Genomic DNA, 71,923 nt, shown 5'->3' on the forward strand with positions numbered 1-71,923 from the left:
TTACAACCACGATAAGCTTTAATCCCAGCAAGGTTGATTATATGTTCAAAATCTCTTGTGTCGATCTATTTTAACTTAAATGACATCACAAAAATAATCACAAGTATTATTAATCATCTAATGAATGATCAAAGGTGGCTTTTCTTTTTCTTAGACGTCAGTTTTTTTTTGCATGATATTTAGCTTCATGTTCTTGACTTTTGTTAACTGAGTTACCCAAATGACAGAGAAAACTGAACCTTTGAGAAAATAAAGCAAAAGACAGATGTCAAATCATGAATAAAATTAGATTCTTAAAATAAAAAGTATTCCCGCCAAGAGATAAAAAATGAATGGTAAGGTGGGAACTAACAGGTATTCGATGAAATAATCGTGTTATGTAAAAGCTGATTATCACCGTTATTAAAAAATGAATGATTGATACTACTATAAGGTAAACTGTTAGGAAATATGTCAAATCCGTGTAAAGTATAATTAGTTAATTAAAGCTGCACGTTAAACATTTAATACGATAATAATCCAAATTAAAGAGATTAGTTAAGATCTCTAATAGCTGAACAAACAGATAGGCTCCTCAGTCCTCAAATCATAAAAATCTGTCAATAATTAATACATGTCCCCCATAAGAAAATCTCATGTGAAAGTGATTGCTATCTTTAAATTTGTGGGCAATAGCCTAATGAATGGGCCACAGGTTGTGGGCCTCCACCCAAATCTCTCCATTCATGTTACTGTATCCAAATCTGAGATGGATTTGAAAAAATGACACTGCATAGCCGCTGTAAAAATAATAATCGAAAAATATATAAAATATAAAAAAAATTATATTTTTTTGTATATATATACATTCTGTATGTTATATACAAAAAATATATAAATTTTATATATTTTTTCGGCTAGCAAATGTAAATAATTTCTGGCGCAGGCTAAAAGTGATAATACTCGATGGAGTTCGAGTACAAAGTTTTCCGGAAGTTACAAATTTGGCCGCTCAACCCAAAATATTTACAGCCCTATATATAGGGTAAAAATAAAAAATAGTTAGATTTACGCCTAATAATTGAAAAATAGTCACAGTTTCAAAGGTAATCAAAATTTAGCCACTTTTTTTTTTATGTAAAGATAAAAAACACCCTTAAAAATCTGGAAAAATTCCAGCATAATATGATGGAATTCGAATTTTTTACATATGAGATTCCAACATAATGTGCTGGAGTTCTAATATAACATGCTAGAAGTTTAAATGTAGGAGCTCCATAATCCAGTATATTATGCTAGAATTTTCTGTGCGGTGGAGTTCTAACATAATATGCTTCAAGTTTATACGTAGGAGCTCCATAATCCCGCATATTATGCTGAAACTTTTTGTGTTTCAGCAAAACAATGGTTATTTTTCAATGACATTGCAAACGCTCGATTGCTAGCCCGAAAAATGGCTAGCTTGTGTTATTTTCACCTATATATATAATACACTAATTATGTACCTATAGGATAGGAGTATAAGTTTATCGTTGTACAGATGAGTAACCAATTAATGGTTCGTTGTTATTAAAAAACAGGAAATAGCAACATTTCATTGCATCTAGAAAAAGCTGAATCTAATATTTTTTTCCCCAATAAATTCTAAATAAAGTTCAGAGGAACGTAAGGGGATATTCCTGAATATCTTTTTGCCCTTAATTTCAAAAATAAAGTTAGGAGGAACCTAAGGCGATATTCTTGAAAATTTTATTCCCTTTCATTTATTTTATGTTGAAGGTTGAAAATGAAAATAGTTTTCTTTTTAAGATGACCAAACAAAAAGTTGGCATGGTATTAATAATTATAGATGACTAAGTTGCCAAACAAAAAGTTTGTATTAATAATTATAGATGACCAAGTTGCCTAACAAAAAATTGGTACTCTAATAATAGGTCTCAAATATTTGTAAGTTTGAGATTAATCAACTAGATATGGGACAAATACCTACAATTTGATGACTTGGAGCCTGAAAACTTTCAATATCTCAATCATTAAATTCTAGATTAAGACCATAGTTGAAGTATAATCTTCCACTTTTGCTGCAATATATTGCGTGGCGGACGCACGTGGTGGCAAGCAGGTTCAACTGAATCCGCTTCATCAAAAAAATAATACTGTGTATATGTATAAATTAAGATTAAAGTTGCGTAAATTTTGTATAAATATTTTATTTGAATCCACTTGACAACTACTATTTTATGACTAAAGTTATGTACTTCTAAGATTGAACTCGTTTGCACAAAATTCTGGATCCATCATTGAATATATTATTTGGTACTGCGATGAAAACTTGTTCGTAATTCTAGGATAATGATTTTGCCAATTCATATAATCAACTCCTACTAATATTTGTTGATTAGTGTATTGACAAAATTCATGTGTCACCGTTAGTTTACATGAACGATAAATATTTTTCGTTTTTCCTTCAATGACAGAACAAATTCAATCAATGTGCTCAAGGTTTGCTTTGTGTTAATTCATTATTCTGAAATCTGAATGACTATCTATCATTTCTGAGTTATCGATCAATATGTCGAAAATTATTCTTTGGATCTTTTTATTGTTATCTTTTCATTTGTTCATTTGCCAATGGTTTTAGCACAAAATGAATATAGTTTTGAGATATTATTCCATTGCCTTTTAATTTTACGACGAACATGATATTAACGAGAAAATCATCCGGGATTACAGCGTGATAGATATGATTCATCTATTTTTAATTATAGGTTTTGGATTTTAAGCCATGTGAATAAAAATATTCTAATAAAGAACACTTTCACTTTATTGAATATCATGCGACACGAATTCAAATTAATTAGGATTACTGTACAAATATCAAATATTAAGTGGAAAAAAAAAGATATTGACGTGAAAAGTTACAAACATGTGGTACTAGTGCTAATAGAGTAGGATCGTCGGTGACTCTATTATTGTGCGTGATACGATTTGGGACAGAGTAAGACATCACACCAAAAACATTTTAGAGTGAAGTGATTGCTGACTACTATATACCCCACTTCCCTCTCCAAAATATATTGACCTTAATTTCTTTTATCTTACATTAAATAGTTTTTTACCCGATGCACATCTTATCTATTTAATAGGATATACTTATTTACTTTTACCCGTATAAAACTACAAATATTGAATAACTTAACCTACTGAATCTTATGCATATGAGAAAAAAATTACCTATTATTTTTTTATCTCCATTGAGATTTGAATGAAACCTCATAATTCTTCTGGGCTCCATCGACCACTAGGTCCATATCTTTGGATGTCATTGAATAACTATTATTAACCATTTAGAAATAAAATCATATATTTACATTACTTGAAATAATGAATCATCAGTTTTAGAACTAACCATGATTAAAAGAAGATTAATCCATAATAATGGAAGAAGGACCGAAGGAGGTATGCCAAGTGTAAATTAGATTACGTGAAGGAAGTTCTAATTGTACTATGCAATCTTAGGTTATTAGTGGAAAGATTTATTTTAGGAAAGGTTAGGAAGGGATGACATATGTTTTCGTTTTCTCCTTTTTGTTGGAGATAGATGATTTAAACTTTTTAATTGATAAACCCAAACTTTTCTCGCCACGTTCTGATTACGAGTATTTTGCTTTTTTCTTTTTCTTTTTGATGGAGAGGCTAAAGCTAAAATAAAGTCTGATAATTGAAGCTTGCACATGTAAAGATATTTAGTAGCAGTAGCAAAGATTTGGGGTTCGAGTTCTGTGAAATAAAAAATTTTCTAATAGGAAGTTATTTCCCTTTTAAGAATGCTATGCAAAATTAATTTGGATTAGTCAGTTAATTTCGAATATCATATGATGTTACCAAAAAAATGAAGATAGGCCTATTAAGTTTTTTCTTCTGGTAGATCAATTGATAAGTAACAAAGGATAATAATGAGACAAAAAATAACAAAGCAAAATATACAGAGGTGACGAGTATTTTTTTCTTTTCTTCTAATTTTGAGTTTCTTGATTCAAAATTCTTGTTTCTTTTTCTGGGATGATGTACTGTTCTTTCCCCACATTATTTTGTATTGGTATTGTTCATTTTTCGAAAGTTTGGATCTCATAAAAAGATAAGTAAAATACTATTGTTAATTCTTGGAGGTGGAGTAAGGAAAAAGGTAAAGAGAAACTTTTCCATTTCATTTCTAAATTCTTCTTCGTCCATCTCGAGCAGTGAGCAAGATTCAAAAGGATAAAGGAATGAAAATGAAATAAAGTAGTCAATTGGTAATTGTGACTTGGTTACTGTAATGGTACCGACTAGTCTGATAGTGTTTTGTCTAGGACTACTAGCAGTTTATGTTGTGTTTCATACTTTTGCATGTATTTGTGTTATTGCTTTTCCATTTATTTGTTGTCTCTCATGTTGCTGATATTATTTTTCTGGTTTATATTGTTGTCACGGATCTATTATCTCTTAGTCAAGAATCTCCCAGAAACGTTTCTATCTCCTCTAGGGTAGGAGCAAGGTCTGCGTACATTCTACTCCCAGACCCCACTAGTGAAATTTTACTGGGTTGTTGTTGTTGTTGACTTAGCTACTATATTAATGAAAAGGTATGGGTTTACCACCAAACTTGCGATGGAATGATAGTTATCTCATCATCGTTAATTAAAGATTTCAAATTTAAATTTTTCTAGAAATGAAATTATTTTTGATGAGAAGCGCTTTATCATAAAAGTAAAATTTCTAGCGTGACATTTGAATAAAAAAAAGATATCGACTTTTAGTGGTCTAAGATAGTCACACTTGTCCATCCTACGCCGAGTTTCCTTTTGGTTTTAAAATTAACTAAGCCTTTCAAAAGTATATTTATTGTTTGACATTTCTTATATTATAGTTGGACAACAAAATAGAAACAACAATGATATCAGGGATTAATAATGCGCCATTTTCTATTCTATTAGTCCAATAATTATGTAAGTATTAATTGTCTTTCTTAAAACCATTATAATCGTGGTTATCCTTTAAGTATCTTTTTTTTCTTCAAAAGACTGCGAAAAAGATAATGGGATTAAATTTCTTGCGGGAGGTCAAATTTGATTTGGTCATATTTATTTAAAGTAAAAAATGAGAACCTCCCAAAGTTGACCGAAGTACAACTGTTGTTAGCATAGAAGCATGCCAATAAGGACGGTGATCCATTAGTTATTTCTCTCCTTTTTATTTATTTATTTATTTATTTTTCGTAAGGCATTTTCCTTCGTAATTCTAAAAATCCATATTCCAAAGAGCCAATCATTTTCTGGTTTCTTTTTCTTCTCTTCATTTTCTAAATCTTCAGACGATTATGATGCTGAAATTCAAAATGAAAAGGTATTTTAAGTCAAAACTGATGTTATAAATAAATAACTGAGAGTACAATTTTTGATAAAAGTGTTGAAATTAATAATAATAAAAAAAAAAATTGTTGGGAAATATTTTTTGTTAAATTAATTGATACATCCTTAAAGGTGTTTATGAATAGAATTGAGAGGAACTAAGGAGTTTTAGCTTGTGAAGGATATTACAAGGATTATAAAACATATTACGGATAAAAAGTTAATCAAAACAAAAGTGCTTATTAGTAGAAAAACAATTAGTTGGAGATAACCTTGATTTCAGCTTATATGCATTTGGTACTTATGGAATGCATAGATAAACTAAAAATATCCTAATAAATTAATTTGACTAGTTAAAAAATTTACCTAATACTTTCAATTTAGACTAGTTTGACCGACTTAAATTTTTTTAACAAACACGCTCAAAATTAATTTTTCTCTTTTTATTAGCTAATTATGTGAAAATTAAAATACAAATTACGAGTTCAATATTAAGCTGTTAACTATGTTTTGAAAATATCAGCATTGTCGTAACGTTGCGGCAACTATTAACTCGCAACAATAGCCGCGAGCGAGTTCTCAGGCCTATTTTGTCGGTGGTTATTATTAACTGAACAAATATTATTTATTTCTCGGTATTCCCCACGAATTACCTGCCTGTTTTCCTGAACAGAACGAAATAAAAAATATCACACAATTTTAACCTCTGTTTTTATCCCCTTTTTTCGCGGGAACTCTTTATTCCTTACCCTTCCCCACTTTCTTTCTTTAGTAGTAGGATTTTAGGTATCAAATTCAAAAATTATCTTCTTTTTAGTTTTTTTAGTTTTTAATGTTTAAAAATATTTAAAACGAAGAATGCCCATAAGCTGAAGTAAGCTTTATTGTCAGCAAAGCACCTACCATTGGCATGTATTTATTTGTTTTTTAGTTGGTACTATTAATTTTGTGTATATGATCTTGGCGGCATTTCTTTCTTTTTCAAAGTTTTAATGGCTTGTTGCGACATATGGGCTCAATCTTTAGGTAAATTCCTGTTGTCGGACTCGGATCCTTATTTAAAGATTTTTTAGCAGATTCATTACGTAAGATATACTGTTATCGGTCATTGAAGGTGTTTACTTTTTTTTTTTTCTTTATTCATTCAAAGTTTGGATTTTCTTATTGTACTTGTTAATGGTGTTAATTTTTTTATTTTGCTTTTGACTATTCAGATCAAAGCTTATATTCTGGACCAGTGTCTTGCCATACACTTCCTTTGTCTTGTCAGCTGGAGCATTCCCTTTTTGCAGAAACAATAAATTTTCTGGGTTGCTGCAATTGATATAAATTTATCAATAATTTCTCTGGTATGGTTAGCCAATAAAAAAGAATTACATTATTGGCCGTCAACAAGATGATTTTTGAGAAGGAAAAAAAATCAGAAAAGAGAAATGTGCTAGTTGGAATTCGATTTGACGGCCATATTAGAGAGTTGTTGAATTGGGCTATTGTAAAATTTGCAAATCCTGGAGATAGGGTTGTTGCTCTACATGTTTGTCGAAATTCAGGTACAGTAAATTTTTACTTGTCCTAATTGAATTTGCTTTGTTTCTTAACTAAATGTTGTTGTCTTGACATTGTATTGTAACTTATCATTTCAGATTCAATTGCAAAAGATAAATCCTTGTTGGACACTTATCTGGATGATTATGATGGCTTATGTAATAAAAAGCAGGTTGCTTTTTCCTTTTTTCTTTTCTTCCTAGTGACAAATACAATTGAACTTTCTCTAAATTGTTTGTTGTCTTTTTGGAAAATAAAAAAAAACCACCGATTGTGATTGATGTAGGTTTGTTTTTGGTTGGGAATTTCAGGTGGATATTATTTCTCTGGTGTTAAAAGGAAGTTCAATTAGAAGAGTTTTGGTAAGAGAAGCAAAGAACCATTCTGCAGTTGCTGTAGTTGTAGGAACTAGCAAACATAGTACTCTTGGGTAAGTAGAGCTATATACCCTCTTCTTCTTTTTCCAGTACTATCCCGACTAATCCGGATTTTGATTATTCTATTTTGCGGTTCATGTATGTTGTGCTTAATAAATTTGAAAAGGACTTGTGTAGGAGCTGGACCTCAATTTCTAAATATTGCGCAAAGCGGCTTCCTATCACTACTGAGATTATGGCCATTGACAATGGGAAGGTTTTCTTTAGAAGAAGCTCTAATTCCCAACTCAAAGGTTTGATATTGCTTTCAGATTGCACATTTATGAGCTTATTTTCTCATTTTGTATTAAAGAAAAACTGAATTTGTTCTGTTTTCGGTGAGGATAGGTTCTTTTAGTGATCCAAAACCGAGTCTTCAATCAGAAAGAAGTTCTACTCTAAGGGATTGCCTATCTGAATTTGTTGAATCTGAGATATCCGAAATGGGAAGATTCAGTTATGAAGTGAGTAATACTGAGAATCCAAAAGAGGAAACTGTGAGTTCTTTGGCGAAACACAAGAAAAATTCTCTTTCACTAGGTTCAATTTCTCTTCCTACCGAAGATTTTGCTGCTGATAGACCTGGTTGGCCGCTTTTACAAACCGCGAGTTCATTGAATCAACCAGCTAAAGTAGTAAGAAAAATGTCGGTGGTGCAATGGGTGATGACCTTGCCAAATCGATCTATGTTAGATAGTCCTAAATCCGATTTTTCTCCAAAGGAATCGCCAAATGCCTTTGGGATGGAACAAAAATACTTCATGGATTGTAATGAAAAGGAAAGTGCATCAGTTTGTAACCAGCTGATAAAAGATTTGCAGCTTATACTTGAGGCAAATTCATCCGGCATCAAATGGTTTAGCTATGATGTTTTAAAATCATCGACTTCCAACTTCTCCTCAGGTTGGTTTTTCTAGCTTTTATCTACACTTCATTCTCTAAATTCATTTGCTTTTTAAACATGGGAAATTTGTGCAGAGAAATTGATTGGAAAAGGAGGGCGCAACAGTGTATATAAAGCTCAGCTTTCTGATGGAAAATCAGTGGCAGTAAAGATTTCCAGTTCATCAGAGGAAGCGCGAAAAGATTTCAGGCAGGAAATGGACATTATGACAAGAGTTAAACACATGAATATTGCTAATCTACTTGGAATTTGCATAGAGGATTCCCATCTGATATCTGTTTACAATTTTCTTTCACAAGGAAATTTAGAAGAAAATATACATGGTAAGCTGCAAACCAAGAATTTATTTTTGTAAAAAATAAAAAAACATCCAAGGTATTCTATTAATGTTTAGTGAATTTTCAAAAGCAGGAAGAAGCAAATCAGTTTTGCAATGGGAAAGAAGATTCAAAATCGCCGTTGGAATAGCAGAAGCCTTAAATTACCTACACAATGAATGTCCAAGGCCTGTTATTCACAGAGATGTCAAGTCATCAAACATCCTTCTCAGTGATGATTTTGAACCACAGGTGTGCTTGTCAAACTAACAGATAGGGCAGTTATTTCATTATTGTACATTAAACAAGATCATTAATTCGTTTAGGATTTAAGTGATGATTTTGAACCACAGGTGTGCTAACTTACCTGTAATTATCTTATAATTGACCTTATTGTGTAAATATTTTGTACATTGTTAATTCATAGAACTTAAACTCGCTGGTCAATTCTCCTTTGCAGTTATCAGATTTTGGGTTAGCAATATGGGGACCCACAAAAGCATCCTACTTGACTCATAGTGATGTGGTAGGAACCTTTGGATATCTAGCACCAGAGTATTTTATGTATGGGAAAGTAAGTGATAAGATTGATATCTACTCCTTTGGTGTGGTTCTGTTGGAACTATTATCAGGGAGAAAAGCTATTGGCTTTGAGACTCCCAGTGGTCAAGAAAGTTTAGTCATGTGGGTAAGCATCTCTACTTTGACAATGAAACTTTTAGTCCAAATTACAACTTTCATTGGTCAATTAAACCAAATTTTTTCTAAAATTGTTTTCCAGGCGAAACCCAAGTTAGAAAGTGAGGATATTAAAGCAATTTTGGATGAGAATTTGGATGTGAATGTTGAAGATGATAAAGTCCAAAGAATGATTCTTGCAGCAAAACTCTGTCTTACACAAGCAGCAAGGCTACGTCCTAACATAAACCAGGTAACTACAATTCATTGCAGCTATTCCCTTTAGGGGTCGTTTTGTTTAAATTATAAGAAACTTTACTCTCCATATAAAATTTCGTAAGTATTACTTATGCAACGTCCAGTTTTCAGTTTAAAATCTTGTAATAACTAATATAATCTTTAGTATAACTAATGCATAAGTTATGCGGTGTTTATGAAAGTCAAACGTTGTAATACTAATTCTGGTGTAAATTATATGGGAATTTATGCATTTTCTTATATGGGATAAGAATACATGTGTTAGCAATACATAGATAAGAGTATCTAAAGACAAAAAGATTCCATGTATTATTTTTCACCATGCATTATAATTTCTATATAACTGAACCGCAAACAAAACGACACCTTAGATTGTAACCCCATGTTGTTATTTGAGTAGATTCTGAAGATGTTGAAGGGGGAGAAAGATGGGAATGAAGAAGCTAATGGTGGAAGTGGTGAGGATCATAACAATATAGAAGAATATAATGATGATGAAGTATATCCAGATTCAAGTGCAGAGTCCCATTTAAGTCTTGCATTACTTGATGTGAATGATAATTCCACATCTTTCAGCAGTAGTCAGGACCAAAGCAGCCCTCTTTCTTCTGTAGATGAATACTTGAGAAAAACGTGGAGCAGATCCTCAAGCTCAGAATATTAGTAGCTAGCTTTTACTACAAACTTTTTGCAAATCTGTCATTGTACAGTTGGAAGAAGAAAAAATGCACCCATTGTTGAGGTGATTAGATGTAGAAGGAACAAAAACTTTGTGATTATAGCAAGAAAGTTGTCAACCCCACAGATATTTTGCAATTCTGTGGATCGAACTGCTGTAATAAAGTTCATTATCTTTTTGTTTTGCTGCTTTTGAAAGTTTAATTTTGGCAGAGGTTAAGAAATCAATCAATATTGCTCTATTTTAATCTCAATAATTAATTATGCGTGGGTCTAAATCGTTTAAAAGTGAATCCAAAAACAGCCCCTAAAAGAAAGAATCTATCATTCTCCTTTTTCTTTATGTGTAAACTATTCTTGCAATTCTCATTAATATATTCTTCCTTTTGCATCAAGGATTAGAATATATATTCTTCCTTTGGCTAGTTAGTAGCAAGGAGACTTGATATCTAATTCTCAAACAATCTTAGCTTAATAAGGATCCCTTGATGGTAAAAGTATAGTTCGGTACACAAAATTTAGGAAAAGAAATCAAGTTACAATACAATTTCTTTCCTACTAGAAAACTTTTCTTATATTTAACCTCGTATAAGGTATACATATCCACAATTTAATATTTCATAAGAAGATCATAATTTTAAAACCGTTTGAATTTTTCCTTAGTTAATGTCAATAACACAACAGCCCAAAGAGTAACAAAAGTACGAAACTTGAAAACTTGCCCTAGAGCCCTAGTGAGTACAACCCTAATATTGAAAACTTGCTCTCTTTCTCCATAATCAATTATGGAGAAGCCTTGTGTTGACGACATAGTATTCCAGATCCTAACATGGCTCCCTGCCAAGTCTCTCATGCGATTCAAGTGTGTTTCTAAAACTTGAAACATACAACATGATCCCGACTTTGTCAAATTGTACAATGCTCGTTCTCTAGCCCGTCCCTCCACCACCCGCGTCCTTTTGTTTGAAGTAGAAGTATGTCCTGGGGGGGAAGACTATCTTTCAATAAAAAAGAGAAGACCAGAATTAGAAGGATTTTCTTTAAAACTACTCGCACCTCGCCATTATTTCAACTATTATCAAATGAGTGTTTGCTCCAATTATTGCAATGGCCTTGTTTGTTTGTATAGCTTTAAAGATACCCAGACTTATTTGTATAATGTCACCACAGGAGAGATAAAAGCTTTGCCATTCTCTATGAATCAAGAAATTCATGCGCAATACCCATTGGATCCTCAGCTTTTTCTGGGATTTGATTCGATAACGGGAAAATACAAGTTGGTTCATATTTTTGTGGGAAAAAACAATGGTAATCGAGTAATTAAGACTAGAATTCTAACTCTAGGAACCGATTCTTCCTGGAGAAAAATCCATATGCCGTCTAATTGTTTTCTTAAGCCTAAGAGATGTATTTTCCTCAACGGAGTTATTTATTCAACTGATAATTCATTGAATATAAGTATTTACTACTTCAACTTCAGAGCAGAGAAGTTTGGAAGACTTTCACCCCCAAAAAATAGTTATTTCAAAGGCTTGAATGAAATGCAAACTGCATTACGGGGAAAACTGGTTATACATTGCCGCTTCAACCATAACAGGAGACGTGAAAATGGCACTTTGCTATACGATGACCTTAACAAGGTTTTTATGCAATTGAAAGACTCTTATCCCAATTCGGAGGAGAAGGTTGCATTGGTTGAAGCAGAAAGGATCGACAAGATGACGCTATCAGATGTTTTATTAGCAACAGCAAGCATTATTAGTGCACCAGCTTCTCTGGTGTTTCCCAATCCTTTTCTGTTAAGAAATGTTAGCAGGTTTGTTGAGAACATTATCCCATTATCGTCTTTAGTTTGAAAAAGATTTGTTTAGTTTCTATTAATCGTATTTTATTTTATTTTATTCAGGGAGCTGTAAACTATGTTCTTTGTTCTTATTCAGTTTCAGTCTCAGCCAGTTATTCTTGTACATTGATAGATATATATGCATTAGATTAAATGTCTAAGCTTGTTAGTGTAGCAAGATACATGGCTTAAAACCAGACAAGAAATTTATAGGCATGATCACATAGGAGCGTGTGATTCAATATACTCTATGAATTATTAGCCTTAGAAGACACACAACATCTGAAAATTTATTTCTAAGAACAGAAAGGAAAATTAAAAAGAAAAAGAAAACAAAAGAAGGAGAAAAATGCATTGATATGGATACCATTAGAATGTGAGATGTAAACCTGGAGCGAGGTGATGCAAAAACATACTTAGTTGATTTGACTTGGTATTGCGTGCTATATTTATATTTCTATCTTCACTCTCTTTTGAGCTTGGTTTGAATCTTCGTCATTCTTTGCGTCCTGAATTATTCCCGTAATTAAACTTTACTTGTTCCAATTGAATTTCCTTCGTTCCTTATAAATCAAAGATGTTGTCTTGACATTGTGCATTTATCATTTCAGAATCAATTGCATTTCTTCCTAGTGAAAAGAACACATTATTGAGGTGATTAGATGTAGAAGGAAAAAGAAAAGTTGTCAACCCCATAGATATTTTGCAGTTATATGGATCAAAATGTTGTAATAGAGTTCAATACTGCTATATTTCCATCTCAATTATTAATAATATGTGGGGTTAAATAGTTTACCTTTTTAAGAGAATCACAACAGTATTTGAGAAGTAAACAATTAGAAGTGAATCCATTATAAATGTTTAGTCTCAAACCCCTAAATAGTACTCCGAAAGAATCTATTATTCTCTTTTTCTTTAAAAATTACTATAGTAAGCAATCAAACATTTTCATAACACAATCAAAAGAGCAATTGTAACTTGCCTACAACTCTAGTAGGTAATCCAACCCAAATATTGAGAACACATTTTATGGAAAGGCATTGTTTTAATGACATAGTATTCGCGATCCTAACATGCCAAGTCTCTCCTGCAATTCAAGTGTCTTTCTAAAGTTTGGAACACTTTAATACAGCAATCCAACTTTGTCAAACTGCACAATACTCGTTCTCAAGTCCGCCCTTCCGCCATTCGCCTTTTGTTTGAACTAGAAGTATGCCCTGGTGGGAAAGAAAACCTTGGAATAAAGGAAAAAAGACCACGGTTAGAACAATTTTCTTTAGAATTACTGGTGCCTCGTCATTATTTCTGCAATTATGCTATAACGAGATGAGTATGTGCTCAAAGTTTTGCCATTCTCTATGAATCACGGGAAATACCCATTGGATCATCCTCAATTGTTTCTCGGATTTGATCCGATAACTGGAAAATACAAATTGCTTCTTATTTTTGCGGAAATCAACAACAACAACGATTATCGAGTAATTAAGACTAGAATTCTAACTCTAGGAACAGATTCTTCCTGGAGAAAAATCCATATGCCGTCTAAGTGGTTGCTTATGTTACGAATTCGTAACCTTAATTAGGATATTGGGTCGGGTTCCAGTCTCGGTTGGGCTGGACGAGTAGAAGTGTTAATTATCAAGTTGTTCTGGGCCTTATTTGTTAGGTCCAGTTACCTTTTAATTCCAATCAAGTCCAAACGACTATACATCTTATTTAGGACACATGTCTTAGTATTAGTGAGTTTGTTAGAGAATTGTCCTTGTGGGACAGTTGGTCACGTAGTATATAGAGAATGAACATTGTATCCGGAAAATCATCTGAAATGAATATTCTATTTTTTATCAATTAATTTTCTTTTTCCTTAATTTTCTGTTATTCAACGTAGCCATTGCTACATTTTGGTATCAGAGCGTGATCCTTGGCAACAATGGTGGATCCTCCTCGTGAGGTCAGCAGCAGCGAAAACCCTGTAGACCTAGAGCAACAGCTGCAATCTTTTATCGTCACCTCCAGCAAGCGTATGGAGAAGATAGAAGAGATGCAGAAAAGGAATGTTGAATCGAACCAAAGGATAGAGAACTGGGTAATAGATATTCAGAAGAAGGACAAAACTCGAATGTCAATGGCGGGAGGTAGTAATTATACGGAAACAGGACAGTCATCGGTGGGCGGAGGATTCCGGCCAACTTCATCGCCGGTAACTCCTATGTTTCCTACCCCCATAGCTGGAAATCAAAGAAATCTCCATGTAAGCAGAAATTTGAACTTACCTACCCCAAACACCAGTTTTTCTCACACTAGTTTTGCACCAACACTGAGTGAAAACCTAGCTTTACCCTCAATGAATCCCCACTTCTCTCACACTTACAGCTCTGCTATTAATTCCACTATACTTGCGTTTATTAGTTCATCCAAGCCTTTTTCTTCACTATCTGCCTTTAGCAGGCCTTTCACCCCAGCCCATGTTTCCTCTTCCACTAGCCCACTAACGTTTGGAACGAACATTCCTATCTCAGCAACGGAAACCCAACCTTCAAATGTGGCCCAAATGCAAGTTTTTTCCAATACAACCCAGACACCATATTATAGACCCCAAGATCCTGCATCCCAAATACCCCTCTACACATCTAATCAACCTCATCTTGTTACATCACAAATTCATGTAGCCATTAACCAATTACCAACCTACTCGGATATGGCTTTACCCATTTTGTTCATTCTTCCAGAAAATTCCCCACATAATCTCCGTCACTTAAAAGCCACAATTTTGTTCCCTGAATTTGATGAGACCAATGTTAGGGGGTGTATATGTAGGTGCAAATATTATTTTGACTACTATCGTGTTACTGAAGAAGATAAAATGATTTGTGTGGCTATCACAGTCAAGGACAACTTGGACAGTTGGTTTGATTCTCATGTAATAGACCATGGGGGAGGATTAATTGGAGATAATTTGTTACGATTTATGTGAAAGATATGATGGAACAGGACCTCTTGATGTGGTTACTATATTTAATCATCTACAACAATGGGCTGATGTGCCGAGCTATCAAAAAAGATTTGCAGACTTGCGTTGCAGAGTCGAAGTAGTGAGGCCTCAGTTCGATGAATTATACTTTGTGCAATGTTTTATTTAAGGAAATAGGCCCAATGGTGAAGGTTGCAAATCCAAGATCACATTCATCATTTAAGAGAGGTGTTTGAACTACTAAAGGCAAACATGTTTTTTGCCAAAAGGTCGAAGTGCAGCTTTGCACAATCACAAGTGGAGTATTTGGGTCAGGTTGTGTCGGGATATGGAGTTAGCACTGACATTGCTAAATTGGAAGCTATGTTATCATGGCCTCGACTAGTGAATATTAAATGGTTAAGGGGATTTCTTGGTTTAACAGCGGTTACTACAGACCTTTTATTAAAAACTATGCAGTAATTAGTAGGCACTTAACACTACTGCTAAAAAAAGGGTATTTTCAGTGGAATGAAGTAGCCTCAAAAGCTTTTGAGGAATTGAAGGAGGCAATGGTAAAGGGCCCTGTGTTAGGATTGCCCGATTTCTCCAAAACGTTTACTGTGGAAGTGGATGCTAGTGGAGTAGGCATGGGAGCAGTCCTAACGCAAAATGGAAGACCCTTGGCATACTTGAGTCAGGCCTTAAGCCCCAAAAATCTGGGCTTGTCAACATATGAGAAGGAATTAGCGGTCTTGCTGATTGTAGTTGAAAAATGGAGGCATTATTTGCAACCTAACAAGTTTCTAATATGCACAAATCATTTTAGTTTGAAGTTTCTTCGAGATCAAAGGGTCACTACTTCACTGCAGCACAAGGGAGTAACTAAACTCATGGGGCTTGATTATGAGATACAATACAGACAAGGGATAGAAAATGTGGTAGCAGACGCTTTGTCCCGCAAAAAAGAGGTATCTGGAGAGTTCCATGGACTCTCAACTGTCCAACCTAAATGGGCTCAAGAGATCATGGACAACTATATTGATGATACAGAGGCACAACAATTAATAATGCAACTAAGCATTGACCCAACATCAAGTGATAATGTCACTTTTTAGCATTGTATCTTACGCAAAGGAGGTCAAGTTTGGGTAGGAAATCATAGGCAGCTAAGAGGAAAGTTGATTCAAGAAATGCATGCAACACCTTGGGGAGGGCATTCATGTATAATTCCAACTCAACAAAGGTTAAGATCCTTGTTTTACTGGCCAGGTTTATTGAGTGATGTGAAAGAAGTTGTGAGGTCTTGTGAAATATACCAAAGGAACAAGGGGGAAGTGTCCCATTGGTCTCCTACAACCACTGGCAATCCCTACAAAAGTATGGGAGCATGTGACTATGGATTTTATCGATGGGCTTCCAAAATCACAGTGAAAGGACACCATTTTAGTGGTAGTAGACAAGTACACTAAGTATGCTCATTTCATCACACTATCACATCCCTACAATGCAATTCAAGTAGCTCAGCTATTGCTAGACAATGTGTTTAAACTACATGGAGCCCCTTGTTATGTGGTATCGGATAGAGATCCCATTTTTGTCAGCATTTTTTGGAAGGAGCTACTAAAAGGATTACAAGTGTAGCAAAATCTAAGTACAGCTTACCATCCTAAAATGGATGGGCATTGCGAAAGACTAAGTAGATGTTTGGAGACGTATTTACGATGCATGACGGGCCATAAACCAAAAGAATAGAACAAGTGGATTCCATTGGCCGAATTCTGGTATAACAAGACTCATCATTCCGACATTGGCATGTATCCCTTCAAGTCACTCTATGGATATGACCCTCCTCAACCCATATTTGAGCTCGTGGGTCAGACCAAATTGGAAGCTGTAGATTAGTTGCTCAAGAAGAGGCAGCTGATGAGCAAAATCCTACAAGACAATTTGCAGAAAGCTCAAAACAGGATGAAACAGTTCACAGATAAGAAAAGAAGTGACAGAGTGTTTGAAGTAGTGGATTTCATATTTCTCAAACTACAACCTTACCGTCAGATCTCAGTGGCGGTTAGGAAGAACTTAAAGCTTGCAGCAAAGTATTATGGACCATACAAAGTAAGTAGAAGAATTGGGGGTGTGGCATATGAACTCGAGCTACATGTTAGATCCAAAATTCATCCAGTCTTCCATGTTTCATAACTGAAGAAAAATGTGGGATCAGGCGTGTTTCCATACCAAGATCCACCTTATTGCAACGATGAAGGGCAAATCCTTACAGAATCAATCGCAATTCTAGAGCGCATATTAGTGAAGAAAGGTAACAAGGCAGTTGTTGAAGTTTTAGTCCAGTGAGCTAATCTTTCCAAAGATGAAGCAACTTGGGAGGATTTCTCTTTCCTCAAATCTCAGTTTCCTAATTTTGCAGGGAAAGATTGAAGCTTTTCTTGAAGGGGAGTGGAATGTTACGAATTTCCCAAATTTGTAACCTTAATTAGGATATTGGGTCAGGTTCCAGTCTCAGTTGGGCCGAACGAGTAGAAGTCCTAATTATTAAGTTGTTTTGGGCTCTTTTTGTTAGGTCCAATTGCCTTTTAATTTCAATCAAGCCCAAACGGCTATACAACTCATTTAGGACACGTGTCTTAATATTAGTGAGTTTGTTAGAGAATTGTCCTTGTGGGACAGCTAGTCACATAGTATAGTATATAGAGAATAAACAGTGTATCCGGAAAATTAACTGAAATGAATATTCCATTTTTTTATCAATTAATTTTTTTCCCCCTTAATTTTCTGTTATTCAACGTAGCCATTGCTACAACTTATGCCTAATAGATGTATTTTCCTCAATGAGGTTCTCTATTCGACTCATTCACTCAATTATATTTCATACTTCAACTTCAGAGATGAGAAATTTGGGAGATTTTTACTCCCCGAAAATAGTCGTTTCGCTGTTGTTAATAGGTATACAATCGATTCTCCTATTACCAAATTAATCTTATAGATATTACATTAGATTGTCTATATTTATTAGTGTAGTTAGTTCATCACCTTTGTCTTTTGCTGCTTTTGAAAGTTTTAATTTTGGCGGAGTATTAGATATCACTAAATATTCCTCGGTTTCAATCTTGATTTAATTATGCTTGGGTTTTATTTTGATCCAATATTTCTTGTGCTCCCACTAAAATAAAACATCACATCTCATTCCATCAATTTCTAGATGTAACAAAAAGGAAAGAAAATCACAACAAAACTAAATATTATGCTTTCCCTTTTTAATGTGTAAATTGAAAAATGAAAATGGTTTTGCACAGCAATAATAACAAATTCAATAGAATCTCACAAGTAGGATTTGGGGAGGGTAATGTATACACAGACTTTACCTTTACCTTATGAAGGTGAAAAGGTTGCTTTCGATAGATCATCGGCTCAAGAACAGTGAAAGGAAGTAATAACCAATTAATAACAACAACAAGGTAAAAAGAAGTGGAAGCAAATAGCAAAACATGTAATAACCAAGATCAAGGAATACTTGAATACAACATTAGTGCCAACTACCGGTAATAGTGATGCGCAGTGTAATAACAAGGAACTAAGAATATGAAAATACAAGACTAGTGCTAATACCACTGGTAGGACAAGGAAAAACTCTCGACTATCTATCAACCTACAACCTTAATTCTCGACCTCAACATTTTCTTATCGAGGGAAATACCTTCGATAAGATGAAATAGTGTCATATCCTACCTAATACCAATGTTAGTACTTCTCAGCCCTCCATCTACCCCTCCTCTGATACACCACTGTCAACCTCTCACACCTCCTGACCGGGGAATCGATGTCTTTCCTCTTCATATGACCAAACTATCTCATCCTCGATTTCCGCAACTTGTCTTCCACAGGAGCCACGCCCACCTTGTCCCTAATAACTTCATTCATGATCTTGTCTTTCGTGATATGCTAACACATTCATCTTAATATTCTCATTCCCGCTACTCTCATCTTCTGGATATGAGATTTCTTGACTGGCCAACACTCGGTTCCATACAACATAGTCAGTCTAAATACCACTCTATAAAACTCACCCTTAAGTCTTTGTGGCACATTACTATCGCACAAGACACCAGATGCGAGCCTCTATTTTATCCACCATTTTAATACGATGTGTAACATACTCGTCAATATTCTCATTACTTTGTATTATGGACCCAAAGCATTTGAAACTATGCTTCTTGGGGATGACTCGTATTCCATTTGGGATATTCATGCCAGTTTAATAGATGGATCGGGTAAAATAGAAGTGACCCGCGTGTTTTATCCTTTTTTCCAATCCCTCTTTGAATCCATTTGACATTTTCAACCGAACATTTCACATTTCAAGCCCCTGCCCTCGTCGGCTCTTCCAAAGGACAAGCCAAAAAGTCAGAAACCTCAAACCCTTCCCTTCAGTTCTTCTAATCTTCCAGGCAAAATTCGATCTCCGACAAATCAATAAGTTTCAAGGTGACGCTCTCTTACTTTCAACTTCACTTTCTGTTGTAACAACTTTTATTTCTCTCTTGATTTTTAGCTTTTTTTCTATGTTTCTTGATTTCCCAAAAAAATGCCGACTTTACTGTTTTTTCTTGTTTTACAGTAAAATAATTTATCGATATCATAAATTGGTTATGTCTTGAAAGCATATTGAGCGGTTGGATGTTCCTATTGCGGCATCTCTTGCCACCTACGAGGTGTTTGATTTTTTGTTCAGTAGAGTGATATTTTGAAATGAGGGACAAATTTTTCATTTTATTGGATGCCCCCGAAGGAAAATGAGGGACCAACTCAAATGTTCAAAGTTTGTACAGAATATTAGAATGTTCAAATGTTTTGCTGAAAAAACCCAAAAAATGCTACTTTTGCAATAGTTAATCTATGGCGCTCAGAGTATGAATGCTGATTTTGCAATAGTTAATACAGTCGCCTAAGTTTCTTTCATGATTTCTGCTTAACTTCATTTATGCTTGTTCATTTGTTGTATTGCTTGCTTTCTACTGTCAACTCTCACTTTGCATAAGACTCGTTTAGTTATACTGTGTGTATTAGTTCATATATAGCCAGAGAGTTCAGTAATAGTGGATGATACATTTTGTTCAAAAGCTAATAGACATATCTGGACATAATTATAGAGATTCTGAGTAGTCTTCAATGTTTATTGTTAGGATCTTGAAGCTTTGTCTGATTATATTTTTATAGCCACAAACTGCAGCTTTCTTGAAGCTTTGTCTTTTAGGCTACTGATAGTTTGAAGCATTTCAAATGTGTAGGTTTCTATGTTCATATTCCAGTCAGATTCTATCTAACTATGTGAATATCATGGCATCTCAAAATGAAGAGAATCTACCAGCTTCATCTTCTAATGTTATTTTCTTAGACGATGAGATTCAAAGGCTTTTACAGCCTGATGAAGTTGAACTGAGAAAAAGGAGATATTCCCAAGCATGGAAGCATTTCAAGCTGGTGAAATTTAATGGTGTTCCATATGGTGTTTGTAAGTATTGCGATCGCCGATATAAAAATGCTAGGAATTGTGGGACAAAATCTATGTTAGATCACATACCTAACAAAATATATGTTAGATCACATACCTAAGTGCCCTAATAGGCCAAGAGATGTACAAAATGAGGGTGATACCATGGGTGGTTATTTTGATCAAGATGTTTCACTTAAACAACTTGCACATGTCATTATTTTACACGAGTATCCACTCTCTGTAGTTGATCATGTAGGATTTAGGAACTTTGTTGCGAGTCTCCAACCTATGCTTAAGATGGTTTCCAGAAATACAATCAAGAATGACATAATGAAAATTTTTGACAATTTGAAATCGCAAACTTCTAAGTTGTTGGAGAAAGTCACGAGTAGAATTGCAATAGTAACAAAAAAGGGTTCATGGCTATTACTGGTCATTTTATTGATGATTCATGGAGGCTTCAAAGTCATATTCTAAGATTTGCTTATGTCCCTGCTCCACATGATAAAGATACTTTGTGTGGTGCTTTGGTTAATTGTTTGTTTGATTGGAATCTTGAACGAAAAATATCAAACTTTATTGGATGAGAAACTTAATAAAAAAGATTTATTGTTGACTGGTCTAGTATTTCATGTGCGTTGTGCTGCACATATTTTAAATTTGATTGTGCAAGAAGAGTTAAAGGTGATAGGAGATAGTATTAGCAAAGTGCGTGATAGTGTCTTGTATTGGATTGGATCAGCTGGCAGAATTGAGAGGTTTGAAGAAGCTGCACGTTTGGTTCACTGTTCTTGTAATAAGAAGTTGGAGTATGATTGTCCTACTCGGTGGAACTCAACATATTTAATGTTGAGAACATCTATAGAATATACGTAGATGTTTAACAAGTTGAGTCTAACTGACACAAATTATCAGTCTTATCCAACTGAAGAGCAATGGAGTAATGCAAAAGATGTTTCTGATAAGCTCAAACTTTTTTATTATATCACTGAACAAATTTCAGGAACTCAATATCCAACGTCCCGTCAATACTTTACAAAAGTTTGTGAAATTAAGCTAGAATTGGAAGCTTGGGTACAACAACAACCACCCAGTATAATCCCACTAGTGGGGTCTGGGGAGGGTAGTGTGTACGCAGACCTTACCTCTACCTTGGGGTAGAGAGGCTGTTTCCAAATGACCCTCGGCATCCTTCCTTCCAAGAACTCCCCACCTTGCTCTTGGGGTGACTCAAACTCACAACCTCTTGGTTGGAAGTGGAGGGTGCTTACCATCGGAGCAACCCACCTTGTCAATTGGAAGCTTGGGTGAATGAGCTTAATCCTTTGATTAGCGATATGGCATCTGCGATGTTGTTGAAATTAAAAAATATTAGGATGATGTGCATATTTTGATGGGAGTAGCTGCAATCTTTAATCCACGTTACAAGATGAGGTTGGTAGAGTTCTTTCTTCCACTAATTTATGGTGAAGAAGCTTCAACTAAAATTCAAGAAGTTCGATCCAATTGCTATAATCTCTTTCAAGATTATAAGAGTAACTTATCTTCTCCACCTGACTCATTAGCATCTAGTTCTAGTGAAGTCACTAGTTTTACTCAGGGTGATTAGCTTTCGAGCTTTGATAGATTTGTAGCTTCAACTGGAGCTACCGTGGAGAAAAGATCAGAGTTGGATATGTACTTAGAAGAAGACCTACTACCTCGAACTCCTTCATTTGACAATTTGAGTTGGTGAAAGACAAATGGATTGAAATTTTCTACATTGCAAAAAATGGCTCGTGATCTCTTAGCCATTCCCGTGTCTACTGTTGCTTCGGAATCGGCATTTAGCACTAATGGGAGGTTGATTAGCCCGCATCAGAGTAGACTCCACCCCACTACTTTGGAAGTTTTAATGTATGCTCGCACGTGGTTATGGAATGACTTAAATGGTAAGTAATTTTTTCATTATTGTCTTAATAGGTATTCAATTATTTAATACTATATTGATACATTGAACTATGCATTTTTCCTTTTAGGTTTGACTTCAATGATGGATCAAGTTTCATGTCCAACATTGCTTGATGAAGAGGACGAGCCGGATTCAAGTGGTTTATCGCAATTATGAGAACCTTGACATGCTTACAACCCTTTTGTTCCTCTCAGATTTGGATTGCCTGCTGTAGTTTTGTTTAATATTTACTGTTTTGTGGTGTAATTAGTGGTGTCGAGCTTGTATTGTGGTTGAAATTTTATGACTGATACAGTGGTTAATGCATCGGAAAAAATGAAGATGGGTGCTATGTTTAGTAATATCCTTTCTTAAACAGAAGTAAACGGATCTGTAAGGTTACAAATAGATATGTTGTTGTTTCCTTTGATTCCTTGCAAAGTTATCCAACTGCTTGTCAATTAACATTTCTCTAAGTCTAATCTAAATTCATGTGTCATTACAGAAGATTCTTCTTATTTGCATATCCTTCAGTTTTTCTTTGCAACTTCTATAAATGAATTATGGGTTAAAAGTGAAGGAACCAATGTGAGATACATTTAATTCCTCAGACTGATCGATTTACCGTGACAAGTATTATAATATTATTTCAGTTTGTTATTAGCAACCAAAAAATCCATTGCTCGACTTTTTATTATCTCTTGAAAATAAGATTTTGTGATCTGTCATTATTTTGTACCTAGCTATATATTTAATTCGTAAAATGCTTCTCCATGCATATTACATGATAGTTGATAAGTTTAAACAACTTAATTTACTTCATATAAATTGACATATGAAGATAATTTGGTATATATTTTGGTATCACCAGCAAAAGCCATGGCTGCAAGTAGCTGCTTACAAGAGTCCCCTGCATGGCCTAATAAAAAAAGTTTTTAAAAAAAGCAGACATAAAATTACAAACTAGAAAATAAAGAAAAAAATATAAGAGAGACTAAACGAGGAGGGGTGGGGCAGGGCAAATTTGAAAAAAGGCTAAATAGGGTAGGGCAGGGCGGGTCAAAATATTAGCAGGTCAAGGCTTACCCCGCCCCGCCCTAACCTGCCCTACCCCATTTTACACCCTTGTTCAGCAAAGATGCAACCAACAGATCTGCACCTTGTTTAAAAAATAATGGGATTGCTATTGTCTCTACAAGTAAGGCAAAAAAGTATAATCAGTTAACTTTAATTGGAGAAATTGTTTAACCAAAAAGTAGGATCTTTGGTCAAAACCTATATTTAGATAAAATTGGGCTACCGATAACCGAATAATACCTTACTTCCTCAACAATCCGCTTGAAAAGAAATAAAAATAGCAATGTAAATTAGTTTTAAAAAAATAAGGAATGGAATGATAAGTTAGCCCTCAAATTACGTAGAAGGCTTTTTGAAGCAAGAAAATGTAAGTATATTTCAATAGTGCTCGGGATTTATCCTTACAAGTGAGATTCTATATCCTTATATAGGAGTATCCAATTATAACGTTTTCCCTATTTATGACGAATTCATTATGAGTATTAATGGTATTAATTGCTCTTTATGGTTGATAATCATAACTGACACATTCGTAACTGTAAAGGCCTTATAACAACTCTGATTCCCTTTCCTTATTTACTGTTGGTTCGTGAATCTTCCTTCTTTTTTGTCTTGATTCATTCCGCTCGTGCCTCTTCAACAGCTGTTTAGGCTCGGTCATTTATTCTTTACTGTCTCGTGGATGTTTACTCCGCATCTTTCTTGTTCCATTAATTTCATTAATGGAATACGCCAATTGTCACTTCACCATTGCTCCACGTATCATTCTTTGTCAGCTCAGTAAGGTTCCACGTGTGACACCTTTTTTCCATTAATACAGATAGTACCCTCACTTTCTGAGTATTCTTCAATTGAATATTCGAGAAGTGGTAAGTATTTATGGCGGGAATTCTTTGCCGCCGCTTTTCGAGTATCACTGCGTTTTCTTCGTATGCCACGTCTATTCAATGCATATGCCACGTGGCTCTTGACGATTGGTTCTGCAAGTTTTCATCGCTTTTTAGAGTTTTACCGCGGCTGCGTCACTCACGAAGTGACGGTTTCATTATGACGCTTCATAATGACCTTCTTTTAATGATGATTGTGCCTTCTTATAAATACTTCATTCTTCTTTGATTTCTCGAATGAAATTTTAAATACTTCCCAATTTGGACTCAATTTTCCTGCATTAGCTGCTTTTGTTGATTGAAACACCTTTTTGAGGACGAAGTCCTCAATCTTGAAGTATCTCAAATTAGCTTTCCTGTTGTAGTATCGCTCAATCATTTGTTTCTGAGCCGCCATTCTTATTAGTGTCGCTTCTCTCCTTTATTCCAGTAAATCCAAATTCATTCGCATCTCTTCCTCATTTGATTCCTCGGTTGTTTGTGTATACCTTGTACTTGGTTCACCTATCTCAACTGGAATTAAGGCTTCAGCACTATAGACAAGTGAAAACGGAGTCTCTCATGTGCCTGTTTTTGTTGTCGTTCGATAAGCCCATAAAACTCCTGGTAGCACTTCGCGCCATTTGCCTTTTGACTCTTCTAATCTTTTCTTTAAATTATTAATAATAACTTTGTTTGTTTACTCAGCTTGCCCATTGGCCACAGGGTGGTAAGGTGAGGACGTTATCCGTTTAATCTGCCAACTCTGAAAAAATTCTGTGATTTTTGTGCCTATGACTTGTGGGTCTCCGAACCGGCAGATAATGTTTCTCCAAATAAAGTCCATAACTTTTTTTTCTCGCACCTGTTTAAAAGCTCCTGCCTCTACCCATTTTGAAAAATAATCTGTCAATACTAATAAAAAAACGTACCTTTCCTTTAGCTTAAGGTAAAAGACCCATGATATTCATCCCCCACTTCATGAAAGGTCATGGAGAAATAATCGGATATAACAGCTCCGCTGGGCGATGCATATTGTTACCATATCGTTGGCATTTATCACATTTGGCCACAAAATTTTCCGCATCTTCTTTCATTTGGCCAATAGTATCCTGCTCTTATTAGAGTTTTCACCAATGATCTTCCTCCAACGTGATTGCCACAATGTCCCTCATGTACTTCTCTCATCACATATTCCGTTTGAGAATGTCCGAGACATCTTGCTAAAGGTCCTCCAAACATCTTTCGGTATAATTTCCACGACTCAGACAGTACCGGGCAGCTTTTCGGCGAAGTAATTGAGACTTTTTTTTGTCTTCAGGTAAAATTACGTACTGCAAAAAGTTAACAAATTCGTTTCTCCAATCCCAAGTCAACTTGTTAAAATTTACCTCATTTTTATCTTGGTCGAGTGTCGAATGAAACAAATGTATTACTATAGCATTTTCTGCATTTGTTATTTCCGCAACAGACGCGAGGTTGGCTAATGCATCTGCTTCTGCATTTTTCTCCCTGGGTATTTGCACGATTTTTCATAACTAGAACTGTCTGACTAATTCTCGGGCCTTTTCCAAGTATTGTTGCATTCGTGCCTCTATTGCTATGTAAGTCCCCTGTATTTGGTTAACTACTAGTTGCGAATCACTTTTGATTATAATTTGCTCTATACCGAGTTCTCATGCTAGTCCCAAACCTGCAATCACAGCATCGTACTCCGCTGCATTGTTAGTAATGGGATAGCATTTTATTGCTTGTCTTATGATTTTTCCCGAATGTGGGATTAAAACAATACCTAAACCCGCTCCTTTAACATTCGAGGAGCCATCGGTAAATAAGATCCAAGTCCCCGGATCAGATCCGGTAAATACCTGTAGTTCTTTTTCTGCTTCACGAACTATACTTGTGCTGAAATCTGCCACAAAATCTGCTAAAACTTGAGATTTTATTGCAGTTTTAGGCTGGTATATGATATCATATTCACTGAGTTCTATCGCCCATTTAGCTAACCTACCGGATAGTTCTTGTTTATGCAATATATTTCTTAGAGAAAAATAATTACTACAGAGATAGGATGACATTGAAAATAAGGTCTCAACTTTCTAGATGCTATAATTAATGCTAAAGCAAATTTTTTCAAGTGAGGATATCGTGTTTCAGCATCCAATAAAGATTTGCTAATATAATAAATTGGAGATTGTTTACCTCTATCTTCTCGCACCAATACCGCACTTACCGCCATTTCTGATACGGCAAAATAAACGAGTAGCCTTTCTCCATCCTTCGGTTTAGCCAGTAGGGGTGGATTTGACAAATATGATTTTAGATTTTTGAGAGCTTGTTGGTATTCGTCAGTCCACTCAAATTGGTTTTGCTTTTTCAATACTGAAAAGAATTTAAAACTTTTCTCTGAAGATTTGGAAATAAATCTTCCCAAAGCTGTTATCCTCCATGTTAACCTCTACACCTCTTTTTTACTCGTGAGTATGTCAGGTATCTCCTCAATAGCTTTGATCTGTGCAGGATTCACTTCAATGCCCCTGTTAGAAACAAGAAAGCCTAAAAACTTACCTGAAGCCACACCAAAAGCGCATTTTTCTGGATTTAGCTTCATATTGTATTTGCGGAGAATTTCGAAAGTGCTTGAAAGGTGTTGAAAATGATCCCCTGCTTGTGTTGACTTGACTAACATATCATCAATGTAGACTTTCATTTCTCCTGTTAGGAAAAAAAAAAGCCTAAAAACTTACCTGAAGCCATGCCAAAAGCGCATTTTTCTGGATTTAGCTTCATATTGTATTTGCGGAGAATTTTGAAAGTGCTTGAAAGGTGTTGAAAATGATCCCCTACTTGTGTTGACTTGACTAGCATATCATAAATGTAGACTTCCATGGTCTTTCCCAGGTGTTCTCGAAACATTTTAGTCACCAATCTTTGATACGTGGCCCCAACGTTCTTTAAATCAAAGGGCATGACTTTGTAACAATAAGTCCCCATGTCTGTAATAAATAAAGTTTTTTCTTCATCTAGGGGATCCATCTTTATTTGATTATAACCTGAATATGCACCAAAAAACTTAATAGCTCATGACCTGCGGTAAAATCAATTAATTGATCTATATGCGGTAAAGGAAACGAATCTTTTGGACAAGTTTTATTTAGATCAATATAATCTATGCAAACCCGCCATTTTCCATTCTTTTTTTGAACTACCACAGTATTAGCTAACCAGTTTGAGTACTTTACCTCTCGTATTAATCCGATTTTTAAAAGTTTTTGTACCTCATCCTCAATCACTTGATTTTTGAAGGACCCTTAATTCCTTTTCTTTTGCTTGACTGGGGGATACAATGGATCTTCATTCAGTTTGTGGGTCATCACCTTCGGTGGTATACCTGTCATATCTGAATGCGACCAAGCAAAGCAGTCTGTGTTAGCTTCTAAAAATTTGACTAATTTACCTTTCATTTCCGGGTTCAGTTTCGCTCCGATTAAACTTTTCTGTCTGGCAGTGCTTGAATAGTATGATAGCCTCGAGTTCCTCAATCGTTGTTTTGATGTTTTCATTCTCTTCTGGTTCTTGAATAACATCGGGTCTTGAATCTACATTCGTCTGTCCTGAAACGCTTTCAGCTGAGGTTTGTATTATTATATCCTCCACTGAATTCTGTAGTTGTTATTTCTCATTTGTAACATCATTTGTTGTGCTTGAATCTGCCACTGAATTGATACTTTTAGAATCCTGCTGATCTCCATGGATTTGTAGAATCCCCCATTGCGAAGGAAACTTAATAACTTGATGTAACGTAGATGGTACAATGTCTACATCATGAATCCATGGCCTTCCAAGAATCATATTATAACCCATGTCAGTGTCTTATCACCTGGAATTTTGTATCCTTGATAACTTCTTCTGCAAATGTGGTAAGCATTATTTCCCCTTTCGTGATAATACTTGAATTATCAAATCCAGATAAAGATCGTGCTTTTGGTACCACCTTATCGCCAGCTTACATTTCATTCACCACCCTTAGAAGAATAATATTTATGGAGCTACTTGGATCAATCAAAACTTGTTTTACATTAGTATCATGTACAAGTAAAGATATTACCAGCGCATCATTGTGAGGAATTAACAAGCCATCCGCATCTGCATCATCAAATGTTATAATGTCTTCATCCAAAACATGGCGAACTCGCTTTCCATGAGTAATCGTGACTTTCGACGTCTTTTTTGCAGCTGTATATATCACACCATTGACCTCTTCTCCCCCGCTTATCACATTGACTGTTCTCTTTGGAGACGGAGGTTTTGGAGGCTCTTGTCTATTCTTCATATAGGATTGCTTGCCTTTCTCACTGAACAAGTCAGTTAAATAACCCTGCTTTAATAAATGCTCAACTTCACCTTGTAATAATCTACAATCTGTTGTTTTATGGCCATGATCGTTGTGAAACTCATACCAGAAATCTGAATTTCTTTTGCTCGGGTTTGATCTCATTTCTTTAGGCCACCGTACCTTATCTCCCATACTTCTTAAAACAGCTACCAACTCGAAAGTGCTGACATTGAAACTGTAATCTCCAATCCTTGCGTCTGTGTCAGAATCACTGCCTCGCGCATCTCGTCCTTTTCTGAACCTTGATGATGAACCCGCATCTTTGTGCCTTGATCTAGGGTTAGACCATATGTTTTCCTGTTTAGACCGTGAATCCCGTCCCGCAAGTCCCATGTAAGGTTCGTACCTATTTTTTTCGGACCTTTTTTTAGATTCTGAATGTCTCAAACTTGTTCTTTCATCGACCCTTGACTGTGTAATCGTATCTTCTTCTATCCGCAACTTTGTGTTATACCTGTTGTACACATCATTCCATTTTGTAGCAGGAAATTCTCGCAAACTTTCCTTAAGTCTTCTCGTAGCTTCTGAACTTTTTTCATTTAAATTGCTTGCGAATGCCATAACTGTCCAATTATCAGTTACTTGTGGTAGCATCATCCTTTCACGTTGAAATCTATCCACAAATTCCCTGAGTAACTCTGTATCTCCTTGTTTTACCTTAAAGATGTCTTCCATCCTTTTGTCAACCTTATGAGCTCCCGAATGTACTTTTATGAATGAATCTGCAAGCTCAACAAAAGAATTAATGGAGTTTTCACGAAAAAGAGAATACCATATTAATGCCTCTTTCGTGAGTGTCTCTCCAATTTTTTTGACCAAAACAAATTCAATTTCCTGCTTGGTTAAATCATTACCCTTTACGCTAGTTGTAAACGCAGTTACAAATCTCGTGGGTCGGTTGTCCCATCATATTTTGGAATATCAGGCATTTTGAACTTTTTAGGAATTGGCAGAGGAGCCGCACTCGGCTTCCAAGGTTGCTGCGAATACTTATCAATATTCAGACCTTTTATTACGGGAGGTACGCCTGGTATTTGCTCTATGCGATCGTTCTGCTCTTTCAACTGTTTCTGCAAAGTTAGTACCAAACTTTGTAAATCTGAGTTATTAGGTATACTTGACCTCCCGTCACGGGATTCATTAGGAACTCCTCCACTTCCAGAATTATCGAGCCCCGAGCGTGGATTTTCTAAAGTCGTTGTATTGGCTGGTGGAGGGGTTTGCGGCGTGTTAGGCAACCCCCAAACAAAGGCCTGAAGAGCATTATTCACGTGTTCCGCAATCAACTGCTTTAGAATATCTTGTTCTACGGTTTGTTCATCACCTTGTTGATCATTAGCGTGTGACGTGGATCTCTCAAGTGATCCTCCTCGGGACTGGCGAGGGGATTCTGTTGGAGAGTGATGTGGTGGTGTTCTCTCTTGAAGGTTTAGTTGGTTATTGTCGTTACCAGTTGATATAATTTAGTTGTGAGAAAGAAGGATTTGAAAAGTAAAAAGATTATTAGATTCCTGGTAACAGAACCAATTTGTTTAACCAAAAAATAGGATCTTTGGTCAAAGCCTATATTTAGAAGAAATCAGGCTACTAATAACCGAATAATACCTTACTTCCTCAACAATCCGCTTGAAAAGAAATAAAAATAGCAATGTGAATTAGTAAAAAAGAAATAAGGAATGGAATGATAATCTATCCCTCAAATTAAGTAGAAGACTTTTTGAAGCAAGAAAATGTAAGTATATTTCAATAGTGCTCGGAACTTGTCCTTACAAGTGAGATTCTATATCCTTATATAGGAGTATCCAATTATAACGTTTCCCCCTATTTATGACGAATTCATTATGAGCATTAATGGTATCAATTGCTCGTTATGGTTGATAATCATAACTGACGCATTCGTAACTGTAAAGGCCTTGTAACGACTCTGATTCCCTTTCCTTATTTACTACTAGTCAATGAATTTTCCTTTTTTTTGGTCTTGATTTATTCTGCTCGTGCCTCTTTAACAGTTGTTTAGGCTCGATCATTTGTTCTTTACTGTTTCGTGGGTGTTTACTCCGCATCTTTCTTGCTCCATTAATTTCATTAATGGAATACGCCAACTGTCACTTCACCATTGCTCCACGTATCATGCTTTATCAGTTCAATAAGGTTCTATGTGTGATACCTTTTTTCCACCAATACATAAATATTCATAACTGAGCCTTATGAAGGACATATGATCGAGCAAAATGAAGGAAACCGAAAATAGCAATAGAGGAGTGATAATAGTTTACTTTGTATACTGCAAAAAAGTAAGAATAATTAACTAGTATAATAGTTTATCTAACCGCTTAAAAAAAAATAGCTGGCGAACATATAATATATGTGTAATTCATATATAATATGTGTATATGACGACCGAAAAAAAATAAACAATAAATCTGATAGATTATTATGTAGAGATCAGCATGTCTAGTCATATTTACCCTAGCCCGATAAACAAGTACTTAGGAATGGACAATCTACTTAATTGTCTATGTCTTATCACAATAATTTGATTATTTCGAATCAACGAAAACATAAAGAATTCAACGGAGCTTATTTGAATCTATACGAACTCTGCACAGAATCTCAATGATGAGCACCTAGAAAATATATTAAGTTGGTGAAGAGCAGGAGAAGATGCACATTTACGGGCAATATAATATTGACCAATTATTCTTTGACAAAATGTCAATAAATGAATTATAATAATTAAAACATAAACTATAATGCGCCTTATTTTAATCTGGTGCGCGTTTCAACCAGAAATTCATGAGACCAACAACATGAGAAAGATGGAGCAATTTTGTCATATATTCTGTTTAAAACCCGAGGAAACAGATAAACATCTCAAGTGTCAAAACGGGCTAATTTAAAAAAGAAAACCCCACTTCAATCTAAAATACTTCCTCCGTCTCATATTATGTGATATGTGTCGTGTTTCTCACGCCCCTTAAGAAATATTAATTAAAAAAAAAATTGAACTATTGTACCCTTATTTATGTCATAAGATATAATCTCTCTTCATTGAATATTTATTCTATTTACGTGTTATCTCCATCTTCAAGAACAATTTTTACTAAGGATAAAAAAGGAAAAAAAAATTAATTTTGTCTTGAACTTTTAAAATGATAAATAATTTGAGATAACTATTTTTAGTAACCACGACTGTTAATATGAGACGGAGGGAGTACTAGATTACAAATTTTGATGGACAATTTTCCATTTTTGGATGACCTAAATATTGGTTAAAAAAATGACCTAAAATCATGAACAAAGTCCACGGTACATGGGACGTATGCTATTTCAACTCTCGCTCTGAGTTTTTCTTATTTACATTCCAGTGGAATAATAATTTGAAAATTGATCAAAAAAGCTATAAATTATTATGGCAAGCAACCATCACACGCAAAAGAATAAAAAATAAGCAAGATAATTTATAACTAATACAAGTCAGGAAAAGAAAAAAGTAAAAAGAAAGTACATAAAAGAAAAAGGATTGGTGTAAACTAGGGGTGCTTATCGGACAGATCGGATGAATATTTATGCTTAACGGTTCGACTTATCGGTTATTGATTTATAAATATAATAATACGCTAGTTAACCAATAGGACATCGAGTGAATTGGTATTGGATTAGGAATTATCGAACGATTTATCGGTTAAATCAAATAGATAATAAAAAGGAAGTATATAACTAGAGATAACAAAAAAATTAGGTCTAGATGTATTCATATACTAGTATTTTCTAATCCATGAGACATGCAATATTCAGTACAACGGAGAGAAAATAAGTATGCGGTATGGAAAAAAATTGACAACTCAATTAAAAGAATAAATATTTTTTAGGGGGAAAACAAGCTAGTTAACTAATGCACAAACAAAATCTCCTTCTTATCTCATAGAAAAATCTATAACAAATCTCCTACTTATCTCATAGAAAAATCCATGTGACATGCAATTCATGTCTGACCAAATACATGTTTGAACATTGAAGAGCTAACTGTTGATGGATACGACTACTGCCGGTGTTGAATTGAATTGAGAAATTATGAATTTAGGGTTTCAAGTAGTACTTTATATACATAGGGGTAAAAGTATAAATATAATAATTTTTAGCGGATTAACGATTTATCTGACAAAGAAATTGAGTAATCCGCCCCAAAACTGTTAAGTCGTTAATTATAAAATTTTAATCCGTTTACCAATCATTGCCCCAATAACCTGATACCAATAAGTCAATAAATTAATTTTATGTTTCGATTAACGGTTACTGTTCGATTTTGAACCGCGGTAGTGTAAACCATTATTCAGCCAAGCTTTTAATAGAATTATGGATTTATTAAGCCAAGATTTCAATAGAACTATTCAGTCAAAATTTCAATAGTATTACTCTAATAAATTCTATGTGGCGAAAATTCAAATTAATTGTGTGAAGAGTCACTTCTTTGGAGTGAAAAGAAAAGAGAAAAAAAGTGAAACACATGAGACAGCCAAGTGGCTAAGTAAAAGACAAAGTTGCTCATTGTGCACCGCTAATTCATTCCGTAAAAACATAATTTACAATCGGCCCCTCAAATAGGTATAAATAACAATTGAGTCATGAGATTTACCAGAGAGGTACAGACGGAGCTGAATTTTGCAGTAGCAGCAAGTGTTGAGCATGTGTGTGTGGAATATTGATTAGTGGCCCCTTCTGTTTCCTCCATTCTTTTTCTTCCGCCATTAAACGATTTGACAATACATCTCAACTCCCCCTTTTTAGCCCTTTCTAGGGTTCCTCTTTTTTCATTACCTGTGACCCCATTTTCTCTCTTTTTCTCTCCTCTTCATCAGACTCTGCTTCACTGTAAGTGCTTTCTTTTGTCTTTTTCAGTTATTTTTTATCATTTAAACTCTTAAATTCAATTTAATTTTACTGCTCTATTAATGATTTGGCAACATCTGGATACATGGTTTCTGTGCTTCTTGTGTTTTCTGAAGAGAGATACGTTTTGATTTTTTTGTCAGAATTTCAATTTCAAGATTTGGGTTTTCCTCGAAAATTATAATTATGCTACTTTTTGTGCTAAAGGTTTCAGCTTTACTACTTGTTTGATTGCATTTGCTTTCTGGGGTTTTGCCCTATTATTGACTGGACTTGTGGTTGGGATTTTTTAGTCTGCAAAGAGGGTCTCTTAATTGCTAGAAGGATTGCGATAGGCTGGCAGCCAGTGTATGAATCTTCACATTACATGATTTTTAATGAAGTAAAGTGGTCAGTTAGGATTCATTTAGCAGACACCAACTTTTTCAATTCAATTCAATTTTACTGCTTCATTAATGATTTGGTAAAACTTGTTTGCTTCTTGTTTTGTGAAGAGTCATAGGTTTTGATGTTTAATTTTTGTAAGAGTTTTGATTTCAAGATTTGGGTTTTTCCCTTAAAGTATAATTAAGCTACTTTTTGTGGTAAAGTTTTGAACTTTGTGCCTTGTTTTGTTGGATTTTCTTTCTGGGGTTTTGCCCTATTATTGAGTGGACTAGTTGTTGGCGTTTTTAGGTTGAATGAGGTATGTAATCTTTTAGGGCATCAGACTCGGCTTCAGTGTAAGTGCTTTTTGTCTTTTCAGTTATTTTTGATGATTTAAACTCATTAAATTCAGTTCAATTTTACTGCTTTGTTAATGATTTGGAAGCATATGAATACATGGCTTGTGTGTTTCTTGTTTTTGTGAAGAGTGATAGGTTTTGATGTTAAATTATTGTCAGAATTTCGAATTCAAGATTTGGGTTTTCCTCAAAAATTATAACTACGCTACTGTTGTACTGTTGTTGCTAAAGATTTCAACTTTATGCCTTGTTTTGTTGCATTTCATTTCTGGGTTTTTTTTCCTTTTATTGACCCAGACTAGTAGTCGGGATTTCATAGTTTGAAGGCAAAGGTGGATCCAGGATTTGAATTTTATAGGTTCGAGTATGGGGTTCTATCACAACCTTGATATTATTTGTACTTGTTTTGTAAAAATTTTAAACACACATACATGGTTCGAGCCAATAACCTGAACTCTACATCCGCCCCTGTTTGAATGAGGTATTAAATTTGTGTAGAGGGTCTCTTAATTGCTAGTGTTTTGTGCAGATTGTGAGTGACCCTTCTGGCTACCACTTTTGGGATTGCTATGATGGCTGATGGAGAGCTGGAATTTTCTAACCAAGAAATGTTATCAAGTTCGAATTTTGGTGAATTTAGTAGTTCCATGGACAGCTTTTTCAATGAGATTCTCAAGGATACGCATGCCTGCACTCACGCCCACACTTGCAACCCGCCTGGCCCTGATAATTCTCACACACACACTTGTTACCATGTTCACACCAAAATTGTGCCTCCCTCGGAGGAGGACGAGGATAAGAACCCCAGTGATGATACTGCAGAGTCTTCAGAGAAGAAAGGAAAGAAACGACCTGTGGGTAATAAGGAAGCCGTTCGAAAGTATCGTGAGAAAAAGAAGGCTCGGGCTGCTTTGTTAGAGGATGAGGTTATCAGATTGAGGGCTATAAATCAGCAACTATTCAAGAGGCTGCAGGGTCAGGCTGTATTGGAAGCTGAGGTTGCTAGGCTCAAGTGCTTGCTTGTCGACATCCGAGGAAGGATTGAAGGGGAAATTGGATCATTTCCATACCAGAAGCCGATGAAGAGTGGCAATGTATATCAGAACGTAGTTAATCCTAATATTCCTGGATCATATGTGGTGAACTCTTGCAACCTACAATGTGATGATCAGGTTTATTGCCTCCATCCAGGTGCAGAAGTTAAAAGCTCAGACGGCACTGTATTAAATGGACAAGGCTTCAATAACTGTGAATTTGAGACTCTCCAATGCTTGGGTAATCAAACCTCTGGAATGGAGGAGGTTCCTTGTCCTGTGGATAATGGCACACCTACTCCTACTGCCAACACTTCTGGTCGAAGCAAGAGAAAAGGTGAGTTGATGTCATTTCCTCTTAAAGTTGATATTAACTGAAAATTGGACTATCTTAAGTATTTTGTACCACCTTAACTGAGCATTGTCCGTCAGCTCACATGAGCACGGTTACCATTTGGAACTAGGACTAATGTAACCTTATCTCACGAAAGGATGTCTTTATTGTGTACAATAACATCGTCTAGTTGAGCCATTACATCGTCTAGTCGAGCCATTACTTTTTTTCACTATAACTAATATAATCCATTAATCAAATGAATATCTTCAGTCTCGTGTTCATATAAAATGGATGGAGGATGTGTATATATATAAATTGTTTGTATATCTAAATTGTTAGTATATTTTATCTGTGTATGTCTATAGGGATTTTATTTGTAATAATATGATTTGCAAGTAAATGAAATGGGTGACATTGTTTTAATATGATTTGCATACACTTACATGCTTAACAGTACTCGCCAAGCTTTGAGAATAACAATTTTGACATTACCCAAAACTGAATACTGGGCTTAAAATAATAAAAAGGATGATTTTGTCCCTCCGTTTCAAAAAAAAAAAAAAAAGAATGAAAAGTAAAATTGTTGTAATTATGCAAATTGTATCTTAAGATTCTGATAAATGTTTCCCCTCAAGTCCCGAGGAATTGTTTGTAATTAGATATATGTGTACAAAAGAAAAAATGAGCTCCGCTAATACCTGCTAGTGTGGAGTGACGACAAGGAAAGAGTTCGAGAAAGTTTGGATCACAACACCATGGTGCAGAATATGGTGCATTCTGAAAGAAAGGAATCAAAGATGCTTTGAAGATAAAGGGAGTCTGATATTTGCTGGAAGTAGAGCATCTACTGGATGCCATGTAAAGGAAAATTTTGGCTAACCGTATCACAAAAAGAAAGAAAAACTTGCTCTGCTTGATTACCAGACATATTTATCTTGGACTGAAATCCTAAATAATGATGACATGAAGGGTTTAAAAAGCAAAAGTTTGCAACCTATTGTGCCTTCTATGTAAGCTTGTAAACTTTGTTAGTTCCTTAAATGCAAATAAGCTGAACAAGAAACAGGTTAATGTACTAGTGTAGAATGACAAGTCGTTTTTTTTAAAGCTGCCTGACTCCTCCTTTATGTTGATCTTTCCTTTGCTTTTTCAGGAGGCGCACGTACAACAACAGCAAGTTGATGAACTGCACAGGAGAAGCATCTTTGTTCTTGGGAATAAGTACGTTTTGTTATGTGCTCTCTCTTGGGATTTCTTCCCAGCTTATCTACTTTGTTGAGTTCAATTATAATCTCCTTCGGGCTGTTGAGTTGGTGGCCTAGTACTTATTTATCAAGAGTCATGTAAAGCAGAACAAATTGAAGGAATATAGCTAGCAGAACTCATGAAGAGGATACCAAGAGTTTTGGTTTTCTGTGAAGATCTGGAAGCTTTTTATTCCTCAGTGTTGTATTTGTTCATTCTTTTTGATGAATATCTTCACCTATTGCTTATGGATCTTTGAATTGATAAGTTGTCTGTTCCTATATTATGTGAATTTGAAAGCACTAAATTTGGAATAGATGGTGGCTTTGTTTATTGCTCGTGGTTCTACTTTTAAGTGAGTCAAAGTTCAAACACTCTTGACAAATTATTGAAGTGCATTTGGTTGGTTCCTCAGTTCCCGTTCTCTACTTCTCTTTGTTTTACTTCCGGGACCACATGGTGTGTTCAGTAGTTTCAAAAGATCTCGTGAAGTAGAAACCATGAGTGATGAAATATGTAGTATTACAAATTATGTGTGTTTGGGTTATTAGGTGTCAAAAATCAAAGTCGGTTCGTGGAGTGGTTGGTAGGTTAAGAACAAAATTTGAAATTGATGTTTCAACTTCACATTATACGCTATAAGAATTGAGGTTTTCAAGTGTGGTGCGGTGCTATAGCTAACCATTGGTTGTGTGTTTAATTATTTTTTGCTCCGTTAGATCCATCATGTAGACTTAGCTTGGGATTGAGCCATTGTTGTCTAGGCGTAGTAATAGTAATAGTTTCGTTAGACCATATTTGGAGCAGCCAGCAGGCAAATGGGTAGCTTTCGCTGATGACCTGACATTGGCTCATTTCTATTGAAGTACATTAATATTGTGGCGTTTGGAGTTAGTAATACAATTACTGTGTACGGTGAAGCTTAATATTTTAATTTCCCCTGGAAAGCTGGGCGAAGTATTGAGATTTAAGTTTGGTGACTTTAACTTTACCTTGTTCAAGTGTTGTATCAAAATTCAAATGGTGGACATGGCATCTGAATATTACATTTTGCAAAATAGAAGTTGGTGGGAGTGTTGTTACTTCTCATTCCCAATAGAGGAAAAGAGAGTGTTCAATACAAAGGGAATATATATGGATTTCTCATGGAACAGGAATGAGAGGGGATCGAATTTTGAGCATTTCCTGTATATAGAACTAGTACTAGTATTATTATCGACGAGACTCTGCATAGGTTAAATATTGTTTGAAACCCATCTCTTATTACGTTGTTTAGTAGACTTATTTGTTTTCTTCTATATTAATAGAGTTTGTCGTCTATGTTTTGGTCTTGGTGAGTTACAATTGACAACTTTAGTGGCCACAAAAAGCTTCATAGATTTTATGGGACATTGAAATTCGAAGATAAGGAGATAAGAAGAGGACATTCATGATATTAGGTTTTGTTTATGTTCATTTGATCTTTGGTATAACAAAGGAACTTCAGTAAAACACTTTCTTCCCAAACGACAGATATTTTTCTTGCGCGAGTCTACAACTGATCTACATTTTGCCACCTTTTTTCCTTTTCTCTGTATTCTTCCGTTCTCCTTAATTTTTCCATCTTTGGCGGAGATATCAGATTACCTTCTAGGTTGATGTCACTCAACTCTCCCAAAAAAAAGAACCACAAAGATGCACTGTAAACTCTGAATCAAGACCAGTGTCTGGAATCGGGGCCAGGCATTTTCTTTCCCTAATTAACATGCAATGCCACATACTGTTCATAAATCTGCAACTAATTAACTTAATAGGCAATGCCAAGCACAAGTAAATATCGGTGGCGCTCTTCTAGTTCATAACAATGGCCACATACTAACGGAGGAGAAAATGCCACAAAAGTTAAACATCCAGAGTCGGGAGAACTCAGCAGTCGCCATTGTCATCGTCATCATGGTAGATGCTCTCAGCCATCTGCCACACTTGGATAGTATTGTCTTCTGCAACACTTGTAATGACCCATGGCTCGTTCTTGTTCCATGAAAAGTCAGAAATCTTTGCTTTGTGACCACCATGAGAGAAGAGAAGTTCAGAGGGCCCATCTTCAGCTTCCCCTTCCAATTGCTCGTCACCAATCCTGAAGACATAAAACCAAATCAAATCAATCATTATTCGAGTAGAAAGATAGGTGAGTAAACAAAGACAGTTTATAATAAGGTGCAGTTGAGTATTCTTGGGTTATTCTCGTTATGTGTTGTGGGATTCATTTCATGCATGAGGTACCTGTTAAGATCCCAGACCATCAACCTTCTATCACCAGCTGAAGATGCCAGTACGGTCTCATGATTAGGATCCCATTCTACCTGAAATACCTCATCCCTGCAAAAAATCATTATGGTTTAGTGAGAAAAGCTTTAGCATTTGCAGAAACAAAAGGTAGTGCAGTCATTCAATTTAGAATGCATGAGAATTAAGAGAAGAGTCCGAATAACTGCTGGGTAAGTCCAACGCCTGACAATCAAGAGTCTCCAGCTATTGTTGACAAAACAGTTACACAGTCTGGAAAATTATTATAATGAACTAACATAGAGGTATCCTATTACAATGTCATCAAATAAACTTTTCTCAATGCTGTAGCATGTAAGAAAGGAGGAATTAGCTGAGGAAGAGCATCAGCAGGGGTCAAAAGCAACAAAAGATTTGACCATTTTCCATGTACAAGGGAAAAATTACTCAGCAAGGGCATAAAGTCAGCACCATTTCAATTTTCAAGTAACTTTAATGAATACGTCGTAGCTTTCATTGCTTTTGTTTCAAAAGGAGCTTATTTTGCTTGTTAGTCGATCCAAACATCAATAAGTCAATCAGCAGCAGAGACAAGCATCATAGAACTGTGCTTTGCATAGTTTCTATGCCATAAAGACAAGGGAGTGACTTCACAGTTTGACTGCGCTATATTTGAAAACTCATATGTAAAGCTGAAGAACATACGTGTGACTACCAAACACGTGCAATGGAGTGCTCAGCTTTCGCATGTCGAACAGACCGACAGTACTATCTGATGATGCTGTAGCAAGAACCCACTCATTATACGAGTTGAAGGATAAATAATTCACCTGAAAAGTGGAAGAAAAAACAAGATCAGCAAGACTACATAACCGGGAAAAATGTTGAGAAAAGATTGTTCAGACAGTGAACATGTTATTCACTTTCTGATCTCGCAATTAATTAATGGATGTGAATCAGGTGACCAGTTTAACAACTCTTGAACAGATACAATAGAATCACTAACATGTCTTAAGAATTACCATAGTTAAAGGTGCCATAAGTTCCATTTACCCAAAACATCTGAATTGCCCTGTTCAATTGTTCCAAATGAAGCTTTCTTAATTTAACAGATACTGTTCACATGCCCTAGAAGACTCCTTGACTAGTTTCGTAACATCGTACACGAATCTAGTTCAGAGTGTGTCTTCTGTACGGCAATGAGAGATGTTTCAGAGAACATGAGTCATGGACCACATCCACTTTTTGTTCCTATTATGGTTTCTTCTGTTTCTTCATAACATCATGTTGGAAGCCTTGCTATAATGAGTACTTGAGGTACATTTAAGCATGACAGATAACCAAACATGAGATATGTTGATATTTCAACCTGTCTTGGTCTGCACTTAAAAGCCCAATATAAAAGGAGGCCAGCAATTTGTATTGTGCAGCCTTGAATGATGAATATTGAATCAGAATATGAGTACTTTCGGAAGTAGGGGTTGATTTTAGATTAGCCAAATTCAGAATTAAGCTTTCATAGATTAAAGAGATAAGTATTCCACAGCCAATTATATATTTGATACTAATAATGTCCTCTAAACAATGTCACTCCAGAAAAGTCACAGTCAACCCTCATTCACATGGTTGAAGACTCGTTAAAGGAGAACCTTCCCTGTTATATATTTGGTGGGAAAGTATAGTTGCAAGAATAATAATAGGGAAACAAGCAATTAGAATAACATAGTCAAGATCAATGTCAATAATACAGATCAAACAGTGTTAAGTACAACATTTAGCAGATAGAAACTAAAAAGTAAAGAGAAGACACTTGCCTCTTTCTCGTGCACTACAACAGAGTGTTGAGATTTGTTTGTCCTCAAGTCCCAAATGATCAGACGACAATCATCTCCAACAGAACCATATAGGTTCTCATTCTTTGGATGCCACGACACATCATCAACTACATCTGCATGTTCCTATACACAAAATAACAGAATTAAAATCTCATCTGCCACAGCAAGTACTTCACCTCCATAATTAACAAAAGTAACACAGTTGAATCAGCACATAAGCAAAAGTAATGGGGTGAAAAACATAGATCAATCTACCTCATATGTATGATGGGCCAGAAGCACTTTATGTTGAGGCATTGCAGAAACATCCCACAAACAAATCTTTCGATCATCCGAACCACTCAAAAGATAACCCTCTTTAAATGGGCTCCACGATAAGCCATAACCTTCTTTATCATGCCCTCTAAGTCTAACATCAGGATCGCAAGATCCCCTTTCATGATCGAGTGGCTGTTTACCACTGTCAAAGACATAAACTTCAGCGCTACTGGTCTTTGCCGCAACTACAGCTGGCTTTTGTGGCATACATCTACCCCTATTCACTTCTCCATCAACATGTATCTTTTGTACTATCTCTACCTGTAAGCATTAAGAAAAAGATTTAACCACTTGTTTACATGTGTTAAGATTACAAAGATATTGCAACTAAAACTTCCTGCAATAAAACACTAATAGGCTCCTACAGTGGGGCGGATGCAGTTAAGGGACTTATGGGTAACTCGGACTCTATATATGTGCTAGAGATCCCTAAATAAGTACAAATAATAGATTTAGAATCCAGTAAGTCAAATGGGTAGTGATAGAACCCTAAACTCGAACCCATAATATTCAAATCTAGTATCCGCCTCTCCTCCTACGCATAAGCTCGTTCAGTCAAACAAAGCTCATTCATTTAGACATTTCACCAAACAGTTCTTATCAGTATATATAAGCATTACAAAGACGCATTTACACGCATCTTAAGGATATATTTTTAGCTAATACACAGGCTCGGAATATTTAATCTTAGGTGGAATTTTGTAGGAGATATCAATATTTAAACTAGAATAACTTAATGTAAGTATTTTTTACACTATCAATGTAATTTAATCACTAACATACCTTAGGGATTTGAGGGTTACTGAGATTGTGTTCGAGTCCTGAAGCAGGATTACGGGGAAGATGGACGTTAGCGACCATGAGATAATTGGGGAAATCATCGGAAGTGTGGGTCCCTAGAATGAGCTTGTGCGTTAAAAAGGAACCGCTGTCGACGGCAGCTGACGGAAGCCATTGAACGGTGAGAGAAGGCCATTCAAGGGCATGACAGATGACAAGGTCGTAAAGTAACGGCGTGTTCTTCTTCCAAACGGAGAATTCCTCTTCCACTTCTTCTTCCGTTCCTCCCGCCGCCTCCATTTCTGCTTCTGTCATTGATGAGAAATGAGGGTTTTGATTCCCGCCAAAAATGAAAAAGGAGTCTTCGAAAATAAATAAAGAGATTTAACAACTTTTTAGAAGGAGAGTTTTTGAAAGTGATTGATAAGCTCTTTCTAATCTTGAATTATAGACCAAATCGCAGACGTGTCGAATTATGGAGCAATATTTATGCCCATCTAGTCATTGGCTCATGGTGGGCCCATCATTTGCTTATGAAATATTCTAGAAAAATGGCAGAAATTAGACACAATAAAAGGCGCTCTTGAACTTTTAACCTTTGGGGCAAGTCACTTGATCAATGGGCACTCATTAATCAGTTAACATTTCTTTTAATTTTTGACCTTGAAGGTTTGCCCATTGATCACGTGACCTACCCCAAAAATGAAAAATTAAAGACCACTCCTTTTGATATCCTAATATTAAATAGTACAAGTGAAACCCCAGATTTTGAAACTCCAGAACAATTGCTATTTTTCAAACAAAAAAAAGGCTGGAAGTGGCTAGTGGACGCTATTTTTTCCGGTGGAAATGACTTTCATGTGCTTATTATTTCTACTGGGATTAGAGTACGCACGTTGCGCGTGTACCTCATATCAATGAGTATATATTTTAATAAAATTACTAAATTATTATTGAAAAAAATTGAGTTATAAAACAAAGATTAAAGGCAAATTTGTCAGCTAATTGAAATGAAAATTAACATGCAAAAGACATGAACGTAAGGAAGCAACAGTAATTTGGTTGGTAAGTTTAAGACGTAAAAGAGAGAAAGCAAAATTAAGGGCCCAAATGAAAAATGGTCTATCCATTTACTTTGAAGCTTCCAAGTTTAGAACCTTGAAATAAAAAGAGAAAGGTTAAAAAATGCATATAAAGAGTTTGAAAAGTATACACAACGCATCTAATTGAGTAAGATATGTGAACTCTAATTTAATACTTAGATAAGAAGACTGTAACTATAAAACACCCAAAAAAAATATTTAAGAATATATGAGATAATTACTCTTAAATATTTAAAACTTAAGATAAAATAATATTTAAAAAATATATATATTGTAGCTAATATGGAACGAAAGTTTTTTTTTTTTGGAAGATTAAATAAATCTACAAGGGAGGGTGGTGTAGAGGGACCGTATGTAGAAGCAGCGAAAAAACATCCAGTATCTAAACTTTGGTCCGAAGATGGACCATTACAAAAGGCATTGATAGTGCCTAAACTGTTAATATAAAAATAATGTATTGCTCTTTATATACCGATTAAAAGATTATACGTATAAATCGCTCTTCCTCTACTCACTTAGCCGATACATATTATCTCATCTACGTTAATAACTTTTAGATCTCTTTTATCATGAAGTCATTTTCTTTATTTATCCATAACGTGGTTTTTTGCATTGTGATGGATTGATTGGCAGATTTTTATTATATCTTTGCGTGCAATGATAAGGTACACCATCTTTTCCTATTGCTATATTAAGAATATTTTTGTTGTTAGTTTCTGCCTTAATTTAGTCCTTAAAACTAATGAAGGCTAATAATATACTAACTCAAGAAAGGAAGAAATTACGTTATCAAAGTCCTTAAAATCATCAGTTGATTATAAAAATACGTCTCACACATGATTGTGCTGTGTGTCACACCTCATTTTTTTCGGTGATAAGAGAGTTTTTTCAATTAAAGTGACATTGTTCGAAATGAGATTATTTATTTAATTCAGAGTCGTCACTTGGAATATGAAATATTTATTATGGTGTCCCAAGTCACCGGTTTATTTTAAAATCCTAAATCGAGGAAATTGACTCTATTTTTACGGTCCGCGAACAGAGAACACCGGGTAAGAAATTCTGTTAACCCAGGAGAAGGTGCGAGGCACTCCCGAGTTCCGTGGTTTTAGCACGGCCGCTTTACAATTACACTTGGCTTAATTTCCTGATTATTACATGTTTAAAACCTTTTATGCGTTACCGCTTCTATACCGCTTTTATTTATTTTTAACCCTTTTAGTATTTATGTAATTTATTTGGACAAGTCGCGATGTCGCGCACTCGTTGTTTTGGTACATATTGCAAATCACGCCACGTGAAACGCACCCGTGATTCATAACATGTTTATTTTAATTATTTGAAGTTGTGGTCAAGTCGCGAGAAACGCGCACTTGAGTTGGAATTTACGTATCATGACTATGCCACGGGAACCGTACTCATAGTCACGATGATTTATTAATCGCGCCTAAAGCAACTAGCACGTGTTCATGATTTGTTTTTCCTTACGAGTTTGAGATCTTTGTAAGGTCAAGAGCTATGGATATTGTTGTGGAGGAAATGAAGTAAATTAATTATGAAAAAGTTGGCTAGCTTGTGAATGTTTATTTGTTTTTGGTCCCGGGCAACAATTAGCCCATAAATACGTTGGAAAAATCCAATTAAAGTCTTACACAAATCATGACCCAATCTAATCTCTTATAATTTTACTGCTAACTAATATTTGAAACTAGACTAAATTTATGGTAGTAATAGATAGATATGGGCAGAACCAATTTAGTCACTAAGATAGGAGTTCAAAATGAAATTAAAACATGCTAAAATGGAAAGCCATCACTTGATTGAATAAACAAGAAAAGTAGCAAATTAATACATATTCATCAATAAGATTAACCATATGAACTACCAAAAAGGATAATAAATTAATCTTAACAAATACTCAACATGATAACAAATTAATCTTAGCACACTCAGATGCAAACTCGACCATATCATACTCAAAGATAAATTAAAACAGAGTGACCCAGAACATTAATGAGAAAACAAAATAGAAAGAGAAGTGAACCTTTGTATTGATGATTGTGGATTTAAATTACAACCACTCAATGATCGGATAGCTCTCAACTGGACCCTTCGGACCGCGGAAAACTCGAGCGGAATATCTCAACTTACAACCTCAATCGACCTTGCAAAATCGACGATTTAGTGGCTATTTTTGGAGCTTTTGTTTGGGAGGGGGGAGATTAATGATGGCTCAAAAGTGGTCAAGGGCTGGTAGCTTTGGGGTGGGGAAGCTGCTGGGTTTTTCGAAAGAATGACACGAATAGAATTTTTCTAAGTGTAGAAGAAGCAAAAATATTTGTCTCCAAATCCCTCCCCTCTCTTTTTCCTTTGTCTCTCTCTTTTTTTTCCTCACATTTCTCTTCTATTTATAGAAAAAAATTCGGATTTTTTCGGATTTTTTTAATTAAAAAATTATTATTTTTTTAATTAAAAAGAATTCCCACTTCCCATTTAAAAAAAAAAATAATTTCCCAATTTTCTTTACTTTTATTTTTTAATTTTCTATTTTTTTACTTTTATTATATTTAAATTCCCATTTTTTTATTTTTCTTTTTTTATTTCCCACTTTTTTTACTTTTCTTTTTTTAATTTCTACTTACTTTTACTTTTTTTTAAAAAAAATTCAGCTACCTTTACTTTTATTTTTTAATTCCAACTTTCTTTTACTTTTCATTTTTTAAATTTGCACATTCTTTTACTCTTATTGTTTTTAATTTTTCACTTTCTTTTACTTTTTTATTAAATAATTTCCACCTACTTTTACTTTTACTTTTTAAATTCTATATTTCTACTTTTTCTATTTTTTTATTCCCATATGAAATATTATTTATTTATTTTTAAATATTTTTCGATTTTTTAATTTATTTTATTTTAAAATAAAGATAAAAATAAAAATAATACTAATACTAATAGTAATAATTGATATTTTAAATTATTATTAATTTTTACCCTATATATAAAAAAAAGTGTAACAAAGCTACAAAATATATATTAAATTTCTGAAAATATTTACATAGTAGAAGGTGATATAAATCCATGTGACTAATTTTTGACCAAACCATTATTCAAAAGGAAAAGAAATAAAAGATAGGGTGCAACCAAGTCTTGGTTTTGGACAGCCTACATATCACGGGTTATAGGAAAATCATGTCGTGTATAGTTCAAGAAGAATGGTAAAATGATGAGTTGAGTAGTCGGGTGAGTTTCCGTCAAGGCTCCGGTCCGTTATCCTGCTATTATATCAAAATAAAAAAGAAACTAAATAAGTTTATCGGTTATGAGTTACAAGATTCCTATCTATGAGTCTTCTGAAACTTGATCTTGAGTCTTGACTGGTTCTTCATGCAGACTCTTATCTAAACCTTGATACTCGCTAGTTGTAGTTCTAGTTTATTGTTCTATAGGTTCTTCTAATCAAAACGGGACTCCAATGCTCGTGGCTTCAATCATGTCTTGAGTATTCCACATTTTTTCAACTGCTTTTGCATTTTGGATTCACTTAATTTTTCTTTTCTTTTATTCTGAATTGAGACTTCTTCTTTTGGTCATCTCGAACCCTGTGCCTCGAGTTAAAACCTACTCAGACACCAAAAGAAACAAACAAACGAAATATTTTTGCCCAGTTTGCACTAGGAAAATTTCGTGAGTTATTGTAACAAAATTCTAAACTACTTCTTTATTGAAAGCAATAAAAGTCGGGAATGGTGCACCCCAAGAAAACAGAGAATAGGGATTAGAACCCCTAAGTTGGAAAAGCAACTAGGGAGTGGAGACCATATGTTTAAAACAAAAAGCAACTAGGGAGTGGAGACCCATATGTTAGAAAAACGACTAGGGAGTGGAGACCCTATGTTGGAAAAGAGACTAGGCAGTGGAGACCCCATATCTAAAATAAACATCAATTAGGGAGTGGAGACCTTATGTTGGAAAAGCGATTAGGAAGTGGAGATCATATTTGGAAAAGTACACCTAGGGAGTGGAGACCCTATGTTGGAAAAGAGACTAGGGAGTGGAGACCCTATGTCTAAAATAACATCAACTAGGGAGTGGAGACCCTATGTCTAAAATAACATCAACTAGGGAGTGGAGACCCTATGTCTAAAATAACATCAACTAGTGAGTGGAGACCCTATGTTGGAAAAGATGACTAGACAGTGGACACCTTATGTCTGAAATAATATCAACTAGGGAGTGGAGACCCTATGTTGGAAAAGAAGACTAGCGAGTGGAGACCCTATGTCTGAAATAAAATCAACTAGAGAGAGGAGACACTATGTTAAAAAAGAAGACTAGGGAGTGTAGATCCTATATCTAAAATAACATCAACTAGGGAGTGGAGACCCTATGTTGGAAAAGAAAACTAGAGAGTGGAGACCCTATGTCTAAAATAAAATCAACTAGAGAGTGGAGACCCTATGTTGGAAAAGAGACTACGGAGTTGAGACACTATGTCTGAAATAATGTCAACTAGGGAGTGGAGACCCTATGTTGGAAAATCAGACTAGGGAGTGGAGACCCTATGTCTGAAATAAAATCATCTAGGGAGTGGAGACCCTATGTTGAAAAAGAAGACTAGGGAGTGGAGACCCTATATTGGAAAAGCGACTAGGGAGTGGAGACCCTATGTCTAAAAATCATCAACTAGGGAGTGGAGACCCTATGTTGGAAAAACGACTAGAGAGTGGAGACCCTGTGTCTAAAAATCATCAACTAGGGAGTGGAGACCTTGGAAAAGTGACTAGGGAATGGAGACCCTATGTCTAAAAACATCAACTAGCGAGTGGAGACCCTATGTTGGAAAAGTGACTAGGGAGTGGAGACCCTATGTCTAAAAATTATCAACTAAGGAGTGAAGGCCTTGTGTTGGAAAAGCGACTAGGTAGTGGAGACCCTATGTCTAAAAACATCAACTAGGGAGTGAAGACCCTATGTTGGAAAAGCGACTAGTGAGTGGAGACCCTATGTCTAAAATAAAATCAACTAGGGTGTAGGGACCCTATGTTGGGAAAAAGTCTATGGAGTGGAGACCCTTTGTCTAAAAATATCAACTAGGGAGTGGAGACCCTATGTTGGAAAATCATCAACTAGGGAGTGGAGACCCAATATTGGAAAAGAGACTAGGGAGTTGTCACAACCCAATTTCTCCCTCCGTGAACCGTCATGACGGCACCTAGTCTCTACGACTAGGTAAACCTAACACTTTTGCGGAAATGAAACTAAATCATGAACATTAACTACTAACAGTAACAAATATCAAATAAGCAACTGAATGTCACTCGGCATATATAATTATCACCTCTGAAATCGTACAAAACAATTCCCAAAACCCGAAATTCCGTAAGTCACAAGCAACTAAGAAATCTTAATCGTTCTATACATCATTTCTACAGAAAGAAGGCAAAATGAACATAGGGGGATAGAGGGGGACTCCCAGGATCTGTGGGCGCGAGCAGATGTACCTTGAAGTCTCCAATAAGCAGCAATGACTGCAACTAGTGATGAGGATGGTAAGATGAACATGGATCTGCACACGAAAAATATGTGCAGGAAAGGGCGTGAGTACACCACAATGGTACCCAGTAAGTGCTAAGACTAATCTCGGTCGAGTAGTGACGAGATCAGGTCAAGGCCCTACTAGTATAAATATAATAAAATAAGACAGAATGAAATACCGCAGTAAAAAAATAAATACGGAAATCTAACAAGAATAAAATCAATGAAAGACAACAGCTCAGAACACAGTGATAACAACAGGGGATCTCCCAGGATACCGTCCCGTAGTCCTAAACGTAAATGTGCATAGGGGGATCTACCGGAATACCGTTATGTAGTCCCAAAGTAAATATGTAGAACAAGGGGGATCTACCGGAATACTGTTCCATAGTTCCAAAGTAAATATGCAGAACAGGGGGATCTACCGGAATACCGTTCCGTAGACCCAAGGTAAATATGCAGCGCAAACAATAGAAATACAACTACATCACGAAATCTTACGATTTAGACTAAGTACCAGTCAAGGAGAAAGCAGGAAATTCACTAAGCATGTTGCACAAAGTTTCACATAAACAATTAAGACACGTAGACATGCTGTTCTAGACTAAACAGGATAAATTCATATGCTAGTGTAGCTCAATTAAAGGAAGACAAGTATTTTACTTAATGAAAATGGAGTTTTGCAACAATAGCCCGTATACGTACTCGTCACCTCACGTACACGGCGCTTACATATCAAACAGTACCAAATCATAAGGGGAGTTCCCCCACACAAGGTTAGGCAAGCCACTTACCTCGAACCAAGCTCAAATCAAATCTGAAATCATGCTCTTTCCACGAGTATCCAACTCCGAGTGGTCCAAATCTAATCAAATCAATTACATAAGCCTCCCCGGGCCCACGTCTCGGAGCTAGGTAAAATTCATAAATTATGAACACCCATTCACTCACGAGTCAAACCATACCAAATTCACTCAAATTCGATACCAAAATCTCAATCAAAATCCCAAAATTATGCCTAAGAACTTTTCTCAAATTTTCCCCCTATTTCCACCCCAAATCCAAAATTAAATGATGAAATCAAGCATAGATTAGTGGGATTTAATCATAAAGGAGTTAGGAATCCTTACCCAATAACTTCCTCCGAAAATCTCTCCAAATTTCGCCTTCTACCGAGCTCTCAATCAAATTTTGTGATATGAACTCAAAACCCTCATTTTTGAACTTTAAATTCAGCCTAGTGGTTCCTTAATCGCGATCGCGAAAAAGTCCTCGCGATCGCGATGAGCAACTTCGCTCCCTCAGAAATGTACTCTACGCGAACGCGTAACACCTCACGCCAACGCGGTGCACTAGCTGCTCACACCTACTCGGCCGTAATTGTCCTCACATGACCGCGAAGAGTAACACTCAAACTCCACTGCTGCCTCACTTCTTCCTCGCGAACGCGGCCTAGCCCACGCGTTCGCGGTGCAGTGCCTGATAACCATACGCGAATGCATCTTCATCTTCGCGAACGCGAAGAGTAATTTTAGCTGACCTCTCAGATGACCTACAAAATCGCGAGATCTCCCTCGCGAACGCGATGAAGAAAAATGTCTGCAATAAGACCAGAAAATCTGCCAACTCCCTAAGTCCAAAAATGACCCATTGAGCATCTGAAACACGCTCGAGGCCCCCGGGACCTCAACCAAACATACCAACCAATCCTAAAACACCATGCAAACTTATTCAAGCCTTCAAATCATGTCGAACAACATCAAAAACACAGATTATGCACGGATTCAAGCCTAATGAACTTTAAAATTTCTAGATTCTACAAATGACGTCTAAATATATCAAATCTCATCCGAATGACCTCAAATTTTGCACACAAGTCATATTCAATACTACGGACCTACTCTAACTTCCGGAATCGGAATCCGACCCCGACATCAAAATTTTCACTACGGGTCCAAATCTCCAAAAATTAGACTTTCGCCATTTCAAGCCTAAATAAGCTACGAACCTCCAAAACATAATCCGGACACGCTTCTAAGTCCAAAATCACCCAACGGAGCTAACGGAACTGACAAAACTCTATTCAGGAGTCGTCTTCATACAGTTCCGACTACAGTCAAAATTATAAGACTTAAACTTTCATTTAGGGACTAAGTGTCCCAAATCACTCCAAAAACCAAAACGAAACCTCCCGGCAAGTCACAATAGCAAAAGAAGATGCAGGGGAAATAGTAAATAGGGGATCAGGGCTATTACTTTTAAAACGACCGGCCGGGTCATTACAGGAGTGGAGCCCATATGTCTAAAATATCATCAACTAGGGAGTGGAGACCCTATATTGGAAAAGAGACTCGGGAGTGGAGATTCTATGTCTGAAATATCATCAACTAGGGAGTGAAGACCTTATGTTGAAAAAGCGACTAGGGAGTGAAGACCCTATGTCTAAAAACATCAACTAGGGAGTGGAGACCCTATGTCTAAAATAAAACCAACTTGGGAGTGGAGACCCTGTGTTGGAAAAGAGACTAGGGAGTGGAGACCCTATGTATAAAAATCACCAACTAGGGAGTGGAGACCCTATGTTGTAAAAGAGACTAGGGAGTGGAGACCCTATGTCGAAAAATCATCAATTAGGGAGTGGAGACCCTATGTTGGAAAATCATCAACTAGGGAGTGGAGGCCCTATGTCTAAAATATCATCAACTAGGGAGTGGAGACCCTATGTTGGAAAAGAGACTAGGGAGTGGAGACCCTATGCGTAAAATATCATCAACTAGGGAGTGGAGACCCTATGTTGAAAAATGCAGCTAGGGATTGGAGACCCTGTACTACCATGATTTTGAACTTTACTTTTTCTTTTTCTTCCCTTTTTATTTTTTTATATCATTTTCATCATCATTTTTTTTTCTTTACTCTTTTTTCTTTTTTCATTTTAGAGAATGAATAAATGCGGGAAAGAATTTTGGAGGAAACTTCCCTTTCTGGAGTTGTTGCTGCAAAGTTGTTTCTTGCCCTTGCGCAGTTTCTTTTTGGTTGTACCTGCTTCTTGCAAGGTTGCTTTTGGATTGCACCTGTTTCCTTTTTCTTTTTTTCTTTTTTTTCGAACAAAGAACAATTTGTTAGTTTGAAATGGTGATTGGTTTTGTGGCCTTGAATGTTTTGGTCACTTGATATCGGCCCTTTCAACTGCAACTGGTTATTTTCTGAATACCGATTGCATTTCTGACTCTGGAGAACCTATGGCTTTTCCAGACTTTTCCATGACGGTTAGTCACGTGGGACTTAACCTTTCAACTTTATTTTGTCTTTGTGGGCATTTGACTTTGATTTCCTTTCTTTTCAGGAGTTTTGATTTCGAAACATCGACCATCATGGCCAGTCAGAGTCGACTTGATGCCCTTGCCGAGGGTGGTGCCTTTTGAATATTGGCTCGTATCAGACAAAAAAAACCCTGTAAATCACTCTTGCCATCCTTTCTTTGTCTTAGTTTCAGAACAAAATTAGACCGAAAGGGATTCAAAGAAAAGCACACAATAGAATGGACAAATGAACTTAGACGAGAGGTATCCCTTTCGGGGAAAAGAAAGAAGGACTTATCTGGAGTGCATGCGGACTTCAATGAACATGACATGCCTCTTGGACTGGATGCCTGATCTGGGTAGACCATCCAACTCTCATAAATTCATCATAACTTTGCCTTGAAACCGAGAAACCTTGCCCAGGACTGTGTCGATGTCAGTGACTGTGAGGATCCTCTTTTCTATAAGTGGTGCCCTTTGCAGGTTTTCACCATCTGACCTCTCTCATTTCTCTTCTCATTGTCGCCTTATAGTGCTCTTTATGAGTTTTCACTAGTAAGACTCTCTCATTTTAGTTTCTTTACTCACCATTGCCTTATGGTGCCCGTGAGGGTTTTCACCTATAAGACTCTCTCATTTTATTTCTCTCATTTTGTTGTATCAGATCCAAGTAACTGTACCCTCCCATTTCGAACCTCTTTGCCGATTGATCAGAAGGACTTGAACAAGGTTTTTGTGGTAAAAAGCATTTGGATCGAATTACAACGTTGGAACCTTTCAGGCAAACCCATCACCGAATCATTATAACTTCTGCCCTAGTTTTAACTTTTGGGGGACTTTGGATTTTTGTTTTGGTGTGACTGAACCCTAGAGAGAGGCTCCCTACGTATCCTTTCGGAATTAAGTCGAACATAGTTCAATGACGAGAACTTTGTTTTTGATTGTCTTTTGTTTTGGTTTTCTTTTCTGTTTTGGTTTCTTCTCTTTCTTTTTCTTTTCCTTTTTTCTCATTTTTCATTTTTCATTTCATTTTATTTTTCTCTTTTCTTTTTTTTTTCAATAACGCTTTGAGGTTCCAAAGAGGGTAATCAAAGAAAAGGTAACCGGCTCAAAGGGTTGCAATGGATTTGTGGTGTTTGGGTATCAAGAATGAAAGCCTTCGTCATCCCAATGAGAGAGCATTAAAGTTGCGTAAAAAGGTCAAACATAATACCTTTTGACCGCGTCTGCATTGACAGTTGTCTCGGGGTCATTTTCTTCGATTCTTCCTAGGTACAACGCTCCCTTTTGCAGTACTCTCATTACAATGTATGTACCTTTCCAATTTGGAGCCAATTTTCCTTTAGCTTCTTCATGAGGTGGGAGGATACGTCTCAGAATGAGTTATCCTTATTCAAATTTCTTGGGCCACACTTTCTTGCTGTAGACACGAGCCATTCTTTGTTGGTACAACTGCTTGTGACAAACTACGACCAATCATTTTTCATCAATCAGTGTCAATTGTTTAAATCGGTTCTTGATCCAATCTTTATCCCCAATCTCGGCTTCAACAATGATCCGAAGAGAGGGAATCTCAGCTTCGTTCCAATTATCTATTTATTTTCTTAGAAGTCTTGTCTTCAAAATATTCTGCTTCTTGATTCATTATTTCGAGGTGTGACAACGTTTTAAGATATGTGCATGAAATCCGCAAGCATGTCATGTTATTAAAATCTGCATTAACAGAACTGAAAAGAGAATTTGAAAAAGTGACAAAATTAAGAAAAAAAACATTCTTGGACAATGAAATATTAATTTCATGTGATTTTTTTTAAATTTTAAATAGAAGGGTTTACATCAGAAAGTAAGACAATAAAGTAAAACATACGGATCACACCCCGAGATAATCCGGACGCAGAAAGGATAACAAGACCGGCTACCGAAACTCCCGTTTGATGGGGAACTTTCAGGCTTGGCGACAGTTTTTTCGGCTTTTCTTCTGTCTCGGCAATGGCTGTAATGACCTTCAGTGCCGGATCAAATTCTTCATCTCTCCAATTTCTGTTCATCAAACCCTCTAAACCACTCTGAACGGCCTGTGATGTGGCCTTAAAGGCAGCATGACTCAAGATTCGGTCCGTTTTTAAACCATTTTCGACCATCTTTCCAATTTTGATAGTCTCGACGAACGGTCTACCCATAGGAGACATCATGTTCTGGAACTAGTCCGCCTCTTGGGCCTGTAGGAAAATCGTAACCATTTCTGCTTCGTCCATTAGAGGCTTTACCCCCGTCGGCTTGCTCGCGGCATTTGACAGCATATTCACGGAAACTTTTCGCGATTTTTGTTTTCAACTTGGATAAAGCGTTCTCTTTTTGGATTTTTTTTCACTCTTGCTTTTTTTTGGGGTTGGGGGTGGGGTTGTTTTTTGCTCTTTGTTTTACTTTGTTATTTTTATCACTCCTTTATTTCTTTTTCTTTGTTCTCCTTTTGTTTTCACTCGATTTATTTAATGGCTATGATCGAATCCGATGAGGATTGCCTACGTATCATGACGCCGCATGAATCAGATCTTGTGTAGTTCGAGAAAGATCAGGAATAAAGTAAACAAACTAACCCTTTTTCATTTATTTTATTTTTACTTATACACAAAACAGACCACGAAAACTTCTAACAAGAAACATATTTTTGAGTTTTGATATTATTTTTTTCTGGAGGGCAATTTTTGAAAGGAAAACTTTTTTAAAAGTAAAGAAAATATTTTTGGATTTTGATTTTTTTTTTGTTATATTTTTTTAATATATTTCTTTTTATGTATTGTTTTTTTAGAATTTTTGAAAAGAAAGACTTATAAAGAAGAAAGAAATTTTTTTTTGAATTTCGATTTTTATTTTATTTTTTCTGATGAAAGACTTCTAAAGAAGGAAAAAAATTTAATTTGGGATTTCGATTTGATTTTATTTTTCGAATGAAAGACTTCTAAAAAGAAAGAAAATATTTTTGGTTTAATTTTTTTTTATTTAGGATTTTCTAAGGAAAGACTTCTAAAGAAGAAATTAAATGAAAATATTTTTGGATTTTTGAAAATTGGGACCGGAATCGATGAGGTTTGCCTATGTATCTCACATCCGGTGAGAATCAGACTCGCGTAGTTTGGTCAGTTTTGACGCAACAGGAAAATATGACATTTTTTAAATGACTTTTTCTTTTTCTACTTTTTCTCTTCAAAAATTCGGCAGAGTTTCGGGATATTTTGAATACCAGTATTTTCAGAACTGGGTGTTTTCTCTCCTATCTCACTCTTGGTTTTTCTTGATTTTATTTCCCTATTCTAAAAGCCAGTCAACATGCAAGTCGAAATAAATAAATGCTAAAGTAGCATGTAAAATTCATTAGGATGGTCTTTTAATTTGGGTACACTTGTCCTAGACGAACCCAACCCCTGTGTTGAGTCCCCAAAGTCAAATGCACGTGATGCAAATAAACACACCTACTAGGGATCCGGCATGAGGTTATGTCATTCTAGGTTTGAACCTTGGGTGTATTGTTCTAGACCTGGCTTACCCAAGCGGACAACTCGAGCAGGGGGGAGAGGGAAGGGGCAACGTACCGATAACCAAAAGGCCATCCGACTTTGTAACTGATCCGATCCTCGTTCTAAAATTAGGGTATGACTCTAACAGAAAAGAAGTCACGCCAGCGTGCACTTCCCAGAAGATTTAGAAGACTCAGAGAGAAGAAGGGTTTCGTAACAGTTTATATATAGTTCAAGCAATATCAAAGCGGTAAAAAGCGGCATTTAGCACATTAGGCTCAAACAAGTAATATCAGACAATCACAAGTAGCCAAGTATAATAGTCAACTAAGCTCGAATTCTGAGCCCTGAATCGGAGATTCTGGGTTCTTGATCCCCAGCAGAGTCGCCAGAGCTGTCACACCTCCTTTTTCCCGGGGGATACGGGAGTTATTCCAATTAGTCCTTAAAACTAATTGTAATGACCCAGTCGGTCGTTTCGAGAGTTATAGCCCAGTTTTTCCCATTTCGGCTTCCTTTTGTGCTTTTCAGCTATATTATGGTATACCGGGTTAGTTGGTTCGGGTCTGGGATGATTTCGGAGTGGATTGAGACACTTAGTCTCTAAAGTAGAAGCTTAAGTTGGAAAAATCAGACGGATGTTGACTTATGTGTAAACGATCTCGTATTTGAATTTTGATGGTTCCGCTAGCTCCGTTAGGTGACTTTGGACTTAGGAGCGCGTCCGGAATGTGATTTGGAGGTCCATAGTGGAATTAGGCTTGAATTGGTGGAAGTTGAAAATTTGACAATTTCGGTCGGCAGTGGAAAATTTGATATCGGGGTCGGAATGGATTTCCGAAAGTTAGAGTAGGTTCGTAGTATCATTTGTGACGTGTGTGCAAAATTTGAGATCATTCGGATGTGGTTTGGTAGGTTTCGGCGTCGTTTGCGGAATTTAGAAGTTTAGAAGTTCTTAGGCTTGAATCCGAGGGTAATTTGGTGTTTTCATGTTCTTTTGAGTGTTTCGAAGGTTCGACTAAGTTTTTATGTTGTTATATGACTTGTTGGTATATTTGGTTGAGGTCCTGAGGGGATCGGGGTGAGTCTGGGTGGTTAACGGATTGTTTGAATTTGGAAAAATGTAGTTGAAGCTGTTGCTACTGGTATTTCCGCACATATAGAGGGGGAGCTGCAGGTGCGAGGTCGCGTGGGAGTTCGCAGGTGTGGAGAGTGTTGAGGTAGGCTGGGTCCGTATGTGCATAAGAGAGGTCGCATCTGCGAGTCCGCAGATGTAGATAGGTGCCCGCAGAAGGGGAAGTGAGGAGGTGAGGCAGTGGCCGCAAGTGCGAGGTCTTTTTCGCACCTGCGTGGTCGTAGATGTAGATATGAAGCGCAAGTGCGAAGTTGGGGTTTTAATGATTTTCTGCAGGTGCGGAGGTTCTTTCGCAGATGCGGCACCGCAGATGCGCATATTTAGCCACATGTGCAAAAGACCTGGGCAGAAACTATAAATAGAATACTTCGCAAATTTTGGTTCATTTCCACCATTTTCAAGTCGGTTTTTGGAGCTTTTGGAGTGATTTTGAAGGGAGATTCAAGGGTTTTCAGTGAGGTAAGTTGCTTGGGCTCTACTACTCCTATCTATGGTGTTTTCCCATTGTTTTATCATCTAATTAGTGGAATTTAGGGGTGAAAATATGGGGTTAGGGCTTGGAATTGTGGAGAGTTTAATTTAAGGATTTGAGGGACCAAATGATGTCGGATTTTGATAAATTTTATATGTATGGACTCGTGAGTGAATGGGCTTTAGGATTTTTTGGCTTTTGTCGGATTTCAAGACGTGGGCGTGGGGGTCAGGTTTGAGTGAATTTCGGGATTTGGCCTATGAATTGGTATTTTCCTTGTGGGATTCATTCCTTTAGTTCATATTGATCGTATTTTATTGCTCGTTGCTAGATTCGGGTCATTCTGAGGTCGGCTCGAGAGAAAATGGCATTTTGGAGTAGGAGTTCTATGCGGTTGAGGTAAGTAACAGTTTTAAATCCGATCTTGAGGGTTTGAAACCCGGAGTTTGGTATAATGTGACTGTTTGGAGGTGGCACCCATGCTAGGTGATGGGTGTGTGGGTGTACGCCGTGAGGGATTGAGACTTAGTCCGTCCCGGGAGACTGTGAAGTCTAATAGCCTTTATTTATGTTTATATGCATTCCTGTTTACTAGAACTTGACTGCCTTTTATGTTAGAGATCATGCTTAGGCTATATTCCTGCTCATGGTAATTATATTCAATCATAGTGATTCTTGTACATGTTTACCTCAGTCTATGTTATTTTTCCCTGATGATATACTGTAACACTTTGATTTGAGCTGATTTCCCTTTCTTTATTGACAGCTATGAGACTAGAGAGGTTCATGACTGAGTAAGGTCGAGGGCCTGGTCATGAGGTATTGTTATATGGCACGTGAGTTATCCATGCAGATCATTATGTTTATACTATGGCACGTGAGTTGTCCGTGTAAGACATGAGTTGTCCGAGCGGATCCAGATATGATATTATAGCACGTGAGTTGTCTATGTGGATTATAGTGCTTGGGCTGTAGGAGCCCCTCATGAATCTGAACACCCCTAGTGAGCGCAAGTACCTATTGAGCATGTGCATTGAGGGCTGAGAGTTGAGTGCCGAGTTGTTGAGGGTTTGAGTGATTGTCGCCCTGGGAGGCTGTATTTGCTTTTCATTTGTTGATGCACTTAGTTTCTATCTGTCTTTTTTGTGAAATTTTTGAAAGTTTCTATATCCGGAGTACCTACATTTTTAACTGTATAAAACTGATTTGACTCAAACTGTCGGATTTGAAAGTATGTCTAATCCTTACTGGAATTATTGAAAATGAACTGTACTGTATAGCTCGTCGCTGCTCCTCAGTTCCTTATTTATTTCTGTTACTTGCTGAGTTGGTTTTACTTATGCTTCACCCTTCACTTTATGTGCAGATCCAGGTGTGTTTGATCACGGAGGTTGTTGAGTTTGGGCGTGATCGAGTACCGGAGACCACGAGGTAGCTGCCGACGTCCGCGGGACCTTGTCTCTCCTTCTATATTTCTTTCTGTCTTGTATTGATACTTAGACACTGGTTGTATTAGTTTGTTTGTCTAGATGCTCATGACTTAGTGACACCCCGATGTTGGGTTATTTTTTCGCACTTATGTTTTATTTGGGTTTTACCCCATATTTATGAGAAACTCCGATTATTTTAAATGTCTTAATTCACTTCTGTTAAATTTTGAAAGTGTTTTGGAAAGGTCGGCTTGCTTAGTACCACGATAGGCGCCATCACGACGAGTTAGGTTTTGGGTCATGACAAGTTGGTATCAGAGCCCTATGTTACATAGGTCTCATGAGTCATGAGCAAGTTTAGTAGAGTCTTGCGGATTGGTACAGAGACGTCTGTACTTATCTTCGAGAGGTTGCAGAACCCTTAGGAAAATTTCATATTCTTGTCGTGCGAATCTGTTTATTCTAGTAATTAAACACATGTTGTTTCATTCTCTCACAGATGGTGAGAACTCGTGCTACCGGTCAGGAGGGCCAGCCACCAGTACCACTAGCCAGGGCCGCGAGAGGATGAGGTCGCGGAAGAGGCCACGGTAGGGGCAGAGGTACCGCCCGCACAGCAGCTGGGGCAGTACCTGCAGATCCACCAGTTATCCCGGATCATGACCAGGTTCCAGTTGTTGATGCACCAGCTCAGGCACCACCTGTGCCTATTGTGATTCCATGCCTCCAGGAGGCCTTAGGTTAGATTCTAACAGCGTGTACCAGCCTTGCTCAGGCGGTCTCTATCTCGACTGTCGCAGCCACTTCTCAGGCCGGGGAGGCACTCAGACTCCCGCCGCTCGCACACCTGAGTAGGTTATTCAGGGACTCCAGACACCGGAGGCACCACCAGCCCAGCCGGTTGCAGCTGCTTAGGACTATGTTGTTCCAGCTATGCTTGAGGATGTTCTGCGTAGGTTGTAGAGGTTTGGGAGACTCCAGCCTCCACCTTTCAGTGGCACAGAGAGAGAGGATGCCCAGGACTTCTTAGAGAGGTGTCAGAGGATACTCCGTACAACTGGTATTTTGGAGACTTGTGGTGACTCATTCACTACTTTTCAGTTTTTTGGGGCTGCACTCATATGGTGGGAGACTTACGAGAGGCGTAGGCCTGTTGGCGCAGCACCCCTTACTTGGCAGCAGTTCTCCGTGGTCTTTTTGGAGAAGTTTGTGCCTCAGTCCCGCAGAGAGGAGCTGCGTAGATAGTTTGAGCAGCTTCGCCAGGGTGATATGTCTATGACGCATTATGAGATACGATTCTCAGAGTTGGACCGTCATGCTATCTGGTTGGTTCCCACAGACAGGGAGAGGATCATGAGGTTTATAGATGGTCTCACTTTTCAGCTACAGTTGCTTATGACCAGAGAGAGGGTGTCTGGTGCTACCTTTGATGAGGTTATCGACATTGCTCGACAGATTGAGATGGTTCGTAGTCAGGAGAGGGTTGAGAGGGAGGCCAAAAGGCCTCGTGGTCAGGGCTGATTCAGCGGTGCTCCTTCTGGGGGGTCAATTCCAGCACGGTAGAGGTCGTCATTTCAGACAGGCTCAGTCAGCTCGGCCATTTCACCGTGGTGCATCATCTGGCCATGGTTCTCACAGTCATCAGCTGGGCCAGTCATCATTCAGTGCATAGTTCTCATCACTCTTTGCCCGCTCAGGTATCCTTGGTTAGTTCTTTTGGGCATCAGGAGCAGCAGTTTTGTCAGATGAGGGGTTGTTTTGAGTGCGGAGATTGTGGTCACCTTATGAGAGATTGCCCTAGACTATTGGGTGGGACTTCATATCGGAGTACTCGGCTGATGGCACCAGCACCAGTTCCCCCACCACCAGCTCAGCCAGCTAGGGGTCGCCCGAGAGAGGGAGGCAGATCAAGGGGTGGTCAGGCCCGTTTCTATGCCTTCCCTACCAGACCAGATGCTATTGCTTCAGTTGTTGTGATTACAGGTATTGTCTCAGTTTGTCACAAAAATGCCTCTGTATTATTTGACCATGGTTCCACTTATTCATATATTTTCTTGTATTTCGCCCATTTTCTGGATATGCCCTGTGAGTCTTTAGTTTCATCTGTTCATGTATCTACTCATGTGGGCGATTCGATTATTGTGGACCGCGTATATCGGTCATGTGTGATGACTATTGGGGGTCTGGAGACCCAAGTGGACCTTTTGCTGCTCAGTATGGTTGACTTTGTTATGATATTGGGTATGGATTGGTTATCTCTGTGTCATGCTATTCTAGATTGTCACGATAAGACCGTGACATTGGCGATGCCGGGATTTCCAAGGGTTGAGTGGAGCGGTTCTTTAGACTATGTACTTAGTAGGATGATTTCATACTTGAAGACTCGGTGTATGGTTGAGAAGGGTTGTCTATCCTATTTGGCTTTTGTGAGGGATGTTAGTGCAGAGATTCCTACCATTATTTCTGTTCCGGTGGTGCGTGATTTCCCGGATGTGTTTCCTGCAGACCTGCCAGGCATGCCGCCTGACAGGGATATTGACTTCGGTATTGATTTGGTACCGGGCACTCAGCCCATTTCTATTCCACCGTATCGCATGGCACTGGCGGAGTTGAAAGAGTTGAAGGAACAGCTTCAGGAACTCCTGGATAAGGGGTTTATTCAGCCTAGTGTGTCACCTTGGGGTGCACCGGTTCTATTTGTAAAGAAGAAGGATGGTTCCATGAGGATGTGCATTGATTACAGGCAGTTGAACAAGGTCACCGTCCAGAACAAGTATCCTTTGCCTCGTATTGATGATTTATTTGACCAGATTCAGGGAGCGAGGATGTTATCCAAGATTGATTTGAGGTCCGGTTATCACCAGCTGACGATTCGGGATTCAGATATTCTTAAGACAACTTTCTGGACCCGTTATGGCCATTATGAGTTCTTGGTGATGTCCTTTGGGCTGACCAATGCCCCAACAACGTTCATGCATTTGATGAACAGTGTATTTCAGCCCTGTTTGGACTCATTCGTTATTGTATTCATTGATTACATCCTGGTGTACTCTCGTAGCCAGGAGGAGCATGCCCAGCACTTGAGGATTGTATTACAAAGATTGGGAGAGGAGAAGCTTTATGCAAAGTTCTCCAAGTGTGAGTTCTGGCTCGGTTCTATAGCATTCTTGGGGCACGTGGTTTCCAGTGAGGGTATTCAGGTGGATCAGAAGAAGATAAAGGCGGTTCAGAGTTGGCCCAGACCGTCCTTAGCTACAGAGATTCGGAGCTTTCTTGGTTTGGGAGGTTATTACCGTCGCTTTGTGGAGTGATTTCCATCTATTGCATCGCCCTTGACCAAATTGACCCAAAAAGGTGCTCCATTCAGGTGGTCGGATGAGTGTGAGGAGAGCTTTCAGAAGCTCAAGACTGCTTTGACCACAACTCCAGTGTTAGTTCTTCCATCAGCTTAAGGTTCTTACACCATGTATTGTGATTCCTCGAGAGTAGGTATTGGATGTGTTATGATGCAGGAGGGTAGGATGATTGCCTATGCCTCATGCCAGTTGAAGACCCATGAGAAGAACTATCCTGTCCATGATCTTGAGTTAGCAGCCATTGTTCACGCCTTGAAGATTTGGTGTCATTATTTGTATGGGGTTCATTGTGAGATCTATAATGATCACCAGAGTTTGCAGTATCTGTTGAAGCAGAAGGATCTTAACTTGCATCAGCGGAGATGGTTAGAGCTTCTTAAGGACTACGATATCACTATTTTGTACCATCCTGGGAAGGCCAATGTGGTGGCCGATGCTTTGAGTCGCCGGGCAGAGAGTTTGGGGAGTTTAGCATATCTCCCATTAGTAGAGAGACCTTTGGCATTGGATGTTTAGGCCTTAGCGGTCCAGTTTGTGAGATTGGATATTTTGGAGCCGAGTCGAGTGTTGGCTTGCGAGGTCTCCAGGTCTTCTCTTTATGACCGTATTAGGGAGCGTCAATATGATGACCCCCACTTGCTCGTTCTACAGGACAGGGTTCAGCGAGGTGATGCTAGGGATGTGACCATTGGTGATGACGGCGTGTTGAAGATGCATGGTCGGATATGTGTGCCTAATGTAGATGGGCTTCGGGAGTTGATTCTTGAGGATGCCCACAACTCGCAGTATTCCATCCATCAGGGTGCCACAAAGATTTACCAGGATTTGAGACATCACTATTGGTGGAGGAAGATGAAGAAGGATATAGTTGGGTTGGTAGCTTGCTGTCTCAACTATCAGCAGGTTAAGTATGAACATCAGAGACCGGGTGCCTTGCTTAAGAGATTAGAGATCCCGAAGTGGAAGTGGGAGCAGATCACCATGGACTTTGTAGTTGGGCTCCCACAGACTCCGAGGAAGTTCAATATTGTTTGGGTTATTGTGGATCGGCTGACCAAGTCCACACACTTCATTCCTGTTAGTACTACATACACTTCACAATGGTTGGCTGAGATTTATATCCGAGAGGTTGTTCGCCTGCATGGTGTTCCAGTTTCCATCATTTCAGATAGAGGTACTCAGTTTACATCACAGTTTTGGAGGGTCGTGCAACTAGAGTTGGGTACTCAGGTTGAGTTGAGCACGACTTTTCATCCTCAGACGGACGGGCAGTCCGAGCGCACTATTCAGATATTGGAGGACATGTTGCGCGCTTGTGTCATTGACTTTGGGGGTTCATGGGATCAGTTTCTGCCACTCGCGGAGTTTGCATATAACAACAGTTACCATTCAAGTATTCAGATGGCTCCGTCCGAGGATTTATAGGGGAGGAGGTGTAGATCTCCAGTAGGATGGTTTGAGTCGGGTGAGGCTAGGCTCTTGGGTACGGTGTCACGACCCAAAATCCCGCCACAGGTGTCGTAATAGCACCTAGTCTCTAATATTAGGTAAGCCAATTTCAATTACATAGTTTAAGCCTCTCTTCTTTTGAATTAAATAAGTAATCAAAACTAACAGCGGAACACATAAGAATATACAATCTCCCAAAACTGGTAGTACTGAGTCACGAACTCTAACTGAATACATGGAATGATCACGAGGACCGAATATACAATACTGTTTGATTAAAAATTAATATTACAATGAAATGAAAAGACTCCAAGGGACTGCGATGACCAAGCAACTCTACCTTGAATCTTTACGGTCCCGCTTTAACTCTGCTCAAGTCCGATATCTCCAATACCTGGCTCTGCACAAAAATATGCAGAAGTGTAGTATGAGCACACCACGGTCGGTACCTAGTAAGTATCAAAACTAACCTCAGTGGAGTAGAGACGAGGTACAATCAAGACACTCACTAGTCTAATAGCCCGTGCAATATAATATACAAGATAGTAGGCAGCAGATAACAATAAGAACATCATAAAACAACTAGTGATATGCACATCAAGACAACAAAACACCATTTAATATCGCTCAACAAATAATAAATACAAGTACACTCAATTAAATCAAATTCTTCAAATAAATGTCCTTCACATATAATTCTACCAAATAACTTTTCTTCAAATATAATTTTCCTCAGATAAAATATATTTCAAATATAATTCTTTCGTATAATACTTTCTAAATATAAATCCTTCCAAATAAATATTTTGAATATAATTCTTCAATTAAAAAGTCACCATGTGACACCTCATTTCAAAATCATAAAAATACGGGTCTCAACCGATTTTCATATCTCCACGGCACTTCGTGCCCATAATTAAATCATCATATTTTTCCAGCACCTCGTGCCCTCATTTCATATCACAACTGCACGGATAATTCATATGCCAATATCCTCAATGTATATAAGATCCACATGATCAATTTATTTCCACTAAAGTGGGTTTAGAATTTTTAAATCAAGTAAGAAATCATCAAAGAAATGGGTTTATTTTTAACTCGTTTGGGTGAAGAAAATGACATTTCAATTAAAATGAAGTATCCGACGACTACTAATTTGGATTTAAAATTTAATAAATTAAAACATAATAGTAATTTCTTTTATTCGAAACAACTCAATTCTCAAAAACCAGTAAAAACCATAAACACGAATCTACAGAGTCTTGTACAAAGAGTCAAAGCCAACACAATACAATAAGGAATACTAAAACACATAATAAAATCAAATAATACATCACGGAAGAACACAAGAATTTACATATTACAGAAAAACAAAATAACCAACGCCAAGTGCATCCATAGAAAAATATGCAAGACATGGGGATCTCCTTAGGTACAGCCTCGTAGTCCCAAAAGTAAATATACAAGACAAGGGAATCTCCCGGAATACCGTTCTATAGTCCCAAAGTAAATATGCAGGGCAGGGGGATCTCCCGAAATACCGTTCCATAGTCCCAAAGTAAATATACAGGGCAAGTGGATCTCCCGGAATACCGTTCCGTAGTCCCAAAGTAAATATGCAGGGTGAGGGGATCTCCTGAAATACCGTTCCGTAGTCCCAAAGTAAATATGCAGGGCATGGGGATCTCCCAGAATACCGTTCCGTAGTCCCAAAATAAATATGATTTCAACAACTGCACATCAAGTGCTCACATATCACAAATGGCTCATCAAGTGCTCAAATATTTCAACTTGCCACAGAAATCAACAATACATCATTTTTCACAATAAAGAGCTCATGGATCGACCATAATGTACACAAAATCTTAACAAAATATCCGGGGGTGAACAACTCAACAAAATAATATTTCACATAAATTCAAGGTGGCAATCACACCAAATCATCATTTAAAAATAATTTCAATAAACTAGGATCTAGGCATGACAAATAGAGGATTTAATAAGTGCCAGTAATTTCCAACTTAATACATAAGGGTGTCTAAAGATTTTAATCAATGAAATTTGCGCATATAAACCAAGTACATACTCGTCACCTCGCGTACATGGTTTTCAATTACACAATTTGCACATACTACTCAATACCTAAGGAGTATTTCCCCCACTCGAGGTTAAGCAAGACACTTACCTTTTTGAAGTTATGTTGATATTCCAAAATCACCTTCTTGCTTGAATTGGCCTGTGGATTGCTCAAATCTATCCAAATTAATTGTATAACTTCATTAAAATTCATCGGAAACAATTCCGGATAATAATACGCCGACTTAAAAATTTATTCCAAAAAGTCAATAAAAGTCAATGCGGGGCCCGCCCCTTGGAACTCGGTATAATTTTCATGAAATCCGAACACCCATTCCGATACGAGTTCAACCATACCAATTTTATCAAAATCCAATAAAAACTCGACCTCCAAATCTTAAATTTTCGTTTTTGGAGGATTTTTACAAAAATCTTGATTTTTTCCATTACAATCCGAATTAAACGATGAATATAATTATAGATTCATGAAATATAAACACTTTAGGATATAGAACACTTACCCTAATCCATATGGTAAAAATCGCCTCAAAATCGCTTCAATCCGAGCTCCATAGCTCCAAATATATTAGTAATGGCTGATATCTCGAAATATAGCTACTGCGTAGGTATTTACTCTTTGTGATCGAGGAAAATGCTTCGCGATCGCGAAGCACAAAATTTTTCAGCCCCAAAATTGCTCTTCACGATTGCAGAAAACCAATCGCGATCGCGAAGAACAAACTCCCCAACTCTTCCAGACAACCTCTTGTATAATGGTCATAACGTTTTGTACAAAATTTCAAATGATGAATGGTTTAACTTTATGAAAACTAGACTTCAAGGACTATAACTTTTATTTATTTCTCATCTGCCAATTCCTTATAGATTTTTAGATATAAGCTTCCAAAATCAACAATATGCAACAGAGATTTCCAAACTCTTCCCCGATAGTCTGTAGTATATCCACCATAACTTTTTGTATACACCTCCAAATGACAAATGATTTACATTTCTGAAAATTAGACATAAAGGACTACAACTTTTATTTTTGGATCATCTCCAAATTCCTTATATAGTTTATGAGATATGAGCTTTCAAAGTTGGGTGAGTGCGACAGGAATTTCCTCTGCGCGATCGCGAAAAGGCTTCCGCGATCGCGATTCACAATCTCCAAACAGCAAAATTGCTCTTCGCGATCGTGAACATTTGTCCGCAATCGCGACCGTTTGTCCGCGATCGCGATGCATACCTCTGTGGCCAAAAACCAGCAACTAAAAATGGCCTAAAAATGGTCCGAAACCACCCCCAAAACTCACCTGAGCCACTCGGTACCCCGTCCGAGCATACCAACAAGTCTCAAAACTTATTACGGACTTAGTTGAAACCTCAAATCACATCAAACAATGCTAAAACCATGAATCATACCCCAATTCAAGCTTAATGAAACTAAAAAATTTTAACTTCTACATTCGACGCCGAAACATATCAAATCAAGTCCGATTGACCTCAAATTTTTCATACAAGTCATAAATGACATAACGGACCTATAAAAATTTTCAGAACTGGATTCCGACCCCGATATCAAAAAGTCAACCCCCCGATCAAACTTCCCAAAAATTCATCTTTCGCCATTTCAAGCCTAATTCCACTACAGACCTCCAAATAATTTTTCGGACACGCTCCTAAGTCCATAATCACCATACGGAGCTATTAACATCATCAAAATTCCATTCCGTAGTCGTTTGCTCAAAAGTCAACTCTCCGATTAACTCTTTCCATTTAAGCTTCTAAATAAGGATTCTTCTTTTAATTAAATTCCAAATCTTCAGTAATTCAAACTCTACCACACCCGCGGGTCATAATACATATTGCGAAGCTACTTGAGAGCTTAAGCCAGTAAACGGGGCATAAATTCTTAAAACGACAAGTCAGGTCATTACATACGGACTTGGTCCATGATGCATTATATAAGGTGAAATTGATTTTGGAGCGGCTTCGCACGGTGCAGTCTAGGCAGAAGAGCTACGCGGATAGGAAGGTCCGTGATGTGTCTTTTATGGTTGGGGAAAAGGTTTTGATGAAGGTATCACCCATGAAGGGTGTTATGAGATTTGGGAAGAGGGGCAAGTTTAGCCCCGGGTACATTGGGCCTTTTGAGGTGCTTCAGAGGATAAGGGAGGTGACTTATAAGCTTGCGTTGCCACCCAGCTTGTCGAGTGTGCATCCAGCGTTTCATGTTTCCATTCTCCGAACGTATGTTGGCGGTCTGTCCCATGTTTTAGACTTCAGCACGGTTTGGTTGGAGGGCGATATGACTTATAATGTGGAGCCGGTGGCCATTTTGGATCGGCAGGTGCGGAAGTTGAGGTCAAAGGACATAGCTTCGGTAAAGGTGCAGTGGAGAGGTCAGCATGTGGAGGAGTCCACCTGGGAGACTGAGCGGGAGATGCGGAGTAGATATCCATGCCTATTCGAGACTCCAGGTATGGTCACCCGTTCGAGGACGAACGGTTGTTAAAGAGGGGGAGGATGTAACGACCCGGCCGGTCATTTCGAGAGTTATAGCCCTGTTTTCTTCATTTCTGCTTCCTTTTATGCTTTTCTGCTATATTATGGTATACCGAGTTAGTTGGTTCGGGTCCGGAGTGGTTTCGGAGTGGATTGAGATAGTTAGTCTCTAAAGTAGAAGCTTAAGTTGGAAAAGTCAATCGAATGTTGACTAATATGTAAACGATCTCGGATTTCAATTTTGATGGTTCCTCTAACTCTGTTAGGTGATTTTGGACTTAGGAGCGCGTCCGGAATATGATTTGGAGGTATGTAGTGGAATTAGGCTTGAATTGGCAGAAGTTGGAAATTTGGCGATTTCGGTCGGCAGTGAAAAATTTGATATCGGGGTCAGAATAGATTTTCAAAAGTTGGAGTAGGTTCGTAGTGTCATTTTTGACGTGTGTACAAAATTTAAGGTCATTCAGATGTGGTTTGGTAGGTTTCGGCGTCGTTTGCGAAATTTGGAAGTTTAGACGTTCTTAGGCTTGAATCCGAGGGTAATTTGGTGTTTTGATGTTGTTTTAAGTGTTTTGAAGGTTCGACTAAGTTTGTATGTTGTTATATGACTTGTTGGTATGTTTGGTTGAGGTCCCGAGGGGCTCGCGGTGAGTCTGGGTGGTTAACGGATTGTTTGAAGTTGGAAAAATACAGCTGAAGCTGCTGCTACTGGTATTTCCGCACATGCGGAGGGGGAGCCACATGTGCGAGGTCGCGTGGGAGTTCACAGGTGCGGACAGTGTTGAGGTGGTCTGGGTCAGCAGGTGCATAGGAGAGGTCACATCTGCGAGTCCGCCGATGCGGATAGGTGCCCGCAGAAGCGGAAGTGAGGAGGTTAGGTAGTGGCCGCAAGTGCGAGGTCTTTTCTGCACCTGCGTGGTGGCAGATGCGGATATGGAGCGCAGGTGCGAAGTTGGGGTTTTTAAGGATTTTTCGCAGGTGCGGAGGTTCTTGCGCAGATGTGGCACCGCAGGTGTGCATATTTAGCTGCATGTGCGAAAGACCTGGGAATAAACTATAAATAGAACACTTCGCGAATTTTGGTTCATTTCCACCATTTTCAAGTCGATTTTTGGAGCTTTTCGAGTGGTTTTTAAGGGAGATTCAAGGGTTTTTAGTGAGGTAAGTTGCTTGGGCTCTAATACTCCTATCTATGGTGTTTTCCCATTGTATTATCATCTAATTAGTGGAATTTAAGGGTGAAAACAGGGGGTTAGGGCTTGTGATTTTAGAGAGTTTAATTTAAGGATTTGAGGGACCAAATGATGTCGGATTTTGATAAATTTTATATGTATGAACTCGTGAGTGAATGGGCTTTCGGGTTTTGTGGTTTTTCTCGGATTTTGAGACGTAGTCCCAGGGGGCGGGTTTGACTGAATTTCGAGATTTGGCCTATAAATTGGTATTTTCCTTGTGGGATTCATTCCTTTAGCTCATATTGATTGTATTTTACTACTCGTTGCTAGATTTGGGTCATTTGGAGGCCGGGTCGAGACGAAAGGGCATTTCGGAATAGGAGTTCTACACGGTTGAGGTAAGTAACAGTTTTAAATCTGGTCTTGAGAGTATGAAACCTGGAGTTTGGTATAATGTGACTGTTTGGAGGTGGCACCCATGCTAGGTGACGGGCGTGTGGGTGTACGCCATGAGGGATTGAGACTTGGTCCGTTCCGGGAGACTGTGAAGTCTAATAGCCTTTATTTATGTTTACATGCATTCTTGTTTACTAGAACTTGACTGCCTTTCATGTTAGAGATCATGCTTAGGCTATATTCCTGCTCATGATAGTTATATTCAGTCATAGTGATTCTTGTACATGTTTACCTCAGTCTCTATTATTTTTTTTCTGGTGATATATTGTAACACTTTGATTTAGGCTGCTTTCCCTTTCTTTATTGAGAGCTATGAGACTAGAAAGGTTCATGACTGAGTAAGGTCGAGGGCTTGGTTGTGAGGTATTGTTATATGGCGCGTAAGTTGTTCGTGCGGATCGTTATGTTTATATTATGACACGTGAGTTGTCTGTGCAACACGTGAGTTGTCCGTGCGGATTCAGATATGATATTATAACACGTGAGTTATCCGTGCAGCACGTGAGTTGTCCGTGCGGATTATTGCGCTTGGGCTGTAGGAGCCCCTCATGAGTCTGAACACCCCTAGTGAGCGCAAGTACCTATTGAGCGTGTGCATTGAGGGCTGAGAGTTGAGTGACGAGTTGTTGAGGGTTTGAGTGACTGTCGCCCTAAGAGGCTGTACTTGCTTTTCATTTGTTGATGCACTTAGTTTCTATATGTCTTTGCTGTGAAATTTCTGAAAGTTTCTATATCCGGAGTACCTGCATTTTTAACTGTATAAAACTGATTTGACTTAAACTGCAGGATTTGAAAGTATGTCTAATCCTTGCTGAAATTATTGAAAATGAGCTGTACTGTATAGTTCGTCACTGCTCTTCAGTTCCTTATTTATCTCTGTTACTTGCTGAGTTGGTTGTACTCATGCTACACCCTGCACTTCATGTGCAAATTCAGGTATGTTTGATCACGAAGTTCGTTAATTTCGGGCGCGATCGAGTACCGGAGACTATGAGGTAGCTACCGACGTTCGCGGGACCTTGTCTCTCCTTCTATATTTCTTTCTGTCTTGTATTGATACTTAGACACTGGTTGTATTAGTTTGTTTGTCTAGATGCTCATGACTTAGTGACACCCCGATGTTGGGCTATTTTTACGCACTTATATTTTATTTGGGTTTTACCCCATATTTATGAGAAACTCCGGTTATTTTAAATATCTTAATTCACTTCTGTTGAATTTTGAAAGTGTTTTGGAAAGGTCGATTTTCTAGTACCACGATAAGCGTCATCACGACGGGTTAGGTTTTGGGTCATGACACTAATGAAGGATAATAATATACTAACTCAAGAAAGGAAGAAATTACGTTAGCAAAGTCCTAAAATCATCAATTGATTATAAAAATACGTCTCACGCCTGATTGTGTGGTGTGTCACACCTCCTTTTTCCCGGGAATAGGGGAGTTTTTTCAAATAAAGTGACATTATTCGAAATTGGATTATTTATTTAATTCAGAGTCGCCACTTGGAATATTTATTATGGTGTCCCAAGTCACCGGTTTATTTTAAAGTCCTAAATCGAGAAAATTGACTCTACTTTTACGGTTAGCGAACACAGAGACCTGGGTAAGGAATTTTGTTAACCCGGGAGAAGGTGCGAGGCACTCCCGAGTTCCGTGGTTTTAGCACGGCCGCTTTACAATTACACTTGGCTTAATTTCCTGATTATTACATGTTTAAAACCTTTTATGCGTTACCGCTTCTATACCGCTTTTATTTATTTTTAACTTTTTTAGTATTTATGTAATTTATTTGGACAAGTCGCGATGTCGTGCATTCGTTGTTTTGGTATATTTTGCAAATCACGCTACGTGAAACGTACCCGTGATTCATAACATGTTTATTTTAATTATTTAAAGTTGTGGTCAAGTTGCGTGAAACGCGCACTTGAGTTGGGATTTACATACCATGACTATGCTACGGGAACCGTACCCATAGTCACGATGATTTATTAATCGCGCCTAAAGCAACTAGCACGTGTTCATGATTTATTTTTCCTTACGAGTTTGGGATCTTTATAAGGTCAAGAGCTATGGATATTGTTTTGGAGGAAATGAAGTAAATTAATGGGGTCCGTTATGAAATTTACATTGATCATCAGAGTTTGCAGCATCTGTTCAAACAGAAGGATCTTAACTTGCGTTAGTGGAGGTGGTTAGAGCTTCTTAAGGACTATGATATCACCATTTTGTACCATCCCGGGAAGGC

At 37.3% G+C, this 71,923-nt stretch overlaps 3 protein-coding genes and 2 long non-coding RNA genes across 10 annotated transcripts; 3 read left to right on the forward strand and 2 right to left on the reverse strand.

Moving 5' to 3' along the window:
- The first annotated feature begins 6,255 nt into the window (after nucleotides 1–6,255).
- LOC107765909 (protein kinase STUNTED) lies at nucleotides 6,256–10,407 on the forward strand. 5 transcript variants are annotated; one of them, XM_016584608.2, is made up of 11 exons: nucleotides 6,256–6,395; nucleotides 6,584–6,919; nucleotides 7,013–7,086; nucleotides 7,226–7,344; nucleotides 7,469–7,584; nucleotides 7,679–8,233; nucleotides 8,309–8,557; nucleotides 8,643–8,803; nucleotides 9,012–9,239; nucleotides 9,333–9,482; nucleotides 9,888–10,407. In XM_016584608.2, the coding sequence occupies exons 2-11, from the start codon at nucleotides 6,766–6,768 to the stop codon at nucleotides 10,149–10,151; spliced, it is 2,070 nt and encodes a 689-aa protein (XP_016440094.1). In that variant the 5' UTR covers nucleotides 6,256–6,395; nucleotides 6,584–6,765; the 3' UTR covers nucleotides 10,152–10,407. The 5 variants fall into 5 exon arrangements, with proteins under 5 accessions (XP_016440094.1, XP_016440095.1, XP_075094210.1 ...); XM_016584609.2 differs by having other exon boundaries at nucleotides 8,646–8,803; XM_075238109.1 differs by lacking the exon at nucleotides 6,256–6,395 and adding an exon at nucleotides 6,446–6,483 and having other exon boundaries at nucleotides 8,646–8,803.
- Nucleotides 10,408–16,383: 5,976 nt separating this feature from the next.
- On the reverse strand, nucleotides 16,384–17,412 carry LOC142173249 (uncharacterized). Its single transcript, XR_012702832.1, has 2 exons — nucleotides 17,011–17,412; nucleotides 16,384–16,896 (listed from the first exon to the last, which is right to left on the reverse strand). It is a non-coding gene; the product is annotated as an uncharacterized LOC142173249 (long non-coding RNA).
- A 1,832-nt stretch (nucleotides 17,413–19,244) lies between these two features.
- LOC142173250 (uncharacterized) lies at nucleotides 19,245–22,838 on the forward strand. The gene is made up of 3 exons (XR_012702833.1): nucleotides 19,245–19,461; nucleotides 20,265–22,401; nucleotides 22,489–22,838. It is a non-coding gene; the product is annotated as an uncharacterized LOC142173250 (long non-coding RNA).
- Nucleotides 22,839–33,375: 10,537 nt separating this feature from the next.
- On the forward strand, nucleotides 33,376–37,303 carry LOC107765911 (basic leucine zipper 23). Of its 2 annotated transcripts, XM_016584612.2 has the most exons (4): nucleotides 33,474–33,611; nucleotides 34,305–34,351; nucleotides 34,884–35,725; nucleotides 36,879–37,303. In XM_016584612.2, the coding sequence occupies exons 3-4, from the start codon at nucleotides 34,924–34,926 to the stop codon at nucleotides 36,905–36,907; spliced, it is 831 nt and encodes a 276-aa protein (XP_016440098.2). In that variant the 5' UTR covers nucleotides 33,474–33,611; nucleotides 34,305–34,351; nucleotides 34,884–34,923; the 3' UTR covers nucleotides 36,908–37,303. The 2 variants fall into 2 exon arrangements, with proteins under 2 accessions (XP_016440096.2, XP_016440098.2); XM_016584610.2 differs by lacking the exon at nucleotides 34,305–34,351 and having other exon boundaries at nucleotides 33,376–33,611.
- A 1,370-nt stretch (nucleotides 37,304–38,673) lies between these two features.
- LOC107765912 (WD-40 repeat-containing protein MSI2) lies at nucleotides 38,674–42,530 on the reverse strand. The gene is made up of 6 exons (XM_016584613.2): nucleotides 42,172–42,530; nucleotides 41,326–41,649; nucleotides 41,050–41,193; nucleotides 39,941–40,065; nucleotides 39,233–39,328; nucleotides 38,674–39,086 (listed from the first exon to the last, which is right to left on the reverse strand). The coding sequence occupies exons 1-6, from the start codon at nucleotides 42,481–42,483 to the stop codon at nucleotides 38,876–38,878; spliced, it is 1,212 nt and encodes a 403-aa protein (XP_016440099.1). The 5' UTR covers nucleotides 42,484–42,530; the 3' UTR covers nucleotides 38,674–38,875.
- Nucleotides 42,531–71,923: the final 29,393 nt, after the last annotated feature.

This window comes from Nicotiana tabacum, chromosome 19, assembly GCF_000715075.1.
Source record: "Nicotiana tabacum cultivar K326 chromosome 19, ASM71507v2, whole genome shotgun sequence".
NCBI classification, from domain to species: domain Eukaryota; kingdom Viridiplantae; phylum Streptophyta; class Magnoliopsida; order Solanales; family Solanaceae; genus Nicotiana; species Nicotiana tabacum.

Coding starts and splice junctions, on each gene's coding strand:
- LOC107765911 (XM_016584610.2), top strand. CDS start 34,924: ATGATGGCTGATGGAGAGCTGGAATTTTCTAACCAAGAAATGTTATCA. Junction 35,726..36,878: donor TGGTCGAAGCAAGAGAAAAG/GTGAGTTGATGT, acceptor TTGCTTTTTCAG/GAGGCGCACGTACAACAACA.
- LOC107765912 (XM_016584613.2), bottom strand. CDS start 42,483: ATGACAGAAGCAGAAATGGAGGCGGCGGGAGGAACGGAAGAAGAAGTG. Junction 41,650..42,171: donor GTAACCCTCAAATCCCTAAG/GTATGTTAGTGA, acceptor TAATGCTTACAG/GTAGAGATAGTACAAAAGAT. Junction 41,194..41,325: donor TGGCCCATCATACATATGAG/GTAGATTGATCT, acceptor TTTTGTGTATAG/GAACATGCAGATGTAGTTGA.
- LOC107765909 (XM_016584608.2), top strand. CDS start 6,766: ATGATTTTTGAGAAGGAAAAAAAATCAGAAAAGAGAAATGTGCTAGTT. Junction 7,585..7,678: donor CTCTAATTCCCAACTCAAAG/GTTTGATATTGC, acceptor CGGTGAGGATAG/GTTCTTTTAGTGATCCAAAA. Junction 9,240..9,332: donor AAGAAAGTTTAGTCATGTGG/GTAAGCATCTCT, acceptor ATTGTTTTCCAG/GCGAAACCCAAGTTAGAAAG.